General features: G+C 34.8%; 1 protein-coding gene across 1 annotated transcript; it reads left to right on the top strand.

Moving 5' to 3' along the window:
- The first annotated feature begins 12,873 nt into the window (after positions 1-12,873).
- Positions 12,874-17,142, top strand: LOC142354689 (growth factor receptor-bound protein 2-like). Its single transcript, XM_075407050.1, has 3 exons — positions 12,874-13,167; positions 15,128-15,591; positions 16,730-17,142. Exons 2-3 carry the CDS (start codon positions 15,141-15,143, stop codon positions 16,915-16,917), a joined length of 639 nt encoding a protein of 212 aa, XP_075263165.1. The 5' UTR covers positions 12,874-13,167; positions 15,128-15,140; the 3' UTR covers positions 16,918-17,142.
- Positions 17,143-72,089: the final 54,947 nt, after the last annotated feature.

Raw genomic sequence — 72,089 nt, forward strand, 5'->3', positions numbered from 1 at the left:
GTGCTGATTTTTGAAAAAACATCTTGATGTCCAATAGTCTTGATCAAAAGTCAAAAAGTTGCACGCTTCCATGTCAAGGCGTGAAGTTGAATTGCATGCTATACATGAAGATATCCTTCATTGTATAAATAGTCAAAGTAGGCGAGTAAAAGTTGAACGCCTAGTAACAAAGCGCAAGGAAGCCTTTAGGAGTGTTGCAGACTAAAATGAGAACCTGATTGCGTTTGCTGGAAAAACGTATGATCCAAGTGCACTTGTTCCTTCATTAGAATCTTATTTGGAGTCATTGACAACTAAGAACAACAAGATCCTCACTTCAGCACGAAACTACATCAACACTGCTGACGATAAAGTGAGTTAGTTTCACGAACCGAGGGCCTCCATTCGTTTTAGAGTTTCCTCACTGATGGCCTTGTCGAAAACGTCTAGTCAACGTAAACATGATTACGTTATTGCAAAAATGAAGCCCGAGGAAATTAAAAAACAGAATGAAGCAGCGATTCGCCTCGCAAAACGGAAAAAGCAAATGGAATTAGATAAACTGGAGGAAAAGAACCGGAAACGGTTAGCGGAGGCAACTCTGCAAGTGTTTGAACTGCAGGACGCTGTTTCCAAAGGTAGCCACTCTGAATCAACTGCAAGCTCTAGGAGCTCTATGAGAAGTGAAAAGGCTGTCCAGGACTGCTTCAACACCTCACTTGCTTTAAGTTATAACGATGAGGATAAAACTGGTGAACCAGAGGTTATGAAAAACCCTCCAGAATGCCCTAGCCACAACAATGGCGAAGCAGTGGAAGATAACAACACTGATTTTCAAGGCATTCTATTCCAAAAAAACTGTCAAGGCAATTGCATTTAGAGCAATGAGATCTTGCAGCAACTCGATCCTTATTATAACCCCCTGAGAATTTTTTGGCTGCAGGTATGAACAAGGAACCGCAGATACTCAACCGCTTTCTGTACACGCCCCAGAGGCTTCTTCACCACCCATTCAACAGCCCGTTTTACCGCAGCCGTTCGCACCCCCAGTGAATCAAAAAATGCGTCAAGCTTTTTTACACACGCACATCTTCAAATTTCACAATCCAGGGGATCTGAAACATCAAGTCCGCCTGAAAACAATTCGTTTTCCCCTGGCCCCAAAATTAGTTTTGTTCCCTTGGCCCCAAGCACCCAATTAAGTCCAAACACCCAACACGACAATGTGGAGCCCGCTACTCCTAATGCTCTTCCCCTCTTGAAACCAGTATTTCTACCGGATCTCACTTCTTCCATTCCACACGCCCTTTTGATCAGTCAGCCTCCCGTCCACAACACTTTTCATTAAAATACCAGCACAAAATTGTACCTTCTGCTGATCCTGCCCTAAATTTGCCCAGTATCTTTCTTGGCCAACCGTTTGTGCCAAAAATGAGTCATTGGCGTTTTCCACAGCACAGACCGTCAAAAGTCAACCCAGACATTAATACCGTGAATAGTGTATCTCCAATTGTACAAGCTCAAATTTTTCCCTAAAACAATAATGTCCCAAAACGAATATATCAAAATCAACCCTTCTGATTGATATGCAATCACCATCCGGCACACAACAGGAAAACCTGATTGCAACTATTAGCAATGTTGTACCTGGTCTAGACACTCCGTTTTTTCAACCAACAAATCTTTTTGTTGGGCCACCACCGTTTAGTTGGAGTGGTCCGCAGCTGTCTGCACCTTCCCTTCAATTGCAGCCAATGCGTCATTGATTAGGGAATTGGCTGATATCAAAACAAGTAAAAAAACGACCCTTTGCACAAGTGCAAAGTTGCACAGTTTAATGGGAACCCATTACAATGGCATGATTGGTTTAGTCAATTCAACGGCACGATTGACTCGCAGTTGCTCAGATGACTTTACAAATGACCTATTTACAATTGACCTACCTTAAAACAGTCGTCACCAGTAAAGCTAAGGTTGCAATTGCCGAGTTTGCTTACTGTGGTGTAATGTACAAGGATGCAGTAAGGACTATAGAACGTAAATTTGGCCAGCTACAAGCAGTCCTAAGTGCACATTTGGATAAAATAAGCAATTTTCCGCCTCTTAGAATGCACAATACTTATAACATCATTACCTATTCTGCAGCAGTATCTAGCCTCGTTGGGGTCTTCAAGTCACTTTTATATAACGCTGACTTGAAGAGAGCTTCCATACATAACCAAACAGTATAGAATCTACCATCAAACATGACAAACCGTCGCTCTTTACGGTTTAAAAGCACTGGGTTAAACCCACTCTCCTTGACTTTAAGGACTGGCTTAAAGAAAAAAACTGAAGCCCACAATCTTATGAATTAGAGCGCAACCATGGCAAAAGCTGAACATAACAACACTTCAATAACCAAGGCAAGAAAAGCCTCAAAATTTTTTGTATCAAATTCAAAACAAAGCGAGACAAAGAAGCAAATTCCATCTTCTTCCACAAACACTTACTCTCGCTGCGTTGTATGCAAAGCTAACCACCGGTTTTGGGAGTGTCGACTTTCCAAGCAAAAGACTCCAACACAGAGAGCTAGGTTCGTGGCGGATAAAAAAACTTTGCTTTTCTTGCTTAGGGGACAATCACACGTTCCTCTAATGCCTTCAACCAAGAAAATGCCGGGCAGAAGGGAGCATTAGTTCGCATGACACACTATTGCATGGAGCAGATAAAGTTTTCCCAAAAAAACAGTCAAATAATCCCGATAGTATTCAGCCTTTTGGCAACAGAGGTCAAAGTAGAGCAACTAATAGTCAACAGCAGCCTAATAAGGCCACAGCGATGTCATCTGTTACTGACGTTAAGGGGCTTCTTCAGTTGACTGAATTGCAATTGGTCAATTCCTCCGGTCTAGATACTACGGCTTTAGTTTTGTGTGATACTGCCTGCAGTAACTCTTGGGTGGCCGGTAGTCTCGCTTATTGACTCGGGTTGCACGGTAAAGCTATCTAACAAGTGTATTAATACCGAAGAAGTAGTTGATACTAGTGTTGTTGAAGTTACTGTGAAACCAAAAGAATATCAGGATTTCGAAACATTTACCATCAACCTTTTCGTTAAAGAGAGTCTGAATGTCGGCTCAGATATAATTAATGTGCGGGCCCTGCAGGAGACTTACAGAAACTTAGCCGTCCTTGATCCCGTAACATATTCCTATAAACACATTGAGATGATACTCGGACAAGATATCTATCAAGCCATCCGCCCGTTAGAATACTTCTCTGCTGATGAAAAGCGTTCTCCCATTGCCGTACGCTTACACTTAGGTTGGGTTTTAAGCGGTCTCTTACCATCGAGTTCGTGTTTAACCTCAACCTGCTTTAAAGTGAATATCGAACATGACAATGAGTTAGCAAGTCAAGTAAAGTAATGGTATGACATTGAATAATTCGGGGGCGAACAAGCAGTTCGACTCAAGATCTGCAGCAGACGCAAGGGCTCACGAAATCCTTGAGAGTAGCACCGTACACAATGACCTGAGATACGATGTCGGAATGCTGTGGGAAGCAGACAACACCAAGCTACCAAATATTTACCTCTCCTCCCTTGTCCAGCTGAAATCTCTCGAAAAACGATTGGCTAACGTGTATCAATATACGCTCTATATTTTCGGGGCAAAAGACTCGCCCACCTGCGCCAACTATGCTTTACAAAGCACTGCGAGAGACCATGCCAAGTTTTACCCCGAAGCTGCCAAAGCCGTCCTTGAAAACTTCTACATGGACGATTACCTTGACTCAGTGGAGTCTCCTGAGAAAGCCATCAATAGATTGAAGGAGTTGGTACATCTTCTCCATCTCGATGGGTTCAAGCTTACAAAGTTTGTAAGAAATGTGCCAAGTCTGGCTGACCGAATTGATGGTTCTCCTCTTTCTACTGAGCCCAAGGTTATCGTTTCACGTCAGGAGGATTCATCGCATGTGCTAGGGTTAAAGTGGGATCACACTTATCACTTATGACACTTTAGCTGTGAGTAGGGATACAAGCTGAGCTATCACAAAGTCACTCACGCAGCGCTTGGTCCTAAGTCTTGTCTCGAAAGTATCTGACCCTATTGGTCTTGTCGCATCGTTTACTCTGGGGTCTCGACTGCTCTTAAAAGACAACTGGCGTGTCACAGGACAACATTGGGATGATGTGCTCGCGCAAGACAAAGTGCAAATATTTTTGGTTTGGAGTGCAGACTTACCAAAGCCTGAAAACATCAAATTTCTCGTTATTTCAAGTTATTTTACTGGAACCTTTGATAATGTGGAATTGCACATATTCCATGACAGTTCACAGGATATTTTTAGTGCCGTCGCATTTCTCCGAGCCCGAGTAACAACTCCTACGGGCAAGGTAAAAACAGAGCTTGCAATTGTTTTGGGGAAAGCGCGCGTAGCGCCAATGAAAGTAATGACTGTCCCAAAACTGGAATTGCAAGCAGCTCTACTTGCCTCTCGACTGAAGAACGAAATAGTTCGGGCACTTACTGTAACTGTTAACCAAGTATTCATGTGGGCAGACAGCACGGCCGATCTCCAATGGATTAACTCTAATCAAAAGCAACCAATCTTTGTTGCAAACCGTGTTTGCCGAATTCTGGAGTTTACCAGCGTTGACCAATGGAACCACGTCACATCTAAGTATAATCCAGCTGACACTGGTAAGCGTGGAATGTCCGCTAAAATTTTGCAACTAAGCAGCTGGGTCAAAATTTCACATTGCTTATCTAATTCAAGTTTCCGTTTCGTTCCGAACAAATACGTCATTAATAACATTGAGCATGGCGTCAACCAAGCAGTCACTATAGAAGACACTGTATCTCTCGCTACATCTTTTAAAAAACAGACAACTCCCGTTCCGTCGTTATTTGATAGGTTTGGTTCTTATCAAAAGTTCTTGCGCATTGCCGCATAGGTGCTCCAACTTTTGCCGAACCATGCCGGCTACCGTAAAGTCGATGGTAGCATTACTGACCCTACTGAGCTTGACGAAGTTGAGCGTCATCTCCAGTACTTGGAGCAAGGAGAGTCTTTTGAAACCAAAAGGAAAGATCTTCTTGACAAAAAATCTGTTAAACGGAGTAGCCGAATCGCTCAACATTCCCCGTTCCTCAGTCCAAATTGGCTAATCCATTCCTCGGGCCGCATCAAGCGGTTAATGGAAGTTTTGTTTAACGTAAAGTACCCAATCATTTTAGATGCAAGTCATCTGTTTAAAAAACTGTTTCCTGAACACACCCACGTAATCAATATCATCAGGGCGTTGAGTACCTAAGATCAATTGTGCAGGAAGACTATAAAGCACTGAAACTAAGATCATCTTTGCGTTCCTTAAAATCGCACTGCCTGAGATGCGGAGAATTCCAAGCTGTAACTATGCAACCAATCATGTCTGACTTACCTAAGGAGAGTCGTGCATACCAGTCTCCTCGCTTCACCAACACCGGCGTTGACTACTTTGGGCCGCTCTATGTACTGTCCACTGTACTACTGACAAAAAGTGGGGATTCCTCTTCAACTGTCTTACTACTCGCGCTGTCCATGTTGAGATAGTTACATCCATGGACACCAGTTCTTGGGTTATGGGTGTTGAGCAGTATCTGGGAGAGGTTGGTACTCAGCTTCAAGCGCGTCTTGTAAACTATTCTTGACACGCGTCGCCTCACGGATGAGGTGCTGCATACTACTTTTGTCTCGTGGAGCATGCTCACAATTCGCGTCCCTTAGCGCCCGTAAGCGTTGATCCGTGCGATTTGAACGCTATAACGCCTAACCACTTTCTTTTGGGAGAATTTTCTTCCGGAATTCCGATTGCTGTCGGCAATAATGAATTTGACCATCGTAAACGTTACGCGTGTGCAGTCGTATGCTAATGCAATTTGGTCCCGTTGGATTAGAGAGTACGCACCGACGCTGATCAGACGCTCTAAGTGGCAGACGCCTATGGAGCGACACATGAAGAGAGGTGACTTATTTTGGATAGTTGAGGAAACCAACGCTAGGGGTTACTACCCCACCGCTCGGATTGTGGAACTCCGTTACGGCTCCGATAGCGTCGCGCGCTCCGCCGTTTTACGTGCGTTGACCGGTTCATTCGTCCGCCCGCCTGTAAAACTTGTACCAGTTTTCCAAACATTTTCTTCCAGGCCCGAGGATGTTACGTAGTAAATAAACGAATTATTAGACAATCAGAATCGAAATTTCACATGTGCATATAAATCGTTCCAAATAAAAGTAAAATACCATCTAATATACAAAGAAAGATCCGAAAAAGTTCGTTTAACCTAATTTCAAGTAAATATATCCACGATATGTATCGATTAAGCTGGTTTTCGGCTTTATAATTTTAGGTTTTCTAGACAATTGTTGACTGATTATGAAACGATTTTGTCGTCGATGACATCAGACAGAAGACCAGTAAAAGAGCATAAAAAATGTTGCAGTCTAAAGTCCCGCTCGTAACTCACAGTTTATAATGCTTGTAGGTGTTGCTTTATATATTGAATGAATTGAATCGTCCGAAAAGCTGATTGCTTTATCAGAGTTAACAAGGTTGGCTTTAAACTCACAAAATGAATAGGTCAAGAAAGAGCTTACACTGAAGATAATGTTCGGAATAGTATTCAACTAAATAAAGATAGGTTGTCGGTTTTTGTGTGAAAGGAAGTTTTTCGGTTTTTGTGTGAAAGGAAACAAGAGAAAGCAATAACCGCGAGGGAAATGTTAACATAAAAGAACGTGTTGATTAATAATTTGCAACAAGCAACTGGAAAGAGCTTTTACAATAAAGAATAAATGTAGGTAGAAGTTCATCTATATTAATTTATGTTTTAACTTTTCTGAATGGCTATAATGTTTTAGATCCGAAATTATATTTGTTTTTTTTTACAATTCAAAGAATTTGAATTCTATTGGGGCGCTGTCTTTTTTTTGAGATCTGTTCACACATTTTCATAATTTTTGAAGTCAAATTGGAGTAGTGATTTCGGTCACGCCAAAACAGGAAGTGGAGCGAAAAAGCGAGTGGGTTTGCGGCGTGAAATTTTTTCGCTCTAATTTTTAAGTAGAGTGAGAAAAAGGTGTTTGAACAAAATTTCGCTTTCTCGCTAGTGGTTTTTTGTTGACATGCAGCAATTTCACTTTGATTTTTACAGTTTTTTTCGATTTTTTGGATCGGATTTTTTTCTAATTGCATTTCCCAATCCATTCATATTTCGTTCTTGGTCTAGTTTTCTGTTTGTCAATGAAAATTCTTTGAATTGTACGTCAGGACTTGTCCTGATATGTTTTTGTTTTAGCCCAATATCAATTTAGATCGTGACTATCAATTTATGCCTCAAAAACGTTCGAACATAAAATTATAATGGTCAATACTAATCTAAATTAGAGTCAGTTTAACTTACAGTTAAAGCTAAAATTTTTTAAAACAGAAAGTAATCTGAAGGTAAATGTGAAGGAAATTTTGTTCTAAAAATAAATTGTTCTATTAGCCTCCTGGATGGAGTTAATTTTAATCGTATCACTGATTGCTTTGCAGAATTAACAATCTCGTGATCAACCATTTTGCCGTTTTTAAAGTCTTCTCCCACTGGGTTAGTTGAAGGTTACAGCTCACTTCTTCTACAGTCAGAAATATCAAGAATCATATTCTTGTACCACAAACGAAGTTTTTTTGTTCGACAAAAATTCATAATTTGACTCTGATTGAACGGGTAAACCCAAGTCAATTAATCAAACAGTACCTTCTCGTTGGGCAAAAAATGACCATGTGACAATCAATGCAGAACAAGTGTGCCTAAGACTGGCATTCTGGCTCATATTGCAGTTGTCCGGACATCAATTTCTTCCGCGATTAGTCACCTGGAGCAAATAGCGCCATCTTCCGATAGAAAAGACTTTATCTTGCAAATGGTGTTTCTTATGTTGAAGAAAACATTTATAGTGAATATTGGAAGAATGTGACAAGACAAAATTTGGCTCTGTTTCGACACATCAATGCTGTTCAAAAAAATTATCCCATTCTGGGAAGCTGATCAGCTATTCTCTTCAAAATTTCTTGCCTAACTCCTGTCCACCCTGCCATTTTTGCATGCTCATTTAAGTATTAAAAAGACCATTTGCCAACTAGTAATTTGGAACCTCTTAGGTATAGAATCCCTTTAATATTCCAGTGTTTCACTTGGATTAAAAACTATAACCTGAAAATGTTTGTGCTCTTTTACTGAATGTAAAATCTATAATTCATAATGCCCACTCTGAAAGCTACCATCAAAATGTGTGAATCGACTATACATAATTATACTACAACTTTGAGATCTAGTCAGCAGGAAACATTGTTTTTTTAAGTATCTATATCAGTACCTGAGATCCCAATACTGCATCATACTACTGGATACATCCGCGTAGGCTCGTTATTTTAACTAAACTATTTTGAATTTAAACTACACTAATTTAAACCTATTATGCTGCTAAGATGGCTCTTGAGTAATGAAAAAAATGTGATATCTATTTTGTTTCGTGAGCAGATAATTATTAAAGAAATTAAAGAAAGGAAGATTTAGGCTAATTGATGCTTTTTTAACCTCTGGTCTACAAAAGCCTCAAAGTGTGCGTTTTGCAGAAAATTAATTTTTGCAAAGTGAAAAAATTTTGCTAATGAAAATCAATATCTATTGGAACTTTTCTTGGTTCATTTCTCGAGCAAAACTAAACCGAAGAGTTACTTAAGGGTGAAAAAACATCAGCTGAGAAAAAAGATATGACCTCAAGAAATACATGTATATTTATGAAATACGAAATTTTAGAGTTGAAGAGTTTAATCTGATTGTTTGATTCTGTCGTCATAATTGATTTTGCATTGGCCACAGTAACTTGAGTGGAAAATCGGTGTGAATCAATCTGTCGATATTAAACGTAAGGAAATCGCTAATACGATGGGCTTTAGTTAGACGAACAAACCAAATCTCACAAAACCGAAATCTCGCCAGCTTTCTTACATCCCAGAATAAACATGTAAAATGTTCCTACATTTAGAATCGAACATACAAACAAAGCGAACAAAGCTACAGTTTCTTATGTTAAAATCGAACATGACGAATTTTTCGTATGTCATTTTCGTTCGGTCTGGAGGGAGGCTATCAATTCCTATAAAATCGTTAATTTTCTTTGTACGCTCATTCACACTAGAAACAGTGTAAGTATTCATCACATGAGGTGAATGAAATCACAAGAGACGCATAATCACATAAATAATTGTGTGATTTTTTATTACACGAGAAAAAATTTTGCAATTTTACACGAGATAGTTTTAGATTGAAATTGTCTATAGAAAGACATTAACATAGTATGAAATAGTAGAAACATAGCAGAACAAACCTTGAAACAATTAGAAGAATTTCCATGGACTAAACAAAACTCTAAACCTAGAATGAACTTGAATTCATTGGAAAAACCATTTAGAAAAACATACGATCAAAAAATAAAAAAACAGTAAAAATTAAGTCTAATCGCCGCATGTGAACAAAAAAACTACAAGCAAGAAAGCCAATTTTTGTTCAAACACCGTTTTCTCACTCTGCTTAAAATTAGAGTGGAAAACATTTAACACCGCAAAAGCAGTCGCTTTATCGCTCCACTTCCTATTTCGGCGTGACCAAAATCATCACTTCAATTTAAATTCAAAAATCTTGGAAATGTGTGATAGGAAAAGGTGGCCGCCCTAACTGGCATAATGATCACCCAACTAAATAAAAACCAATTTACTGTGAAACAATAACATGAAAATGAACAATGAAAAAGTTTCTGACCAGAAAAGCTGATAAAGCATCCGATAGAAATTTTTTTATAATATAGGACTCAAAACAAAAAATGACAGAAGACCAAAAGATACGTTTGATTTTCATTTATTAAACAACTGCGATCGACACTAAATGGAACAAAAGTATTTCAAGTATGGAAAACGGAGGTAAGGGAAAAAACGAAGGACAAGATAAAAAATTTCAATGCAAAATTTTGAAACAATTCAGCTACAAATTATTCATATTGCCAACATGCTACTTCCCAATCACTAAATTAAAAACAAGTTGTCACTGCCTCTGGTCAGGCGTTCATCCACCCAACACATCGCAGATTTATACATTTAAACAGAGAAAAAAAACAAAAAAATCAGAAAAAAATTGACAGAAAAAGTGGCCTGTTTAACTCCTAATAGCTTCATTCCAGAATACCTCTAATTTGCCCTAAAATAGCTCTGAAAAAAGATTGAGCAGGAAAACTTAGCAAATTTTAGAAACAAATAGCATTAAGCAAAAGTATAACAAAAATTAGTCAAAGTTTGGTCAAAATTACTCATTTTTATTTACTAAAAACAACTTTACAGAGCAAAATGAAGAATGTTTTGAACAGAAAAACGCTATTACTAATGCCGCTTAGTCATTTGCCCGTCCAAAACATGGTAAGAACATATTGAACAGACAAAATGCAAAAACAAGAAAACCGAAAAAAATTAAAAAATTTGCAATGTTTATTTTGGTGAAAAGTTCCATGTGTAGCCACCGATAGCGTCGTTCAGTAGCAAACCGTTTAAAAATTTTCTCAAACAATGTTGGGCAAAAAAAATTACAGCGAGAAGCTAAGAAATCAGATTTATGCAACTTAAAAAATAGTCGAAAAAAGTGAATTGATTTCCGCTTTGAGTTAAATTACCTTTTATCTTTTTTACAAATTTAACACAAAACGGAACTTAAGTCAATCAAATATCAAATGGCAGCCCAAACAACTATGACAATTTTCTATAACCATGGACAACCCCAAAACCCTAAAAAATTAAAAAATACAAAATGCATTTCAAAACAATATGTACTAAAAAGTATCTGGAAAACATTAACGATTTTGTTTTAATTTTAAGAGCGCACTTAGCACCTAGACCCAAAAAATTATTTCAAACAAATAGAACATTGAAATGCTTTCAAACTATGAAACAGGTTATTTTGAGCTCAAAATTTTGTCTAAGATTAAAAAAATAAAAATAAATCTGCAAAAAATATGAGAAAAATAAAATAAATTTCTCTAACTGTTCTCATTTTAACAAAAAAGCTTTATATCAACAAAATTCTAATCAATTAGTATCTAAACACTCCCTATATAATAGGTTTCTTATCAAATCCTATTTTAAGCAGTAAAACAAAAATATAGGCAAAAAATCGCTGCAAAATAGCATGAACACATAAAAAGTGCAAAAAAAAACTTCAGACCATAACCAAAGCAAACAACAAAATGATAAAGTATCTTAATCGAAACTGTTAAACAAAAATTTTGGAAAAAAATTGTTTTAAAAAACTGAATGTGAACAAAAAAATCACTTGCTTGAAATTTTTTTCATGCCTCAATTTCTCGCTCTCCCCAAAACAGTAGGATGAAGAAAAAATCACTCTATTTTCGCCTGGTTCTTCAAAGTTGTTCAACAATCAAACCACCCCATTTTTTTCACGCGTGTCATTTCCTGCTTCAAAATTCACTCCACTACTCCTTTTCGAGTTGTAAAAAAGACAGCGCTCCAATGCAGTTCAAATTTTTACGACTCGAAGAGGAGTATTGGAGAAGTTTTTTTAAATCAATTTTTTGGAGTGATTTTTGAAGCGGGAAATGAAACGCGTGAAAAAATTTAGAGTGATTTTGATGCTGAAGAAAAGTGAAGAGCGGAGCAAAAAGAGAGTGGTTTTTGTTTATAACGCTGTTTTTGAGAGAGCGAGAAATTGATGTGTGAAATAATTTTCTCAAAGCGAGCAAAATTTTTTTGTTCACGTGAGGCTTTTTACTGCAGTTTTTTGCAACTTTTGATGATTATGAGGTTTGATAATGATATTGTATTAGTTTTAGGCTTGTTTTGATAGGAATTGAAGGTTTCAAGTAGTTATTTGAATTAAATGCTAATTTGGAGGTTTTTGATCAGTTTTGCTGATTTTCAGACGAAACTTAATGATTTTTTGATGTTTTTTTTTGTTTTAATGCTATAAATGGGATTTGAATAGATGCTTGTTACTTAAGAAATATTCAGATACCAATTGACTAAAGTTTTGTTGGTGTAAATCATTTTGTTTCTTAGGAAAATTGACAGAAAAATTGAGAAATTTTAAACCATTTTTCTTTTCTTTGCAGTATTTCTTTTTAAAAAAATCTTAGACAAATTTCTCTTTTATTTTGACTTGCCCATTGTTTTACGAGCTTTTCATTGCTTTAATTGCAAAGGAACTTTACTCGGCTTTATGTTTCCTTGTACTACTAAAAAAAAACTTTTTAAGTTTTTCCCTTTTTTGTTCAATTTTCTTTTTGAATGCCGTTTCTATTCTTCCTTAAATTTTTTATGTCATTTGTGGAGTTTCAGGGTTCACAATAGTTTTTCTAGTTGTTTAGTCATAAGTATTGGCAATTTTCTCCTTCGAGTCGTTTCCGGAATTCTTCCGGCTATGTTTTGAATTGTAAAAAAATGTCTACAAGCAGTCTGAGAGTTCAGTGGGTGGTCACTCTGAGTGGGTGCGCTCTCGGTCACAGATTTCTGGACCACTGCCAAAAATGAAGTGAATGACCGACACGAATGAAGTTACCACATTTGTTGCCAAACTAATATACCATAAAGAATTTAATTGCACTTTAAGAGGTTGACGCGCATGTGTGCAAGAATTTATCTCGCACAATAAAGTCAATAGAGGGCACTATTGTAATTAGCACATGTTAGCAAATAACATCAAAAGATAAAATTTCATTAAAGGTATATTAAAATTCAATGTATTATGGATCGCGCACGTTCAAAAAATCTTAACAAACTGGTAGATTTTAGTGGACTTCGTTAACTCAAACTTGGCAAAACAAGCAGCATAAAAGGATTTGTTTTACTTGACAAGATTAGGACTAATGTTCACAAACATTTTTATCTGGATCGCATGAGAAACTGAAAAGAAACATCAAAGAAAATAAAACATGTAATATTTACATAATAAGTGTAATAAAAAAGAGTTGTGTTGTACTCGAAGAGATCAACACGCGTGCGTTCACAAACACAGCATTTGTGGCTTGTAGTTTTGAACATTTTGAATCACTACAACTTAACAGAACAGTTGACCTAAACACAAATTCTGCTTGCATCTTGATTTGTGGCTGGAATTGGGTAAGTACCATTTAGTTTGTTTTTCCATTGACTGGATAATGGTGGCAAAGTTGTTTGAAAGATTACCGTCATAGCCCTATTATTCACTCCTACTTTCCCCCTGCACCAATTTGAATTCTGTCTTCCATCTTGTTCTCTTCATTTTCGAGAATGTAAGAATGTTTTTATGTGATAAATCTATTCCAAATTGCATAGTAGCAAATTCTCTTTTCAGAGAAAAGGGATTAAAGGTTTTTCGGACTTACACGCTACTTGTGAGTGATTTTTGACACTATTCGATATTTAAAAAAATAGTAACTTTAGTTGTTCTTGTTGTCTGTCATTTAATCTCATTAGTGAACTGATTCATTCGTCCTCTAATTACTCATACTTTCATTTAATTGATAGCTTCATTTCATATCTAACTCCGTTGTCGGCTTTGAAAAGTTGGGCTAATTTTAAGGAATTCGCCCGTTTTCAAAGTTTGTCTGCCCGTTTTCAAAGTTTATTATGTTTGTCAATTATTCTCATTCTCTCACTGATGACAGTCTTGGACAATGGTTTAATGGTGATGATTGAAGTTAACTCAATAGTTTAAACTCATATATAGATTTTAACCACTTTCACAACCTTTCTTTTCGAACATGAAAAGTAAAATTTCGAATTTTACCGTTTTTATACTTGTTCTTGTTAGTCTGTCGCAGTTTGCTTAAAAAGTCACTAATTTTAGAGATTACGTTGTGATATAAAACGAAATCTAACACATTCAATTTCTTTGTAACTTTTGCTTTCCAAAAAAAACTTTGCTGAAATTCGGATTGTGCTCGTTTTTGTATATATCTATTTGTTGTTCTGGCACAGTCTCCTAAATGAAAAGCCTTAGGCCTTCTATGCAATGCAGTTTACTTAATAAATCAAGTTCAAATCTAACAGTTTTGATATTTGTGACACCATTTGTTTTCAACAAAATATATGAAATTATTTGAGATTTTCGCCGTTTTTCCTTTTTTTTTATTATTAGTTCACCCGGAGTTTGGTGGCAATGTAAATCAGCTCTGAATCAGTATAGAGAAATTCTGTTTTTTTAGGGTGGCCAGTATTCTGATCATGTCCCAATATACACCGGCCAGTCTTTGTTTTTGAGTAAAATTTACTGCATGAAAAATAATATGTTCAGTTTAACTCCCACCAACAAGTTATGATTTATTTCCGCGTGGGTACTTGTACCATTTAATTTGAGTAGAAAGTAGTGACCACTAACCTAAATGGCCTGGTGGCAATTGCCTGCAAACTAGCCTATATATAAATAGTGTGTATACACTACTATAGTAATTACCATTCATAAGCTACAAAAGCATGACTTTATACCGCTCAGACTTAATTTTGTGGTATGAATAGTTTTCAGACTGTACAGGATAATTTTAGCTTGGGCTAACTCCATGACCTCAATATAATCATAATGAAAAAGAACTGCACATAAAGAAACTTAAAATATTGTCGAGATGCAATGTTTCAGAGTTGAATTAGGTTTTCACACTTGAAATGTGCTGGTTCGCCGCTGAGATGCTCTGAGACTCAAGGGCGGGCATTCACGTTTTCTCAATAGTTAGGTGTCTCAGTAGTTCTCTGATAAACAAATTAATTTTTTTCTTTTTTGTCTATCTAACTGCTTTGACAACTTCGACAATATTTTTTTTGACAATTTTGACGCTTCGCCTTATTATTGACAGGTATTTTTGGATGTCTTTTGAGGAATATATGAGTTTAATTAAACGCTTAAGTGCAAATCTACCTTTTTAACAAATTTTTGTTGTTGTATTACATAATATCACAAATGGTAGCTCTATTTGGCTGTATAATGAAGCTTAATTGAATTTACCTAATAATTTCGAAAAAATTGTTGATTTAATCTACGTAAGACTTAAGCCATTGAAATTTAGGGTAGTGTTTGAATAACGGGATTTTGCCTCGTATTTTCTAGCAAAAGGAACGTAATGGAATCAACGGCATTATACGACTTCTCGCCAGAAAATGACAGTCAGCTGGCTTTTAAAAAGGACGAGACTGTACTTATCGTGACCCCTGACCGACAAGATGGATGGCTCTTGTGCGAGATTCGTGGTCGACAGGGTCTTGCTCCCAAAAATTACCTGTCTGTGTTACCAAACACTTGGTACAAAGGAAAAGTACCCTTGGCTAAAATTCACAGCCATCTACTTTCTCAGCCTAATGATGGAGCCTTTATTATTCATGACTCGGAGTCCACCCCGGGTGATTTCGAAATCTCCGTGAAAAAGAACCAGAATGAGGTTGTTTCACATAAAATACTGCGCGATGGTTCTTGGAGATTCTTTCTGTGGGTGGTAAAGTTCAATACGATCAACAAACTCGTTGATTACCATCGAGCAGCAACTATAGACAGAGATGGTGAATTGTACCTCAAAGGTAAGCCATCATTTATCAACTTATCAGCCCCAGATTCCGTTTCGGCTAAATTTTATTATCCCAGAACGCTCTTCTTTTGGGTCATTAATAGACGCCATAATAGGAAGTTGTATTTTTATAACTGTTTTGAGGTCAACCCGGGTAAACCTTCCTAGAACCATATATAATGATACCATAGTCTTGCACGATCACTTAAGATAACTATACTTGTTAGAGAACAACCTGATGTAAATTGTGCATAAGATTAGCTTTTATTTACTCAGTTTTGGAGGTCTTTGGTTTTTTGCAAGGCTCTTTCAAGATAACCGTTCATCTTGCAAGATCTTGCAAGACGATGACTATCTTGCAAGATCTTGCAAAATAACCCTTTTTAGCAAGATTCTTGGAAGAACTTGCAAGATAACCATCCGCCTCGACTGGGGTTGTCATAGCTTGACAAGAAGCTCTACTTGTTCAGCGTATACTTGGCTAGATAAAATGAAGCCTTCAGGAACAGAAAAGAACGAGATAACGGGTCTGCCTTATTATAGTTGCGACCCCGTACCTAACTCTCAGCCAAATTCAGTACTGAGTCAGAGTCTAATTCAGGTCACATTTTGCACTGAAATTGTCTGATTCACAGCTAATTCAGTGACTCATTCTGAACTATCGTCTGATTCAGAAGAATACAGAATATTTTCTCTGAATTTTGCTCTGATTCAGAGAAATTCAGCAATCAATTCTCAGTTGGTTCTGAAATCCTTCTGAATCAGTACTAAAACTTAAATTTTCTCTGAAAATGTTCTGATTCAGTACAGATTGTCAATGAACTGTAGGTACGGGACTGCTTCCCGGGTCGAGGTTTTGTCGAAAAAATAATGTAAGAATTGCGGTGAATAGCGCGCAAAGCGCCCGCATCTTTCAGCGATGAATGCGGTGAAAGCGGTGAATTGTTGTAAGATTTGCTATTTTAGCGGTGAATTTTTTCATCGCATTCAACGCTATAAATCGCAACTCTTATATCTTTTCACCGTATTCACCGCAATTCGTACATTTTTAAGCAATTTTTAGCGCTCACACCTCCTCGACCCGGGGTTGACCCCCCCCCCCCCCCCAACAATACTCGACATTGGATAGTGGTTGAGGCTGTTCTTTTCAGACTGCGTGGAGACGCATGTGAAAGCGGAGTGGGATTTCACATCCGACAAAGAGGGGGAGTTGTCCTTCAAGAAGGGGGACCCAATTGAGGTCCTTGGGTCGAATGAGAGTGAAGGCTGGTGGTTTGGTCGGCTCAAATGGAGCCAAAATGGACTCTTCCCTTCCAACTATACAGTTCCATGGAACTAAAAATATCCATACAAATAAACAAATAAACAAATGAAATTTTGCTCAGGATTTCAGTTCTAAAAACTGATTCACCAATTTAAACTTGTACCCTTCGACTTAAATTTTAGCTACCTCAGAACTTAATCTTGTGTTAAGCAGAAAACTTGATTTAAAATATTGTACTGAAAATTTGAATTTACATATTATTTTCAACTTGTAAACTTCAAACAACAGATTATAAAAGTACTTTATTTGTTTGAAACCTAGAAGCGCTATATCAGTGTTGGAAATTGAATGAAGAACAAATTGAGAGAAAATTGCAAAAGATTCTAAGTCGAGGTCCGCGTAGAGTTTCTGTATTTCAAGAAGAACATCAAGAAGACACAAGGGGGAGATAGTTTGATTAGAGACTATTAGATACAAATATACACATAGCAGAACAAGCTCTGAGAGCGATGTAAACTCTAGAATACGTTTTTGAATTTTCATTTTCATTGCAGTTTTAATAAAGTTTGTTTCTGAAAATTCTAGTATTTTCTTTGCCGTATTGGGTCATACTTCTCCAAACTATTAGCATTATTCAAATCAGTGAATTTAATAAAACATGATAATTAATGATTAAACGGAGATAAGCAAAAAAAATGCGTACATTAATTCAATTAAATAATTCACTCTTTATAATTTGATGGCCAGTTTGTGTTTTTCAAGTGGTTTCCAAATTTGGAAAGCAATCAAATTTTTATTTAGCAACTTAAACCCAACATATAAGCAATAAATTGTATCGTTATTGCAAAAGAAGTAACTTTAGCTATAACGAGCTGTAGCCGGAAAATGAAATAATTATTTTTCTTATATTCAGGGTCTTAAAAGTAGAAGTATAGTCAAATGATTTTAAAAAGTTCTAAAAATGTGTTTTTAACAGTACCAGAAATTTAGCAAAACCTTAACTAAGTATTTTCCGGCAATTTTTATTGGAGGGGCATTTTGCTAATAATTTCCCTAAAACACTTTCAAACGAAACCGCCGTGGTTCAGAAATTGAGCAAGTCTGGTCATTGTCAGAATTGGCGCCAATCCGGCAAGAAGAAAATATGAATTGGCTTAAGTCTGAGAATTGTAAAATCAGTATGAACGCACGTGTGTCAAGTAAAAAAAATTTACATGAGTCAGTGCTTGAATCATTACGGAGCAAAAATTTTATGACATTTTTGTTCAAGACCTGATCGCACTTCATTAACTAAGCAGGTGCTTAGGTCAACAAAGTTTTTATTTCGGAACTTCATTTAAATGTTGCATCGATTTCATAATTAAAAATAATAAAATGGTTAAAAAACTATTTTTCCATAAAAAGAACTTCTATTACTACAAAATCCGCATCAAGGCAAGTTTTAGAATACACGATTGTCCACAACAAACCACTGAAATTTTTTGTACCGTGTCCTCTTTTATTGACATGACTTCTTGGGTCTCTTAAACTTAAAGGAAAACAGTTGGCCAGTTTTCAACCAGTTTTCTTTACAGTTAGGCGCGTAAAGGAATGGATTCTACATTTTCCAGAAACAAAAACCTTCATAAAGTCTCAGATGCACCACATTTGAAACAATTAAAAAATAAAAAAAACAAACGGAAACCCAATCATGCAGAAAGAGAGAGGGTTTTTTGGAAGGGCACATGAAAACGGAGAAATAAAAAAATCATTTTGTTGTTTTTAAAAAACAAACAATTTTTACTATTAGACATAAATTGAAGTTTCTTGCTGTGTGGGACAACTTATCGCTGGATAACACAAGAAAAATTGCATTGAAATCGTTGACGACCCGGATGACCAGAATTTTTTTTGAAGGGATCATTCTCCATTGGAGCCAAAGTATGGCGGGAACAATATTTCTTTTGCCTTCTTTGTTTTTTATCCACAGCTAATTCAATTTTTCAATGTTTCAACAGCATATTGACAATATTGAAAATGTTTTTTGCAGAAAAGAAACAAGAGTAGAAGATTGACCTGAACCCATAGTGGCAGAAAAATGTCATCAGGCATTTTTCTGCCATCATAGTACAATTGAGATAAGTCAGTCATTTAACAACACTGTGGCCACACGGTTGCTTAATATTTCATGTCTGGCAATGCCATCTCTCCATCTGCGGCATAATGTCATTATGAGACCACCGATAATATCCAGAAGGCCAGAAAAACAAAAAGAGCAGTTTTTCTACGAGCCTGAATTGGAGGTGCTCCTGAATGCGTGCTTGTTTTTTTTTAAAAAAAACAGCAATGCTAATGGGGCCTTTTCCCTTGTCGGATATCCAGTCTTCTTTCAATTTGAAAAAAAAATTAACTGTCTACTCAATGAATGCTGACGAACTAGAGTTTGGGCCTATCGTAGACAATTGTCAAAAATTTTCAAACATTTTTCGTGTGACAGTTTTAGTGCACCTCAAAATCTTCACAAACACTCCAGACACATTGAAGGTAATAGAAATTAATCAAATCTAGCAGGTAGTGTTTAGTTTAATTTCTGTTTTTTTGAATAATCTCATTTTTCAAACGCGATGCAACGCATGTTTTGGTTCCTATTGAATCTCTATTGAGTTTGAAATTGTCGTCTAAATTGGTTTTCAGCTCTCTATCAAAAGGCTGAATTTCTGCTGTGGACCCAAAATCATATTTGTCTTCCCGTCAAAAGACCAACCTTTCTTATCATTTTCGAGTAGGGTCTATAATGTTTCCTCAATCTGTACTTCTGACCTTATGCAACCATTCATCATTCAAATACCAAATGCGTTTTGCCAGGTCGGGCTTTAGTTCCATGTTTTCAAGATCCTTTGCCATAAACTCATAAAAAATGCAACAGTTTCAATCCACTGCCTTGATGCGCTTATGGTTTACTCTACACAACAAAGGTAAAAAAAAACAAATTTTGCACTGGTAAACAAAAATTATCAAAGGCTGCTTTGCCTGGATTGTTTTTTTTGTCAGACATCAAAATGAGTAATCGATTTATGGAAATAGAAGCGTCATCCAAATCGATCTGAAGAACGAACTCTTAGAGGATAGTCTGCACAAATTGTTTGTCGTACCCAAGTCGAGACCTGGAATTATTAAAAGACCGTCCTCGACAGATATTGGGTATGAAAAGACTGTCCTCGACAGATATTGGGTATGAAAAGAATTTGTCTGGACCCAATGTGATGTTCTGGAATTTGGCTGGAACTAAAGCAACCGTCCTAGAATTTGGCTGGAACTAAAACACACGTCCTGGAATTTGGCTGGAACTAAACATACGTCCTGGAATTTGGCTGGAACTAAAAATACGTGCTGGAATTTGGCTGGATCAATATCAGTTGTTTTGGAATTTGCCAGCTCTTTTTTTTGGGAAACATAGAGAAATTAAATTGTCGATGAAAAACATAATTGTTGATGGAGTATTAAACTAAAAAAGCAAGGACATGCTACAACAAATGTCATTTGTTCAATCTAAAAAATTGGTCCACTCGGGTCAAGGTTTCACCGCTAAAAATCGCAAAAAGACGTGAGATTAGCGGTGAATTTGAACAAAAAGTGTAAGATTCGCGGTATATGTGATGAATGAGGCGAGAAAAAATTTTTATGCGGTGAAATTATTTTCAACCCTTATACCGTAAAGAAGTTGTTTCCAGCGCTAAAAATTGCAGTTCTTACAAAAATTCACCGCTAAATTTACCGCTATTCTAAAAAAATTAGAATTTACCAATTGTGCTCATTTTTGGTGGGTATGCTCCATTTTAGCCATAATTGGGGACGAAATAAAAAAAAAATGGACTGAGCGAACCATTTCGGACCATAAAAATAATAACAATAATAATATTAATAACAATAATAATAATAATAATAATAATAATAATAATAATAATAATAATAATAATAATAATAATAATAATAATAATAATAATAATAATAATAATAATACTAATAATAATAATAATAATAATAATAATAATAATAATAATAATAATAATAATAATAATAATAATAATAATAGTAATAACAATAATAATAATGATGCAAGATTTGATGTCAAAGCCAACGGACTTTGGGAATCGAGGTTCAAGAAAACCTATTTCGATGTGAAAATTTTTAACCCGCTGGCAAAGTTGCACTGAAAGCAGTAGCGAAGCCTACAAATACCATGAATCTATTAAGAAGAACAAAATATAACTGAGGTTGAGAAAGCAACATTTTGTCCGCTTGTCTTCTCATGCACTGGTGGAGCTGGCCCATCAGCTTCAAAAGCGCTGAAACAACTGGCATCGAAGCTCTCTGCACGAAAAGAGGATAGCTACGCTGATATCATATCTTATCTAAGGACAAAAATCAGCTTTGCTCATAAAGAGGCATCAAAATCGTCAATTTTAGTCCAATTGTAATCGTTTTTGGTGTGCAGGCTCCATTTTAGCCATAATTGGGGATGAAATAAAAAAAATGGACTGAGCAAACCATTTTGGGCAAGTTTTCAATTACTTCCAAAAAAGTATCCGCGCTCGATGAGGCATAACTTTTTCGATCACCGAACCTTGTTTTGGACACGAAGTCGTCAATTTTAGTCCAATTGTTCTCATTTTTGGTGGATATGCTCCAATTTAGCCACAATTGGTGATAAAATTAAAAAATCGGACTGACCGAACTAATTTGGACAAGTTTTTACCTAGTTCCAAAAAAGTATCTTAACTTTTTCTATCACCGAACATTGTTTTGGTGACCAAATCCTCAATTTTAGTCCAATTGTGCTCATTTTTGGTATGCAGGCTTCAATTTAGCCATAATTGTGATGAAATAAAAAACTTGGACTGAGCAAACCATTTTGGGCAACTTTTCAACTGCTTCCAGAAAAGTATCCGCGCTCGATGAGGCTTAACTTTTTTAATCACCGAACATTGTTTTGGACACGAAATCGTCAATTTTAGTCCAATTGTGCTCATTTTAGGTGGGTATGCTCCACTTTAGCCACAATTTGTGATAAATTTAAAAATACGGACTGACCGAACTAATTTGGACAAGTTTTTACCTAGTTCCAAAAAAGTATCTGAACTTTTTCTATCACCGAACATTGTTTTGATGACCAAATCGTCAATTTTAGTCCAATTGTGCTCATTTTTGGTGTGCAGGCTCCAAGTTAGCCATAAATGGGGACGAAATAAACAAATGGACTGAGCGAACCATTTTGGACAAATTTTCAATTACTTCCAAAAAAGTATCCGCGCTCGATGAGGCTTAACTTTTTCGATCACCGAACATTGTTTTGGACACGAAATCGTCAATTTTAGTCCAGTTTTGCTCATTTTTGGTAGGTATGCTCCACTTTAGCCACAATTGGTGATGAAATTAAAAATTTGGACTGACCGAACTAATTTGGACAAGTTTTTACCTAGTTCCAAAAAAGTGTCTGAACTTTTTCTATCACCGAACATTGTTTTGGTGACCAAATCGTCAATTTTAGTCCAATTATGCTCATTTTTTGTGGGTATGCTCCATTTTAGCCACAATTGGTGATGAAACTAAAAATTTGGACTGACCGAACTAATTTGGACAAGTTTTTACCTAGTTCCAAAAAAGTATCTGAACTTTTTCTATCACCGAACATTGTTTTGATGACCAAATCGTCAATTTTAGTCCAATTGTGCTCATTTCTGGTGTGCAGGCTCCAAGTTAGCCATAAATGGGGACGAAATAAACAAATGGACTGAGCGAACCGTTTTGGACAAGTTTTCAGTTACTTCCAAAAAAGTATCCGCGCTCGATGAGGCTTAACTTTTTCGATCACCGAACATTGTTTTGGACACGAAATTGTCAATTTTAGTCCAGTTTTGCTCATTTTTGGTAGGTATGCTCCACTTTAGCCTCAATTGGTGATGAAATTAAAAATTTGGACTGACCGAACTAATTTGGACAAGTTTTTACCTAGTTCCAAAAAAGTGTCTGAACTTTTTCTATCACCGAACATTGTTTTGGTGACCAAATCGTCAATTTTAGTCCAATTGTGCTCATTATTGGTGGGTATGCTCCATTTTAGCCACAATTGGTGATGAAACTAAAAATTTGGACTGACCGGACTAATTTGGACAAGTTTTTACCTAGTTCCAAAAAAGTGTCTGAACTTTTTCTATCACCGAACATTGTTTTGGTGACCAAATCGTCAATTTTAGTCCAATTGTGCTCATTTTTGGTGGGTATGCTCCATTTTAGCCACAATTGGTGATGAAACTAAAAATTTGGACTGACCGGACTAATTTGGACAAGTTTTTGCCTAGTTCAAAAAAAGTGTCTGAACTTTTTCTATCACCGAACGTTGTTTTGGTGACCAAATCGTCAATTTCAGTCCAATTGTGCTCATTTTTGGTGGGTATGCTCCATTTTAGCCACAAGTGGTGATGAAACTAAAAATTTGGACTGACCGAACTAATTTGGACAAGTTTTTACCTGGTTCCAAAAAAGTGTCTGAACTTTTTCTATCACCGAACATTGTTTTGGTGACCAAATCGTCAATTTTAGTCCAGTTTTGCTCATTTTTGGTAGGTATGCTCCATTTGAGCCACAATTGGTGATGAAACTAAAAATTTGGACTGACCGGACTAATTTGGACAAGTTTTTACCTAGTTCCAAAAAAGTATCTGAACTTTTTCTATCACCGAACATTGTTTTGATGACCAAATCGTCAATTTTAGTCCAATTGTGCTCATTTCTGGTGTGCAGGCTCCAAGTTAGCCATAAATGGGGACTAAATAAACAAATGGACTGAGCGAACCGTTTTGGAGAAGTTTTCAGTTACTTCCAAAAAAGTATCCGCGCTCGATGAGGCTTAACTTTTTCGATCACCGAACATTGTTTTGGACACGAAATTGTCAATTTTAGTCCAGTTTTGCTCATTTTTGGTAGGTATGCTCCACTTTAGCCTCAATTGGTGATGAAATTAAAAATTTGGACTGACCGAACTATTTTGGACAAGTTTTTACCTAGTTCCAAAAAAGTGTCTGAACTTTTTCGATCACCGAACATTGTTTTGGACACGAAATCGTCAATTTTAGTCCAGTTTTGCTCATTTTTGGTAGGTATGCTCCACTTTAGCCACAATTGGTGATGGAATTAAAAATTTGGACTGATCGAACTAATTTGGACAAGTTTTTACCTAGTTCAAAAAAAGTGTCTGAACTTTTTCTATCACCGAACATTGTTTTGGTGACCAAATCGTCAATTTTAGTCCAATTGTGCTCATTATTGGTGGGTATGCTCCATTTTAGCCACAATTGGTGATGAAACTAAAAATTTGGACTGACCGGACTAATTTGGACAAGTTTTTACCTAGTTCCCAAAAAGTGTCGGAACTTTTTCTATCACCGAACATTATTTTGGTGACCAAATCGTCAATTTTAGTCCAATTGTGCTCATTTTTGGTGGGTATGCTCCATTTTAGCTACAATTGGTGATGAAACTAAAAATTCGGACTGACCGGACTAATTCGGACAAGTTTTTGCCTAGTTCCAAAAAAGTGTCTGAACTTTTTCTATCACCGAACGTTGTTTTGGTGACCAAATCGTCAATTTTAGTCCAATTGTGCTCATTTTTGGTGGGTATGCTCCATTTTAGCCACAATTGGTGATGAAACTAAAAATTTGGACTGACCGAACTAATTTGGACAAGTTTTTACCTAGTTCCTAAAAAGTGTCTGAACTTTTTCTATCACCGAACATTGTTTTGGTGACCAAATCGTCAATTTCAGTCCAATTGTGCTCATTTTTGGAGGGTATGCTCCATTTTAGCCACAATTGGTGATGAAACTAAAAATTTGGACTGACCGAACTAATTTGGACAAGTTTTTACCTAGTTCCAAAAAAGTGTCTGAACTTTTTCTATCACCGAACATTGTTTTGGTGACCAAATCGTCAATTTTAGTCCAATTGTGCTCATTTTTGGTGGGTATGCTCCATTTTAGCCACAATTGGTGATGAAACTAAAAATTTGGACTGACCGGACTAATTTGGACAAGTTTTTACCTAGTTCCTAAAAAGTGTCTGAACTTTTTCTATCACCGAACATTGTTTTGGTGACCAAATCGTCAATTTTAGTCCAATTGTGCTCATTTTTGGTGGGTATGCTCCATTTTAGCCACAATTGGTGATGAAACTAAAAATTTGGACTGACCGAACTAATTTGGACAAGTTTTTACATAGTTCCTAAAAAGTGTCTGAACTTTTTCTATCACCGAACATTGTTTTGGTGACCAAATCGTCAATTTCAGTCCAATTGTGCTCATTTTTGGAGGGTATGCTCCATATTAGCCACAATTGGTGATGAAACTAAAAATTTGGACTGACCGGACTAATTTGGACAAGTTTTTACCTAGTTCCGAAAAAGTGTCTGAACTTTTTCTATCACCGAACATTGTTTTGGTGACCAAATCGTCAATTTTAGTCCAATTGTGCTCATTTTTGGTGGGTATGCTCCATTTTAGCCACAATTGGCGATGAAACTAAAAATTTGGACTGACCGAACTAATTTGGACAAGTTTTTACCTAGTTCCTAAAAAGTGTCTGAACTTTTTCTATCACCGAACATTGTTTTGGTGACCAAATCGTCAATTTCAGTCCAATTGTGCTCATTTTTGGAGGGTATGCTCCATTTTAGCCACAATTGGTGATGAAACTAAAAATTTGGACTGACCGAACTAATTTGGACAAGTTTTTACCTAGTTCCAAAAAAGTGTCTGAACTTTTTCTATCACCGAACATTGTTTTGGTGACCAAATCGTCAATTTTAGTCCAATTGTGCTCATTTTTGGTGGGTATGCTCCATTTTAGCCACAATTGGTGATGAAACTAAAAATTTGGACTGACCGAACTAATTTGGACAAGTTTTTACCTAGTTCCAAAAAAGTGTCTGAACTTTTTTCTGTCACTGAACATTGTTTTGATGACCAAATCGTCAATTTTAGTCCAATTGTGCTCATTTTTGATGGGTATGCTCCATTTTAGCCACAATTGGTGATGAAACTAAAAGTTTGGACTGACCGAACTAATTTGGACAAGTTTTTACCTAGTTCCTAAAAAGTGTCTGAACTTTTTCTATCACCGAACATTGTTTTGGTGACCAAATCGTCAATTTCAGTCCAATTGTGCTCATTTTTGGTGGGTATGCTCCATTTTAGCCACAATTGGTGATGAAACTAAAAACTTGGACTGACCGAACTAATTTGGACAAGTTTTTACCTAGTTCCAAAAAAGTGTCTGAACTTTTTCTATCACCGAACATTGTTTTGGTGACCAAATCGTCAATTTTAGTCCAATTGTGCTCATTTTTGGTGGGTATGCTCCACTTTAGCCACAATTGGTGATGAAACTAGAAATTCGGACTGACCGGACTAATTTGGACAAGTTTTTGCCTAGTTCCAAAAAAGTGTCTGAACTTTTTCTATCACCGAACGTTGTTTTGGTGACCAAATCGTCAATTTTAGTCCAATTGTGCTCATTTTTGGTGCTTATGCTCCATTTTAGCCACAATTGGTGATGAAACTAAAAATTTGGACTGACCGAACTAATTTGGACAAGTTTTTACCTAGTTCCTAAAAAGTGTCTGAACTTTTTCTATCACCGAACATTGTTTTGGTGACCAAATCGTCAATTTCAGTCCAATTGTGCTCATTTTTGGTGGGTATGCTCCATTTTAGCCACAATTGGTGGTGAAACTAAAAATTTGGACTGACCGAATAATTTGGACAAGTTTTTACCTAGTTCCAAAAAAGTGTCTGAACTTTTTCTATCACCGAACATTGTTTTGGTGACCAAATCGTCAATTTTAGTCCAATTGTGCTCATTTTTGGTGGGTATGCTCCACTTTAGCCACAATTGGTGATGAAACTAAAAATTTGGACTGACCAGACTAATTTGGACAAGTTTTGCCTAGTTCCAAAAAAGTGTCTGAACTTTTTCTATCACCGAACATTGTTTTGGTGACCAAATCGTCAATTTTAGTCCAATTGTGCTCATTTTTGGTGGGTATGCTCCATTTTAGCCACAATTGGTGATGAAACTAAAATTTTGGACTGACCGGACTAATTTGGACAAGTTTTTGCCCAGTTCCAAAAAAGTGTCTGAACTTTTTCTATCACCGAACATTGTTTTGGCGACCAAATCGTCAATTTTAGTCCAATTGTGCTCAATTTTGGTGGGTATGCTCCATTTTAGCCACAATTGGTGATGAAACTAAAAATTTGGACTGACCGGACTAATTTGGACAAGTTTTTACCTAGTTCCTAAAAAGTGTCTGAACTTTTTTCTATCACCGAACATTGTTTTGGTGACCAAATCGTCAATTTTAGTCCAATTGTGCTCATTTTTGGTGGGTATGCTCCATTTTAGCCTTAATTGGTGATGAAACTAAAAATTTGGACTGACCGAACTAATTTGGACAAGTTTTTACCTAGTTCCTAAAAAGTGTCTGAACTTTTTCTATCACCGAACATTGTTTTGGTGACCAAATCGTCAATTTCAGTCCAATTGTGCTCATTTTTGGAGGGTATGCTCCATTTTAGCCACAATTGGTGATGAAACTAAAAATTTGGACTGACCGGACTAATTTGGACAAGTTTTTACCTAGTTCCTAAAAAGTGTCGGAACTTTTTCTATCACCGAACATTGTTTTGGTGACCAAATCGTCAATTTTAGTCCAATTGTGCTCATTTTTGGTGGGTATGCTCCATTTTAGCCACAATTGGCGATGAAACTAAAAATTTGGACTGACCGAACTAATTTGGACAAGTTTTTACCTAGTTCCTAAAAAGTGTCTGAACTTTTTCTATCACCGAACATTGTTTTGGTGACCAAATCGTCAATTTCAGTCCAATTGTGCTCATTTTTGGAGGGTATGCTCCATTTTGGCCACAATTGGTGATGAAACTAAAAATTTGGACTGACCGAACTAATTTGGACAAGTTTTTACCTAGTTCCAAAAAAGTGTCTGAACTTTTTCTATCACCGAACATTGTTTTGGTGACCAAATCGTCAATTTTAGTCCAATTGTGCTCATTTTTGGTGGGTATGCTCCATTTTAGCCACAATTGGTGATGAAACTAAAAATTTGGACTGACCGGACTAATTTGGACAAGTTTTTACATAGTTCCAAAAAGTGTCTGAACTTTTTCTATCACTGAACATTGTTTTGGTGACCAAATCGTCAATTTTAGTCCAATTGTGCTCATTTTTGATGGGTATGCTCCATTTTAGCCACAATTGGTGATGAAACTAAAAGGTCGGACTGACCGAACTAATTTGGACAAGTTTTTACCTAGTTCCTAAAAAGTGTCTGAACTTTTTCTATCACCGAACATTGTTTTGGTGACCAAATCGTCAATTTCAGTCCAATTGTGCTCATTTTTGGTGGGTATGCTCCATTTTAGCCACAATTGGTGATGAAACTAAAAATTTGGACTGACCGAACTAATTTGGACAAGTTTTTTACCTAGTTCCAAAAAAGTGTCTGAACTTTTTCTATCACCGAACATTGTTTTGGTGACCAAATCGTCAATTTTAGTCCAATTGTGCTCATTATTGGTGGGTATGCTCCATTTTAGCCTCAATTGGTGATGAAACTAAAAATTTGGACTGACCGGACTAATTTGGACAAGTTTTTACCTAGTTCCAAAAAAAGTGTCTGAACTTTTTCTATCACCGAACATTGTTTTGGTGACCAAATCGTCAATTTTAGTCCAATTGTGCTCATTTTTGGTGGGTATGCTCCATTTTAGCCACAATTGGTGATGAAACTAGAAATTCGGACTGACCGGACTAATTTGGACAAGTTTTGCCTAGTTCCAAAAAAGTGTCTGAACTTTTTCTATCACCGAACGTTGTTTTGGTGACCAAATCGTCAATTTTAGTCCAATTGTGCTCATTTTTTGGTGCTTATGCTCCATTTTAGCCACAATTGGTGATGAAACTAAAAATTTGGACTGACCGAACTAATTTAGTCAAGTTTTTACCTAGTTCCTAAAAAGTGTCTGAACTTTTTCTATCACCGAACATTGTTTTGGTGACCAAATCGTCAATTTTAGTCCAATTGTGCTCATTATTGGTGGGTATGCTCCATTTTAGCCACAATTGGTGATGAAACTAAAAATTTGGACTGACCGGACTAATTTGGACAAGTTTTTACCTAGTTCCAAAAAAGTGTCTGAACTTTTTCTATCACCGAACATTGTTTTGGTGACCAAATCGTCAATTTTAGTCCAATTGTGCTCATTTTTGGTGGGTATGCTCCACTTTAGCCACAATTGGTGATGAAACTAAAAATTTGGACTGACCAGACTAATTTGGACAAGTTTTGCCTAGTTCCAAAAAAGTGTCTGAACTTTTTCTATCACCGAACATTGTTTTGGTGACCAAATCGTCAATTTTAGTCCAATTGTGCTCATTTTTGGTGGGTATGCTCCATTTTAGCCACAATTGGTGACGAAACTAAAATTTTGGACTGACCGGACTAATTTGGACAAGTTTTTGCCTAGTTCGAAAAAAGTGTCTGAACTTTTTCTATCACCGAACATTGTTTTGGTAACCAATTCCTCAATTTTAGTCCAATTGTGCTCATTTCTGGTATGCAGGCTTCAATTTAGCCATAATTGGTGATGAAATAAAAAACTTGGACTAAGCAAACCTTTTTGGGCAAGTTTTCAACTACTTCCAAAAAAGTATCCGCGCTCGATGAGGCTTAACTTTTTCGATCACCGAACATTGTTTTGGACACGAAATCGTCAATTTTAGTCCAATTGTGCTCATTTTTGGTGGGTATGCTCCATTTTAGCCACAATTGGTGATGAAACTAAAAATTTGGACTAACCGAACTAATTTAGTCAAGTTTTTACCTAGTTCCTAAAAAGTGTCTGAACTTTTTCTATCACCGAACATTGTTTTGGTGACCAAATCGTCAATTTCAGTCCAATTGTGCTCATTTTTGGTGGGTATGCTCCATTTTAGCCACAATTGGTGGTGAAATTAAAAATTTGGACTGACCGAACTAATTTGGACAAGTTTTTACCTAGTTCCAAAAAAGTGTCTGAACTTTTTCTATCACCGAACATTGTTTTGGTGACCAAATCGTCAATTTTAGTCCAATTGTGCTCATTTTTGGTGGGTATGCTCCACTTTAGCCACAATTGGTGATGAAACTAAAAATTTGGACTGACCAGACTAATTTGGACAAGTTTTGCCTAGTTCCAAAAAAGTGTCTGAACTTTTTCTATCACCGAACATTGTTTTGGTGACCAAATCGTCAATTTTAGTCCAATTGTGCTCATTTTTGGTGGGTATGCTCCATTTTAGCCACAATTGGTGACGAAACTAAAATTTTGGACTGACCGGACTAATTTGGACAAGTTTTTGCCTAGTTCGAAAAAAGTGTCTGAACTTTTTCTATCACCGAACATTGTTTTGGTAACCAATTCCTCAATTTTAGTCCAATTGTGCTCATTTCTGGTATGCAGGCTTCAATTTAGCCATAATTGGTGATGAAATAAAAAACTTGGACTAAGCAAACCTTTTTGGGCAAGTTTTCAACTACTTCCAAAAAAGTATCCGCGCTCGATGAGGCTTAACTTTTTCGATCACCGAACATTGTTTTGGACACGAAATCGTCAATTTTAGTCCAATTGTGCTCATTTTTGGTGGGTATGCTCCATTTTAGCCACAATTGGTGATGAAACTAAAAATTTGGACTGACCGAACTAATTTGGACAAGTTTTTACCTAGTTCCAAAAAAGTGTCTGAACTTTTTCTATCACCGAACATTGTTTTGGTGACCAAATCGTCAATTTTAGTCCAATTGTGCTCATTTTTGGTGGGTATGCTCCATTTTAGCCGTAATTGGTGATGAAATAAAAAAATGGACTAAGCGAACCATTTTGGACAAGTTTTCAAGTACTTCCTAAAAAGTATCCGCGCTCGATGAGGCTTAACTCTTTCGATCACCGAATATTGTTTTGGACACGAAATCGTCAATTTTAGTCCAATTGTGCTCATTTTTGGTGGATATGCTCCACTTTGGCCACAACTGGTGACAAATTTAAAAACTCGGACTGACCGAACTAAATTGGACAAGTTTTAACCTAGTTCCAAAAAAACAATCTGAATTTTTTGTATCACCGAACATTGTTTTAGTGACCAAATCGTCAATTTTAGTCCAATTGTGCTGATTTTTGGTGTGCCGGCTTCAATTTAGCCAGAATTGGGGATGAAATAAAAAAAAGGACTGAGCAAACCATTTTGGTCAAGTTTTCAATTACTTCCAAAAAAGTATCCGCTCTCGATGAGGCTTAAGGTGAAAAACGTTTGTTAATAACTTTTTGAAGAAGCCGTGTTAAAAACTCTACAATGGTCCATTTTATTGCCGTGTTATTGCAGTTTTTGAATATCTATAGTAGTAGTTAGTTATATTTTGATTTTTATACAAAACTTCAAAAATGTCTCGAGGTAAATTAAGAAAATGTCGACCTTCTTGAAAAACGTTTGTTAATAACTTTTTGAAGAGGCCAAGTTGAAAACTCTACATTCGCCTATTTTATTGCCGTGCTAGAGTAGCTTCTGACTTTGTGTAGTAGTAGTTAGCAATCTTTCGTTTTTTATACAAAATTTTAAAGATATCTCTGAGTAAATGAAGAAAATGTCAAATTTCTATAAAAACATTTCTTAATAATTTCTTGACAAAGAGGAGTTAGAAAATCTATAATAGCTCATTTTGTTGCTGTGATATTGTACTTTTTGAAAATATACAGACGTTTGTCCGATTTGTTTTATTTCTAACCGAAAAATCCAAAAAAACTGTTGATTTAGGGGCAAAAATTAGCTGTTTTTGTCGAACTTCGACTAAATTTTCCCAATTAAAAGCAAAAAACATACAACTTTTTGGTATCATAATAAATTAGAGTTTACGGTTCCAATGACCATATAATTTGTTTTTTAAAGTAATGCCAAACAAGAGAATGCGAGAGCAATATAGAGGCCGAAATGAGGGTCGACTTTTGCGAAATTTTCAAATTTTCAAAGTTGTTTAGTTTAATAACTCTTTTGTCTCAAATCGATTTTACAAGTATGTTATATCATTTTCTTGCTCATTTAATACTCTTTACGAATATATAAGGGTCAAAAAATTTCGGTTTAGTTTCAAGGCCTAATTTTTTAGATTTTCCAAATGTTAGTGAAAATTAGCCAATTTCAACCAGATTGGCAAAAATCGAGTTTTGATTAATTCACTTTCCGAACAATTTTTTACACTAGGTTGCTGCCCCAATTCATGCTGATTCCAAAACATATTCATTTTTTAATTTTGGATCAGTAGTTTTCGAGATATAAGCCTTTTCTGACACATACCATAGGCCCCCCAGTCCCAACGCGATCACCTCCCCCGCCCTCCCCCCCCACCACCACCACCACCAAACTTTTTTTATATATCTCTATTATATGTCCAGTTGTAGAGCTTCTCGAATATATTACTTTTACCACTTTTTAATTTACATCATCTTTATAGGGGCTAACTGACATGAGGTAGTGAAATTTTCGTTCACGACGTCCTTCCGGTCACGTGACATGCTTATGCGTGCGCTGTCAGGTCAAGTGACAGCAAGGACGCTGTGACGCTTACCTCGTCGAGGTAAGCATGTATAAAGATGAAAGTGTAATGAAATAGAAAGTTTCAAAAGGAAACAGACAGAGAGCGGCAAATATAGAATGCGTTGTAGTTGTACGGAACACATCACATTTCAAGCACGTCGCGATAGATTAGTCAATCTTTGACCACACCAGAGGACGGAACCAGAGGAACACGAGCACGTCCGGAGTGCGACCACGGCCAGAGCAGCACGTCGCGACGCATATTTATAACCCATACAAAAGTTATATCGTTGGAAAGCTGTCGTCAAGGCGGACTTGATAGGCTATATGACAGAACCCAATAAGGGCGTACTATAATATCTATACTATTTAATATCTATACCTGGTTCAGAGAGTAAATGTAGAGGGGTTCAGAGAGTAAATGTAGAGGGTAAATTATATATGAAGCAGTGATGTCTATGTTCACTTTTTAATGCTTATTCAAGATTGCTAATGGATTTGCGCATCGGAGCGACTTATGTAAATAACTCTGCAGCACCAGATAGGAGACCGCTAAAGCCTAGGTTTTCACCGGTGCAACAACAAAGTAGAATAAAGCGTGAAACTGATCGGAGAACAATTGAAATCTTGCACAGTAATTTTGCGAACGAGCTTGAGATCAACACGGCGGTAGTCGGCGACTCTATTCTCAATGGCATATGTATAAATAACTGTGTCGTCTATTCGTTGCCAGGCGGCGTAATTACTGATTTCTATGAACTACTGCCAACGTTGCAGTCGTACAGGAACATAATTTTCTGTGCAGGAGGCAATAACTTGTCACACTTTGGAAATCCTGGTGAAACCCCACGTGCTGTTCTGGCGCAACTGACCAACTTTGTTACTGCCTTACGAGCACTGCCGAGAAACCCGAATGTAATAGTGTGCACAGTTTTGAAAAGGCTATACGTTACACATGACAGAATCCAAAGCTACAATTCACTAATCGCAGGCCAAAGAGACATTCGGTTTTTCAAATTGCACCAAGAGGTATGCAGGCCCAAGTGCTTCAATGATGATGGAATACATCTAAGCCACAAAGGCAAAACAACTATGGCTACAGCGCTAAAGAAGCTTATTCGAGAGAACAATCTCATATAATGTATACTGTTTGTTTTTTGTTATTTGCAAAGTAGATTTGTGATTTGTACTCTTGCAATTTGCTAACTTTGAAATTCAATGCTTCTAAGTGAATAATTTTTGCTGGTACTTTGCCGGCATCCTAATTTGATTTTGAGCTCGTTTGCTCTTCTCCAAAAGTTCTGTCATTTCTGCCTGTACTTTGCAGGCTTTCATTTTAAATGCTTTTACATAGCGAGCAACCATTAAAAATTTTGATTACCGATAACTTTGCGTTGCCTTTGATTTATACTTAGTACTTTTTGTTGTATGAACAACCATTGTTTTATCTCCGTTTGCTGAATTCGTCTTATAGCTGCGAAGCTGTAAGCTGTGCGGAGCTATATTGCGGTGCTCTTGGTTTTTTTCGTCGTCTGACGCTTTTTTCATTTTACATTTGTTCACACAGCAAAGCTGTAAGTCAAATTCTCTGAATGATTTCCACTCAATAAAAGTACTTGCGCGCGTGACGTCATTTTTCATTCTCTCTAGCAAATGTTATAAGTTCATTTGCGTGATAAGATTTTGATCATTAATGACTTACCTCATTCAATAAAATGACTGCTGCACTTTAAAAATTAAGTTTAATTTGAATTAGTTAAAGGTCAAAGCAACTCATGTGTACTATTGGTCCTTAATAAAAAGTTTCTGTGGAAGGAATTTTAACATGCTTCTTAAATTTATCGCTGAATGTTTTTTAGCTTAACTTTTGGAGCTGCGTCATTTTTTCAATCTAGATCTGTATCTGTTTCTATCTCTATTATACTGCATGTAAGTCTATTCTTTCGCAGCTATTCCGGCAGTCTGCCGGCTATGTTTCTTTGAAGTGTAATTGTACAAGGTCCAGAATTAACTCCTACTGCCTCACCTTTTTTGCAATAGTTAGCATAATGAATAAGTAATTTGATGAGTGAGCTCTCAGGTTCCCCAGTTGTTAAAATTTTTGCTATACTTAGCTGTACTCATTTTATGTTGTAATTGCCTTCCTAATCCTGAGTAAGCATGAATTTGATGAATTGAAAATTGATGCTCAGTAAATCGCCGAAAACTGATAACCGTTTTAGATTTTTGGATCTGAAAGAAGCTTGTTCTAAATAACCTCTCAGGACAAAATTATGAGACAGTCTACCATCGCTTTTCGAAACAATAGCTTAGAATACAGTCTCCCTGAAAATGAAACACCTCTTCCTCAAACTCAAACTGCGTCGACAGAGACTTCTCGACTGAGAGTTAGAGTTTTCCAACTTGAGAGTGAAGTAGCAGCACTGAAAGTTAGAGTTAGAGAGCTTGAGAGGAAACTAACGGAAACAGTAGACTTGACACAGGACACCAGTTTTTCAACTACACTATTGTTCACTCTTCGGATCAATCAACAGACTTATATTTGCCAAATGGGGTTTGAGGTCGTTGTTGCTGAAGATGTAGCTTTTCGCCCTTAAACTGATTATAACCAATTAGAGTTTGTCAATAAGAACGTGTAAATTTAATTTGCGATTGTTGATCTTCAATGCTTCTAGGTTAGTTTTTGCCGGTACTTTGTCGGCATCTTAATTTGATTATCAGCTTGTTTGCTTTTCTCCAGCAGTTCTCTAATTTTTGCCTGTACTTTGCAGGCTTTCGTTTTAAATGATCTTATGTAGCAAGCAAACAACAAAAAATTTTATTAGAAATAGTTATTTGTTGTCTATGATTTATTCTTAGTACTTATTGATGTATGAGCAAGCAGTTTTACTGTATTTATTTGTATTAATTTTGGTGTCTTTAAAGTTATGAAAACTTTGCCTGAGACTTCTTAATCTGTGTTACAAATTTATGTACTTGAAATGTTTTGAACAGTTTCTCAATTTTGGAATTACTGAATCTCCAATTGTTTTTCCTTCCAAGCATTTAAACGGCACCACTTCTTGCAGACGTTGTAGCTAAAAAGCGTTTTCTTCTCCTGCGCGCAGACCGCTCACAAAAGTATGGTTCTAGGAATATTCGATATAGTTATTGCCTTTGACTGAAATGAATTTAGCTGGTACTTTGTCGGCTTCCTAATTAGTTCTTTTATCTCTTTTATCGGTTACTTTTCTCTTATGTAAATGAAAAATCGGAAATGCTCTGCGCTACGTTTTTTAGACTCAACAAAATTTTTCCGAAGTAAACTTCAGATTTGTTAACTGAAAATGCCGCGAATTCAGCGAACCATTAAGGCGCCTCAGTTTTCCTCTGGGTCCGATGATGATGCCCGAAGGCAGTTAAGAAAACATAACATGGACACTTCGCTCTTGTTTTCTTACGACGGCGATAAACCTTTTGTTTGTAAAGCCGAATCCAAGTCTTGGCCGATGGGTCTTCACCTGAATGATAAATTGAGCCTGAGGGAGAAGGAACCAATCCGAATTTTTGTAGGTTCTGTACTCACTGATGCGATCTTCATTCGAAAAGGGCCTTCAAAGCTAATTGCCAAGCTGAAAAAGGAAATGCAAGATCTGAATAATAAACGACATGGGCTGCCAACACAGACAATTTACGAGGAGCTTGATGAAGACGTTGAAAGCCCAATTGAAGACGACGGCTCACAAATTCCACAATCAAACGTCGGTTTGGCGGAAATTGATCCGCAACAATCGCAAATTTCAAATGTTGGTGGGGAAAACGAGCTCAGCCCTAGCACGCCTGTTTTGTTAAAAGAACCAGTTTTTATGCCTGAGCAGATAAATTGTATGTCTGGGAACTGTGACGGAGTAGAGTTTGCCAGATTTCTTGAAGGCCATGAAAAGCGCATAAGCAAGGCAAAGGGTGCTTTTGTGTTGCCAATGAAGAAAGGCGATAAGAAGAGAAGGAAAATCTGTCAGGAATACGATGAGCATGTAAGTGTAAGTCATAGATGGAGACATAAGTAAAATTAAAAAAAGTCGTTTGCATTTAAAGTACAATTTTTCACAAGTTTCCCGAAACCGCGTTGTTTTTGTGTTCTCTGAATTATATTTTTTGCAAAAATTGTTGAATATTAATTAGGCTGAGGAGCTGGAGGAAATACTTGAGCTCCATGCTCGCGGCTTTCAAAGTGTGGACATGCACGCAAACTTACTGGAGCAGCATTCAGTGAAAAGCGTCATGCATTTGGGGGAGGATCTTATGAGCAAACTAAAGGCAAATCCATACCCTTCTCAACTTGGCAGGGAGTTGCGTCGTCAACTGTTTGGGGAAGATGCCTTAGTGAATGACATGATCGATGCTGAGCACTCGACAAGAAAAGTTGACGCTGATCCAATGCTTGTCCGAAAATTTTTTGATTTTTTTCATATGTAGCATCCACGCCTTATTCTCAACTTGTTCAGTTGTAAATTGATGGAGTAACATTTGAAGTAGCCTAAATTTTGTTTGTAGTTATCTAAACGCACAATTACTGTATACGAAATGCTCTCGAACAACTTCTGAAACAATTCTCGTTGTCGTGCGTGTTTTGGATGAAATATTTTGACATCTTTTTTGTATTATTGCTACTATATGCTTTAAAACAGGCGTCCACCTTTTTCCGGCAGTCGATAAAAGTTGTGCAGTTGTCTATCAGCCCTCTTTTCTTGAAGCATTTGAACATTAAACCTTTAGGACTCTACCTCTAAGTTCGATAGCGCATCGCCCCAGTCTTTTGTTTTAGATGTCGTCCATCAGAAGTACCCGATAACCCCCCGGTTGGCTTATCGCAAAGCGCGAGACAGTGCTAATCAAGCTGGACGGGAGAGGAAGGCCTATTTGAGGAGAGTAGTTACAACAGCGGGGAGATTTGAGATATCGATTAAAAACCTGAACACTATTTTTCATTCTCTAGTCTTTCTGCTGGTACTTTGCCGGCATGTTTGACAGAACTCGGACGATCTGAACCGCAATTTTTTTCTGAGATAGTTGTTATTTTAGCTTTGGTTGCTTAATTTTGTTTGCCTTCCCAGATTTAAGTCCCCCGACTCATTAAACATAGTTTTCAAGCTCCAGCCTTTCTGCTGGTACTTTGCTGGCATGTTTGACATAACTCGGACAATCCGAACCGCAATTGTTACCCTCTGAGATAATTGTTAATTTAGTTTTGGTTACTTAAATTTAATTGTCTTCCCAGATTTAAGTCCTCGACGCATCTAAACATAGTTTTCAAGCGGTAATCTTTCTGATGTTGTCGGCAGTTGTGACATACTCAGATCCAAATTGCGATAGCTGATGTTGGAGATAGGTGCTAATTTGATTTTGTTAATGCAATTTTACGCTTTCCCTGATTTAGGTCTCCCGATACATCTGATAAGTTTTATTTATTTAGTTTTTTAAATTGGGAATTAATTGCAAAAATAGAAAACCCGTCTCGTTAACGACCATTAAAGCTTCCTGCTCGTTTTCATTTTACAAGCGGTTTCTTAAGTTAAAGCGAGGTTTTTAGATTTTGCTGTTTATTAAGCTGTGCACAAGAAATGGACCAAAGTAATAGTTGGTTGGTACTATCACTTGCGAAAGACGATTTAAGAGTTATAAAAGTTGATGACAGTATCTGGGGCAATGTCTCTATCATTGATCGCTTGTGTACGGCTGAAAATGATGTCATTGAATTGATCCCTGAGGGCCTACCAAAAAGTTATGGTGTCATAAAACAAGGTTTTGGTTCTCTTGAAAAGGAATACGAGGAGACAAGAAAAAGGGTTTTCGGAACAAGTGTCCAATCAACTTCAAAAACTGCACAAAGTAAAATCAGTGAAGCAGGACAACTAGATAATTGTGAAGCAGGACCATCGGATAATTGTGAAGCAGGACCATCCTATAGCAACGAACACTGTGAAGAGTCAATTGCCATTGACGACAATGTCAACGTTGAGGTAATACTTTGAACAATTCGTAGCATTTTTTAGCTGCTTTTTCGAGTGTTTCTTTGTTCCAAATGTTAGATTGTTTTCTTTCCGAGTAGTTTGCTCGGATCTGTTGACTACATTTCGGTAAAAGATTAAAGAAAATTTCCTTGTAATACCGAAGCTCGTTACGTTTGTTGGTGATAGTGATTTTAGCAAAGCTTTTACGTAACTTAGACTATCTTTCAATAGTTGAGTGTAATAAATCATTTCAATACTTCGGAGACTGTTCAAGATGTTTTTTGCAACTTCATCACTCTCTGATTGTGTTAATGGTTAAGACCGCGTTTCAAACGTCGAGTTTGCTTGGCTTTTTTTGCTAGCATGTTTTTTTTCTGTAGTGTTGCCAGATGCATAAAGACATCGCCAAGAGATGCCTCAACATTGAAAATCAAGTTCACGAAATGAGCGAAGTTCTGGAAGCTTCTTTGTCAGAGAGTAACAACAAAATGATGAAAATGAAACTTCAATTAAGTGGTGTTGTGAGTACTTTTGAAACCAAATTAATCTGGCCCGTAAGTTTCTTAAGCAAGACTCATTTTGCATATATTTTTCAAATGGCAGAGGTTGTAAGATCTTTTCGAATGATAGATTTGAAAAAAGTGAAGCCCATTTCAACCGGGAAAACAAAAAACTTCTTACGTAAGAGTAGAGGTAGGAACGTGCGAAAGCTCAGCGAAATTCAATCGTTCATGTATGTTTTTAGTACTTCTCTAATAATGTAGAGCATTTACTACAGGTCTCAAGAGCCATGAAGTTGTTTGATCCAATGGAAGAGCAAGTTGAGGAAAAGGAAGAGTTGGATGATGAAATGGAATTTGAAGATGCTGAGCTTCTCTGTGATTTTGAGACGGAACCACCAATTCAGTATGGAGAAGGAGGACGAAACCTAGATACAATTTACATTGGTCATCAACCCCTCAAGTTTGGTCTTGCACTGAGAACGTGGGTTTTTGGCAGGGATGGCCTATCAAGAGAAATGATAATGCCGCAGCGACAAAGCACTAGAGTCAGGGCTCCAAGAGAAAAAGTTCTAACATTTTTAAGTAATTACTATTTTAGAAATCACTTTTTTATGTTTTTAGCTTCCTCTTTGTTTTTCAGTTATTCTTATCCGAAGCACTTGTTATTAGTCTTTACGAGTAATTTGCTCGTATCTCAAGTTTAAAATTGGAGAAATCTAACCTTGTTATAAGAACAAATGCCAATTCATTTCGTTAAGTTCACAGGGGCTGTAAAGAGAAAATTTCCTCGGGCCCGTTACCCAAATGCCAGAAAGGAAGCTGTCAACGCAGCTAATAAAGCAGGGTTGAACGCAAAAGCGAGAGTTGGTCAACGTGGTCAAAACAGCCAACAAGGTAAAGACCAGAAAAAGGCTTTGAGAAAAAATAAGAAACAAGGAAGTCAATAAAGAGCGTCCTCGGACAGTTTTGAGCGAAATGCTCTCAAATGTTATTCTATGATTTAACTGAAAATTGCTTTTACGTATAGTCGAGTTGTTAAATTGGTTTATCCGTGGCTATCTTTCAGAACTGTGGTAGTATTTTGCTGGCACGTAAATTAATTTCTTGGGCTTGAAGAACTAAGTTCTATCATTGTGAGGACAAAGATGTTTTGTGCGTTTGCTAGGAGGTTGGACCCGTATAACTTTATAATTAATGAGCTAATGTGAAGTCAGATAAAGGCGTGTTTAATACCCTGCTCCATTCTACGAGTTCATGACTAAATGATTTTTATATTGTTCAATGTTTAATTTCTGGTGTTATGAAGAGGAATGGCTCGGGAATTTAACCCATCTACAAGTATGTTTTGCCCAAAGGTGCTCCAATTTTATTATAGCTTCTATGTGTTGATTAGTCATTAGTTGAAGTGCTGTGATATTGAATCCCGAGAAATTTCAAATTTACAATTCCAGAGTTTATCTGAAAAAAATTTGTAATTTCTAATTTAATCCATTCTACAAATTGATGTCTTCGATTGTTTTGAGCGTCTAGGTTTTGAGTTTTCACAAATGATCGGTTTCACCGAAAGTAAGCTGATAGTTTTTCTGGAAGTTAAAGCTCTGAAAATTCGATTGATTGTGCGTCATTTCGTATAAAAGTTTCAAATTTTCTTATGTTTGACAGCGGAGATTTTATGGTAGAATTTGAACTTAGTTCTGACTTTTTCATGCTCAACTTGAGTTGCTAGTGCCTTTTTGATGCTAGTACGTTTTAGTTGCTAGGGGCTTTTAGATAATCGATTTTCAACTCTAATGTCGGCTTGACCGTTCGAGCGTTCGTTTGTCAGTTGAGAACATTCTGTCGGCCCTTAATCACTTTTAATGTTTTCAGTTTCGATATCTTTGATTGTCAATGAGTTTGTTTGAGTTCCTTGCTCAAGCTGAAGGGTATTTGTTGCTCAAGTTTCTCTCAGAATTCAGCAATCAGCCTAAAATATTGACAGACTTGTGGCCTAAAGATAGGTTTGATAAGGAATTGAAAGAAAATCGAGTTTTCAAACAAATATATAAAGACCTTGAAGATGCCTACGTTGCCGCTAAAGACTTTGGATTAAATATAGAGCCCGACAGTTTCGGAGGTTTTTGCTTGCGTAATAAAACAGGGCACACTATTAAAACCGGAGAAATCATGAGTGCTGTCGGTTTGATAGCAAAACTACCAGCTGGATGGGATCTAAACAATTGGTCTGTAATGCAAGGTGAAAAACTTCTCGTTGGTGTAGCACGCTGGGCAAATCACTCGTGTCGGGAATTTTAGGGAATTTTAGTGGAGAAACATCACAACAGGCAGTAACAACTCTGCAACAGCATAAAGAAAAAATCTCTGAAATGATACCTTTTTGATCCGGCAACTTAGCTGCTTCACTTCTTTCGATTGTGGCACAATATAATGGACCGGATCTACTTTTGATTGATCTTCTGAAAATAGATCAGGCCTTATTTTGTTCGAACTGTGTTGCACCCAGAACGCTTCTCAAACAATTGAAACAAGAATCTGAAACGCTTAAGCATTCAAAAAAGATCATTGACGAGGGAGAAATTGTTTTTTTGAACTTTCGAGTCACCTTATGTGAAATTGTTGATCAGAATTTTTCAAAAATAGTGAGTTACGCTGAAAACAAAATTTCAGGTACAGATATTAGACTACCACAGCTGAAGATAGACAACGATTTTGTTGAGATAAGACTTGTTATAAAGTATGATGGCGCATCCGTTTCCAAGTCTCCAGCCACATCAGCGTGGCCTCTGTTTACTGCTATAGCAGACCTACCGCCGATTTTACGTCAACCTTTTAAAAACATCGCTTTGGCTGCACTCTTTGTGGGAGTTGGTCATCCCAACTTTAATAATATTTTTGATTATCTGAAGACAGAACTAGCTGTGGTAGAAAAAGTAAGATTTCAAAACAGAAGCATCGAAGTAACGTTTTGTCCCCTCTTCTTCTTATCAGACCTAATCGGAAAATCCAAAGTTTTGAACATGAAGCAATGCAATGGATACTATGGCTGTACCATATGTAAGCAACGAGGGTATCATAAGAATGGAGCGCATTTTTACCCGCATGATGAAAAAATTGAATTGAGATCTCTCGATTCATAATTAGATAATCTTCGTGCTTTAGAAGATGGCAGTCAGGAACGCCTAAAAGCAAAACATAGTCGCTACTCTGATTTCGAAATTTTGACACAAGGGGTGAAAGGTCGGAGTTCAATTTTCTCGGTCATTCCTAATCAGCCTCTCACTTCGCCGATTGATGTCATGCATCAGCTGATGTTAGGTGTTTCAAAAGACCTTCCATCTTTTTATTACGTTAGACTACGAACAGACAGAAAGACGGAACCTAATGATATCTTACTGAAAGTTGAAGCTCCCAAGCAGTCTACGAGAAAAATTCGACCGTATAGTGAGTTGTCCAATTTCAAAGCCAAGGAGTTCAAAATTCATCTACTCTACTTGGCACCGGTTCTTTTCCCAATTTTTTTTTGGGGGAGGATCGATTGAGCGATGCTGATGACTTGAATAAGCTTGTCTTTGCTGTTCGAGTTTTATATGATAGGGCAGAAGACTTCAAATTATGCGACGAGCTGTTGAACGAATTTTGCTGAAGTATGAGCGAAAAAACAGGCAAATTTGAATCTATAAACTTTCATTTGCTCCGACACCTTGCGTGGCAAGCTAAAAGTTATGGCCCCCTCTTCACAACATCCGCATCGATGTTTGAAAGCGCAAATCACTGGCTGATTGCTCCCCTGACGGGTACTGTAAATCCTTGCGAACTGATGACTTCCAGGTTCTTGAGACGAAGAGTTTTGTCTAGATTAAACCTAATAGACGAAAATTTGGGCCAATTTTTCCCTGATGGCCAGAAAAGAGCTTTCAACGATAGCTTTGGTTTCGTAGAATCAAAAGTTTCCGAGGAATTTAGAAACAAATCTAGTTCGCGTTTGTTCTGCCGAATGAAAATTCTGACATTTTATTTATCATCAACTGCTTATTGTAGAGGAAGAGCTGCTGATAGATTCGTGTCTGTCGAAATGAATGAAACTTTTGTTGGCGAGGTTCAGTTTTTCTTCGAAGAAGATGGCATTCGAGGATTATTTCTGAGAATTTTTGATATTAAAAAGCGTCTCAGATTGCTGAAAAATCGTCAGCCAGTACCGTGTCCAATTTTTGGATACGTTGTGAAAGAAAGCGATAAGATTATTCGATTTCCTACTAAAGCAATTTCGAACAAACTTTTTCCAATCTATTTAGAAGACGAGTTAACTCTTGTAACAATGTTGAGGCACTTGGAGCACGATTAGCGATACTTAAACTAAAGTTGTTGCAAAACTTTGGTTTCTTTGATTGTTAACAGATCAGATTTTTCCATATGTTTGGTACTTTGCCAACTTTAACTGTTCTTCTTTAGTATAATTAATTCAATTTGCTCTCAATATTTTTGTTTTTCTAAAATTAATCAACGTACAAGTCTCACTTTTGTGTACATTCTAGTGCAAAAAAAATTGGTGTAGTAATTCATGAAAAGTTTCTCAATTGAGGTTTATCGGTCATTTTAAAATTTTATTTTAAGACGTCTTTTTAATAGCCGCGAAGCGATAGCGGCTATTATTGGGGACATCGTGGTTTTTTTTAATTCGTAGGAGTCCGAAGTTTTGTTTGGGTCCTCGTGCAAAATTAATTTTTGGTTTAGCTTGTATAGAAAAAAAGTTAGTCTCTTAGTTGAGTTTTTCGCTTATTTTAAAACGTTTTTTTTTTTCAATTGGATCTTAGAGTTGTCGAAAGCTAACGAAAAGCAACGTAGGAGTCCCACTTTTTGTGTGGGTCCTAGTGCAAAAACAATTTTTGGTTTAGCTTGTATAGAAAAAAAGTTAGTCTCTTAGTTGAGTTTTTCGCTTATTTGAAAATATATTTTTTAAAAACGTCTTTTTTTTCAATCGGATCTTAGAGTTGTCGAAAGCTAACGAAAAGCAACGTAGGAGTCCCATTTTTTGTGTGGGTCGTAGTGCAAAAACAATTTTTGGTTTAGCTTGTATAGAAAAAAAGTTGGTCTCTTAGTTGGATTTTTCGCTTATTTGAAAATTTTATTTTAAAACCGCTTTTTCTTCAATCGGATCTTAGAGTTTTCGAAAGCTAACGAAAACCAACGTAGGAGTCCCATTTTTTGTGTGGGTCGTAGTGCAAAAACAATTTTTGGTTTAGCTTGTATAGAAAAAAAGTTGGTCTCTTAGTTGGATTTTTCGCTTATTTGAAAATTTTATTTTAAAACCGCTTTTTCTTCAATCGGATCTTAGAGTTGTCGAAAGCTAACGAAAACCAACGTAGGAGTTCCATTTTTTGTGTGGGTCGTAGTGCAAAAACAATTTTTGGTTTAGCTTGTATAGAAAAAAAGTTGGTCTCTTAGTTGGATTTTTCGCTTATTTGAAAATTTTATTTTAAAACCGCTTTTTCTTCAATCGGATCTTAGAGTTGTCGAAAGCTAACGAAAACCAACGTAGGAGTCCCATTTTTTGTGTGGGTTGTAGTGCAAAAACAATTTTTGGTTTAGCTTGTACAGAAAAAAAGTTGGTCTCTTAGTTGGATTTTTCGCTTAATTGAAAATTTTATTTTAAAACCGCTTTCTCTTCAATCGGATCTTAGAGTTGTCGAAAGCTAACGAAAACCAACGTAGGAGTCTCACTTTTTGTGTGGATCGTAGTGCAAAAACAATTTTTGGTTTAGCTTGTATAGAAAAAAGTTAGTCTCTTAGTTGGATTTTTCGCTTATTTGAAAATTTTATTCTAAAACCGCTTTTTCTTCAATCGGATCTTAGAGCTGTCGAAAGCTATCGCAAACCAACGTAGGAGTCCCAATTTTTGTGTGGATCGTAGTGCAAAAACAATTTTTGGTTTAGCTTGTATAGAAAAAAGTTAGTCTCTTAATTGAGTTTTTCGCTTATTTGAAAATATTTTTTTTAAAACCGCTTTTTCTTCAATCGGATCTTAGAGTTGTCGAAAGCTAACGAAAACCAACGTAGGAGTCCCACTTTTTGTGTGGGTCGTACTGCAAAAACAATTTTTGGTTTAGCTTGTATAGAAAAAAAGTTAGTCTCTTAGTTGAGTTTTTCGCTTATTTGAAAATATATTTTTTAAAAACGTCTTTTTTTCAATCGGATCTTAGAAAACCAGTTTTTGTCGCCAAAAACGTTCCCGATGCCTTATGGGCTTTCCCCGATTTTTTCACTTCACTGTGTTTGTTTGTGTGTGCGTGTTTGTATGTGTGTGTGTGTGTTGTTGTTAGATGTTGTTTTATATGTCTTTTTTGATGTTGGGCTTTGTATTATAATTTTCAGCAGCTTCTTCACAGGTAATTTTTTCATTTGTTTCTTTAAAGGACACACTAGGGTCATGAGTTGGTCTGTATGACCTAATCTGATCCACGAAACCTATTGTCCTGATTTTTCATACTATTTAGACTTGTTTCTGGTGCATTTGGTGCTATATTTATACATACAGGGTACTCAAAACTCAGGTTAAAAGTGCCCATGAACCGCGAGAAAGCACCATTTAATGGTTTATGAAAAGAATTTGGATGGACACAGGTTTGTATATGAAAAGAATTTGGATGGACACAGGTTTGTATATGAAAAGAATTTGGATGGACACAGGTTTGTATATGAAAAGAATTTGGATGGACACAGGTTTGTATATGAAAAGAATTTGGCTGGATGAAGGTTTATGAAAAGAATTTGGATGGAACTATGAAAAGAATTAATCTAGACTTTAACTAGGGTCCTTGACCATGTAATTTAATTCAATATTCCCCCCCCCCCCCCCCCCACCTGGAATTAATAGGTCTTTTATAATTCCAGGTCTCGACTAGGGTAGGTAATGTCAGCTGAATGAGCTGTTGCATCTTCTACCCTGTTCTAGCTCTTAATTGCAGTGTTCCAAACATTTCAGTGGTCTAAAATTTGGATTCTCTTACGAAATATCAGCCATGAGCTGCCTCAGTACTTTGATAACTGGATGCGACATACGCCGCACTTATTTTTCTGGATTGCTGTTAGTGATCACTAGAGACACAAAAGTCGGAAACTTTCCCTACAGGCTGTACATACAAACTGCAGTAGATTTCAGTGCAACTTACGGTTGATCTGAGGTTGTTCATTGCATTGAGTAGCATGAAACTGTAACTGTGTGTATACTTCTCGATCATTTAACTTGAGTTTGTCGGCGTATTAACAACGTTATAATTACCATTCATTTTCTCTGTGCAGTGGCCATTGTAGTTTATTGATAATGTTGGTCTTGTTTTTGTCTGAATATTAAACTCGTAGCAGGTGCTGATTATTCAAACAGCAAAGCCATAACAATAACAGCGATGGCGAATATCGTTCAATTACCGATACATATATGGCAATCTATCTGCCAATATTTAATATATTCATATCCAAAGCCGAAAGACTTCACGACTTCTCTCGCCCAGTTCCGAGACATTATGCGTTTGCGGGCCACCTGTTTTCGTGTCCGAGATTTAATTGACGACTGTTATCTGTTGTTCGCTCTATCAAATTCGTGCAATTACAGAGATTCTGTTAAGTTTGGTAAAGCGTTGAGATTTATGAACAATTCCAAATGGAAGTTTTACTGGCTTCATTTTGTTGCAGAACGTCAACCACGAAAAGAGATAACACCTTTAATTGGTTACGAAAAACTGTTCGCCGGTTCGTTACAAGTTTTGAAAATTGATCCATGGTTCGTTTTTAAAACCGATGACTTCAAATTTCTGGATTTGGTAACGTCACACTGCTGCAATTATCAAACACGAATTGAAATAAAATTGAATAAAATTGGCGACGGTTATAATGTCCCATTTTTGCGTAGCGGCGAGATGGTTACCTCTTTGAATATTTTGTCTGTTATTTCGGCGTCAGATTTATTACCGCTCGCTTTCACTTTCAGGAAAACCTTGTTAACAGTCGAAAGTCAGAGGAAATTCCCCGAAAGTGATGAAGACCTCTAGAACAAAAATCAAACCAAAAGTATTGCTGTATATCAATCTCGTTTTGATTCAGAGAATACGCGGGCCTTCCAGGGTTGAAAAAACCTGCGTACCATAAAAACCATATATGGTATCTTACACATGTGGTCCATCAAAACCATTAAAACTGTTTAGGTTCTTGTTATGGTTAGTAAGGTAACATATATGATACCTTTTGGCGTATTTTTATTGGTAATTTTCTTTTATGGTGGTCAACCCGGCTTGGGTGGGTACTGCTTTTTGGTAACATTGGCTCGTTTTAATCTTAACTTTTGCGTATCAGCAAGCCTTGCGTCACGTCGTAACAGGAAATATGACAACACATTAGCATAGATTTTAGTTCTTCTTTAACTTCCGAGGCCCCTCGGCAATTTTCTTTATTTTTGCAAATGGAAAAAAGAATCAGCGATAGCTTTTGATACACCATTTGCTGTGTCACTCAATTAAGTGCTAACCAAAACAATTTCAATTGAATGAAATTAAAGGAAATGCTACGGCTCAATATTGCAAATGAAGGACTGCTTTTCAAATATTTTAGACACAGTTTGAAATGCAAGAATTGTGAATATTTATGCAAAGCTCAATCTGTGTGAACAATTATGCCTATTTCAGATTTTAGCCAAAGCTTGCCATGTCTTGATCACTGAAAAAAGCAGAGTGTATCAGAAATACAAGCCTTTCTATCTGCAGTATGGATTTCTTCAGCCATCGAAGATGGATATCAACAATTAGTTGCATGGGGTCACGAAACAAAGCTGTTGCATAGGACGCACAACTATCTCTTGGTGAAACATCACTTCCATCGCACGAAGCCCCTAATTCAAGATAGTTTACTTCTAGAGTTCGTGAACACAAAAATCACGTCACCACATTACCTGAACTACTCATCCATCATAGAGCCGCAATACTGCACAGGCACACTGAGAAAATTCGATCCGATCTGAAGTTACAATCTCCTTGTTCCCCTGTATGCGGCTACCCACTGCTAATCTTGGTGCCAATCGAGTACCTTAGATGTAGAAAGGGAGGCGCTACAAAATGTATGTGCGTCCTTACATTCAAAGCAGATAGGCTTTCAGATCGAGGACCACCACAAGAGGAGAACAACAGCCTCAGTCAACCTCTTGCAAAGCAACCGCACTGCAACACCAATGGTACCTTAGAGCCATGGCTGCATGTCTTGCTCGCGACCAGGAAGTTTTCAATTTTTTCCGGGACACTCAAAACCAGGCTCCGAGTTTTGAATTTGAGCATCGTTAGAGGGCAACAGTCCCACTTCCCAGAGACCCACTGGTCTCTCCTTAAAAACAAGTGAACGAGGCTTTTCTTGCAAAACTTAAATCCTATTTTGCTTCGTTCCACTTTCAATATGTTTTTTGTTTACTCCTTAATCTCCGCTTGTCTTTATCTTCAACTGTTCCTGAATTGAAGAATTAAGGTATGGAACAATTATTTTTTTCCTTTTCACTGGTCAGGACTTACCCAGAAAGAATTAAACTCACGCTTAGGTTTAACGAGTTAAATAGCTCCTAGTAGCTAAAATTGGATACTAGCCAGAAATTAGGCTGGTAAATCTGGTCGGAACAAACAAGTACTGAAAAGGAGATGAATTGAAGTCTCTTTATACCAACAACAGGAAATACCGACTACAAACCTCCACCCAGCTTAGAAAAAATCCCCACTACAATCATAGTAAGAGACAGCTGAAAACTACAAAAAGCAATAACTTCACTGGTCAGAATACCATGTCTTCGGTACCCTTTCTGGCTCCGCAACCGACCGTATCTGAACCACTTAGTGACGACTCTTGTCAACCACTTCACTTGACAGGGCTCCTTTTTGACAACTCGGTCCTCTGGTTCACAACCTGATAAAGATTAACGCATTCAACATATTTTCAGCTGCATTTTACACATCGGGCAAAAAATCTCACCCCGGATGGATGCAGCAGACAAAAATACAGACTATGTGTATTCTCCACCAGACTGAAGAGGCTCTCAGTAGTGGATAAATTGGGGCTTCCGGCCACCAGCCCAATTTGTCTCATCCCCTGCATGCTAGCCACTTTCGGGGAAATGAGCCAAATTGTACTGGTAACTGGAACCCCCGCTTTATCCACTACTATATCCACCACTATATACACAATACGGGCTCACTTTGCACAGTCTATAAACAGTTCAATAAATAATGAAAACGAAAAGTGCATGTCATGCTAAAATGGCCACCTCCATTAACTTGTCATGCTAAAATGGCCACCTCCATTAACTTGCACAGTCTATAAACAGTTCAATAAATGATGAAAAGGAAAAGTGCATGTCAAGCTAAAATGGCCAACACCATTAACAGAAATGGCCATCACCATTAACAGAATGATATCGAACGAGTGAAAATTTCGAATATACGACATCTTTAAATATTAGCTTGCAAGTTAAGTATTTAAATTTTTTATTTAATTTTAAATAAGATATACAGAGTTTTCAATTTATTAGAAGAATTTATTTATCATTTTACTCTAAAACAGGTAATTACTTGGGAAAAGAAAACTAATTTTAAGTTATCAAACATGTCTAGAAGAAAGAATGTTCTAGAATAATTCTCCATGGGTGGGCCTTTATTCTCAACGGCACTTTTGGGCCTTTATTCTCAACGATGGCTATCCATTATGATTTTCACTTCACTGCAAAAACAAGCAAAAATTTCTAAACAGTTCTCATCATTTGATGAACAAAGTAATTCCTGACGAAACAAACAAACAAAAAAAACAAACAAAGGCAGAACTCTACTAGCTAGCAATAATATTTCTAACAATGTTCATAGCAGAGCTGGAGAAGGATAGTCAGCTACAAACTAGGTGCATGACACAACTACAGTTTTTGCAAATGATAAAAAAAAGATTTTTATTGCGAAATGTTTTTAACATTAATATTGCTATCTTTACTACTGATACATTAAATATTGATATCCTTACTACTGATACATTGATTTTGATATCCTTACTACTGATACATTATTATTGATATACCCTAATATTAATATCCCTCTACTGAATAAAGTTTTTTGCTCGAATTTTTTTAGTATTTCGTTTTGTAAACCAAAATGGGAAATTCTAATTCCAACAAACTGTATCACTATAACATGGCTATGCTGCTGTAAAGTTTCAATCTGCTACGGTTAGCAGTAGTTAAACGGATGGTTTTGCAAGATTGAAAAAATAAAAGTAATAAAATTTTTTTCAACTTTAACCTTAGCAGAACTCTCTATTGGATTCAATAACTCCAATATCGAGCTAGGCTAAAGCCAGTAAGAGCAACTGAATAATTCCACGCAGAAATTTTGTTGAAAAATTGGAGCCAGCAACAGATCGAATCACAACCAATTCTAAAGAATCTGATGCAATTTAGTAATGAATTTCGTCTTTTCTTCCGAATAAGACTTCAAATAGAAATTCTATGACTTCAGTGCAATAGTCACAGCTGTTGATGATAGTATGGTGAACTCGGAAATTTCCCATTAAATATTTGCCAGATTCTGAGAGAAAAAAGATATTTTAAGCATTCCACGCAAATTTATGTCTATTAATTTTTTGTGCATAATTGGCAAACTGCTTCGCGGATCAGTGAAACTGCTTCGCAGATAGTGGTGATAATTCACATTGAGTTATAGTCTGTCTTCCTGTACTATTAGTGGTTGCTAATTATGAGAGAAAGCTAATATTAGATATTTTTTTTCTTTTTAAAAAATTAATTTTTTCCCAAAAAATCACATTTAAAGCCTTATAGCCCGCATGATCCGCACACCCGCACACCCGCATGGCCACACAATTCAGCATGAATCCCTACCTAAATTTAAGCGCATTGTGCGGATTATGCGCATTAGTTTGATTTTTTTTAAAAAAATTGTTATATCTATACTTTTGGCTAATAACATTGATAATACCTTTGGCTAATAATATGGAAGTAAATTTGGCTAATACCTTTGGCTAACAATTTGGAAATAAAATTGGCTAATACCTCTGGCTAATAATATGGAAATAAATTTGGCTAATACCTTTGGCTGATAAAATGGAAATAAATTTGGCTAACACCTTTGGCTAATAATTTGGAAAAAAAGGCTAATAATTCAGCCAATAGACCTACTCATCTATTCTTCTAATAAATTGACTATATCTATAACTTTGGCTATTAATTTGGAAACTAAAAGATAATGTTTGTAATACTTGGGTTCAGCGGGATTATCTTTGAAAAAGTTACACTTATCTTCTAAGAAGTTAGACTTATCTTCGAAGAAATTACACTTATCCATTGAATTAGATTTATCTTCGAATAAGTTACACTTATCTATTGAAGCTAAAGTAGAATTAGATTCAAAAGCAGAATTAGACTCATCTTCTAAGAATTTACACTTAATAAATTCATCATCAGGCTTGATTCCATTAACAGAATAAGCACCCCTAAGTAAAACTATATCTTCAAGACATCTTTTTATATGACCCTTTAACCAACTAAAGCTAATAATAAAAGAACAATATTCACACTTAACTTTAATTGAGTTACATTTTTTTTCATATTGATTTATTTTAATCAAAACATTTTATTTGTTTTGTAACCTTACATTTATTACAATATTTATTTGTTAAATCAAGTTTGATTTTGGTATTAGTAAAAATATATGTTGGGCTAGGCTTAGAGCTAGAACTAGAGATAGAACTAGAGTTAGAACTAGAACTAGAATTAGAACTAGAATTAGAAATACAGCTAGAAATAGGGCTAGAATTAGAATTGGAATTACAATTATAGCTGGAACTAGAATTAGAACTAGAACTAGGGCTAGAGCTAGAACTAGAATTGGTTATAGAACTAGAATTAGAGCTAGAGCTAGAACTGGAAATAGAATTAGACTTAAAGCTAGAACTAGAACAGTTTGAAGTAGTTCCGCTAATCTGCAAACGGACTCCGTCTGTGGCATGCCAAGCAGCTCCGCCGATACAAACTTCACTCAAAGATTCATCCTCACATGCAAACTCAATAGTTTTATCCTTATGATCATTTTTATAATGAAAAGCTAAATTAATCGGAGTTCCACATTTATAATTATACTCTAAACATTCTATAACCATTATTCATAACTGGCCAAATTTTCCATTAAAAATCTAGACCAGATAAACCTACTTAAATATTCATTTCCTAACATGTTAAGAGTAATATTTTTATATCTTTTATCTATAATCTGATCATTACTCAATCCAGCTTTATCTCCAACGAAATCTATATTTTTATATCTAAATTTTTGAGTATTTTTATATAGATTATTTGAATCATCTCTACTCCTTTTGTTTAAAGTGCCAGTCTTTTTATTCATTTGTTCATCCGTGCGTGGAGTCCATCCTTGGCTAGTTTTATCTTTTCTATTAGGCTTATACTTATCTGTATAACTAGGAGTCTGCTGATCTGTGTAGCTAGGACTCCCACTTCTTCATCCTTATCCATATCATTATCATCATCACCATAACCGTGACTGAATAATGTACTTGTTCTATTTAATTTAATACTTGCACCTGCTGCTACAAGACAAGCAGTTTTTACTGTTTCAGGATTCATATAATTATATATCATGAAAAATGTACTCATATTTACACTCACAGTTGAAACTAGCCTTAAACCATTAGCTCTAACTGTTTCTTTATTTAGAACATCAATCTGAATCTTAATATATTTTGAAGAAAGAAGTTTTTTAAAGTAGAACTGATAGTTATCTGTATTAATAGTATTTCTATCTGTAGAATCATTCATTAGTGTTTCATATAAGCTATAAGTTTATATATCTCATGACTCTCTAGTTCATCTTTCATAATAAGAGCTTGGAAATCTAGGACACCAAATCTCGAGTCATATATCAGAGTTCTACTTCTATCAATTATAATGAAAATTTTCTCTTTCTTATTATATTTAATTATACCATAACGGAGTTCATTAGCTGTTCCAGCTGTTTAATTTTAGTAGCAACCATATAGGTCATTAATTATTTCATAGAACTTATGTTCACTTTTATATATTTCAATGAAAGTTTTAAATAGATCAGCTCCATTATAAGTCGTTATATAAATAGTATCACAACTCATTCTAGCCGTATCAATTATCTGGGCTGATTTATGACACATTACAATGATTTGAATATTATGGTGTCTTCCTTCTGTAAAATAATAAGCTATATCCTTATTTAACTTATCAATCATATCATCAAGAACAATTACACTGTCTTTGAAATTAGGCATATTTTTTGTGATCATATTTATATCACATATATTAAATTTGGTAAAGAGTTTGCCAGTTTCCGGATTAATCCAATCTTTACATACAAAGATTATGGACCTCCAATCTTGGTCTTGGTCTTTATCTTGATCTAGATCTTGATCTAAGCTTTGCAAGATTGAAAAAATAAAAGTAATAAAAATTTTTTCAACTTTAACCTTAGCAGAACTCTCTATTGGATTCAATAACTCCAATATCGAGCTAGGCTAAAGCCAGTAAGAGCAACTGAATAATTCCACGCAGAAATTTTGTTGAAAAATTGGAGCCAGCAACAGATCGAATCACAACCAATTGTAAAGAATCTGATGCAATTTAGTAATGAATTTCGTCTTTTCTTCCGAATAAGACTTCAAATAGAAATTCTATGACTTCAGTACAATAGTCACAGCTGTTGATGATAGTATGGTGAACTCGGAAATTTCCCATTAAATATTTGCCAGATTCTGAGAGAAAAAAAACTAAAGATATTTTAAGCATTCCACGCAAATTTTTGTCTATTAATTTTTTGTGCATAATTGGCAAACTGCTTCGCGGATCACTGAAACTGCTTCGCAGATAGTGGTGATAAATCACATTGAGTTATAGTCTGTCTTCTTGTACTATTAGTGGTTGCTAATTATGAGAAAAAGCTAATATTACATATTTTTTTTCTTTTTAAAAAATTAATTTTTTCCCAAAAAATCACATTTAAAGCCCTATAGCCCGCATGATCCGCACACCCGCACACCCGCATGGCAGCACAAATCAGCATGAATCCCTACCTAAATTTATGCGCATTGTGCGGATTATGCGCATTAGTTTGATTTTTCAAAAAAAAAATTGTTACATCTATACTTTTGGCTAATAACATTGATAATACCTTTGGCTAATAATATGGAAGTAAATTTGGCTAATACCTTTGGCTAACAATTTGGAAATAAAATTGGCTAATACCTCTGGCTAATAATATGGAAATAAATTTGGCTAATACCTTTGGCTGATAAAATGGAAATAAATTTGGCTAACACCTTTGGCTAATAATTTGGAAAAAAAAGGCTAATAATTCAGCCAATAGACCTACTCATGTATTCTTCTAATAAATTGACTATATCTATAACTTTGGCTATTTATTTGGAAACTAAAAGATAATGTTTGTAATACTTGGGTTCAGCGGGGTTATCTTTGAAAAAGTTACACTTATCTTCTAAGAAGTTAGACTTATCTTCGAAGAAATTACACTTATCCATTGAATTAGATTTATCTTCGAAGAAGATACACTTATCTATTGAAGATAAAGTAGAATTAGATTCAAAAGCAGAATTAGACTTATCTTCGAAGAGTTTAGACTTAATAAATTCATCAACAGGCTTGATTCCATTAACAGAATAAGCACCCCTAATTAAAACTATATCTTCAAGACATCTTTTTATATGACCCTTTAACCAACTAAAGCTAATAATAAAAGAACAATATTCACACTTAAGTTTAATTGAGTTACATTTTTTTTCATATTGATTTATTTTTATCAAAAGATTTTATTTGTTTTGTAACCTTACATTTATTACAATATTTATTTGTTAAATCAAGTTTGATTTTGGTATTAGTAAAAATATATGTTGGGCTAGGCTTAGAGCTAGAACTAGAGATAGAACTAGAGTTAGAACTAGAACTAGAATTAGAACTAGAATTAGAAATACAGCTAGAACTAGGGCTAGATTTAGAATTGGAATTACAATTATAGCTAGAACTAGAATTAGAACTAGAACTAGGGCTAGAGCTAGAACTAGAATTGGTTATAGAACTAGAATTAGAGCTAGAGCTAGAACTGGAAATAGAATTAGACTTAAAGCTAGAACTAGAAGAGTTCGAAGTAGTTCCGCTAATCTGCAAACGGACTCCGTCTGTGGCATGCCAAGCAGCTCCGCCGATACAAACTCCACTCAAAGATTCATCCTCACATGCCAACTCAATAGTTTTATCCTTATGATCATTTTTATAATGAAAAGCTAAAGTAATCGGAGTTCCACATTTATAATTATACTCTAAACATTCTATAACCATTATTCATAATTGCCCAAATTTTCCATTAAAAATCTAGACCAGATAAACCTACTTAAATATTCATTTCCTAACATATTAAGAGTAATATTTTTATATCTTTTATCTATAATCTGATCATTACTCAATCCAGCTTTATCTCCAACGAAATCTATATTTTTATATCTAAATTTTTGAGTATTTTTATATAGATTATTTGAATCATCTCTACTCCTTTTGTTTAAAGTGCCAGTCTTTTTATTCATTTGTTCATCCGTGCGTGGAGTCCATCCTTGGCTAGTTTTATCTTTTCTATTAGGCTTATACTTATCTGTATAACTAGGAGTCTGCTGATCGGTGTAGCTAGGACTCCCACTTCTTCATCCTTATCCATATCATTATCATCATCACCATAACCGTGACTGAATAATGTACTTGTTCTATTTAATTTAATACTTGCACCTGCTGCAACAAGACAAGCAGTTTTTACTGCTGTTTCAGGATTCATGTAATTATATATCATGAAAAATGTACTCATAATTACACTCACAGTTGAAACTAGCCTTAAACCATTAGCTCTAACTGTTTCTTTATTTAGAATATCAATCTGAATCTTAATATATTTTGAAGAAAGAAGTTTTTTAAAATAGAACTGATAGTTATCTGTATTAATAGTATTTCTATCTGTAGAATTATTCATTAGTGTTTCTTATAAGCTATAAGTTTATATATCTCATGACTCTCTAGTTCATCTTTCATAATAAGGGCTTGGAAATCTAGGACACCAAATCTCGAGTCATATATCAGAGTTCTACTTCTATCAATTATAATGAAAATTTTCTCTTTCTTATTATATTTAATTATACCATAACGGAGTTCATTAGCTGTTCCAGCTGTTTAATTTTAGTAGCAACCATATAAGTCATTAATTATTTCGTAGAACTTATGTTCACTTTTATATATTTCAATGAAAGTTTTAAATAGATCAGCTCCATTATAAGTCGTTATATAAATAGTATCACAACTCATTCTAGCCGTATCAATTATCTGGGCTGATTTATGACACATTACAATGATTTGAATATTATGGTGTCTTCCTTCTGTAAAATAATAAGCTATATCCTTATTTAACTTATCAATCATATCATCAAGAACAATTACACTGTCTTTGAAATTAGGCATATTTTTTGTGATCATATTTATATCACATATATTAAATTTGGTAAAGAGTTTGCCAGTTTCCGGATTGATCCAATTTTTACATACAAAGATTATGGACCTCCAATCTTGGTCTTGGTCTTTATCTTGATCTAGATCTTGATCTAAGCTTAACTTCAAGTTTTGTCTAACAAAAAATGTTTTACCTGTTCCAGTTACACCATAAACAAAAGTATGTCATGGCGACTTTTCATATTCAAATCTCACTAGATTTCTACCTATAAACTCACCAAAGTTTTTTTCTAGTTTTGTATATTTACTTGGTATTGAATGATATACTATAAAACAGAACAAAATTACGAAATTAAAAATTTTAATTGCACTACCGGTCTCCATTTTTTATCATATAAAAATGCTTATCCTAACTTTTGGGGAATTCAATAATAAATTTGGTATTGATAATAAAGCTATGAGTAATATCAGAATAGAAGATATAGGTAAACATATAAGTCTAACTTCAATTGAGATTTTAATGAGAAATCAGAAATCAGACAACACAAGTGAACATAACTTCAACTTTATTGTAAATCTACATCCAACTGATGGTACACATTGGGTTTTAGTTATATGAAGAGAAGGCGGTCCCGTGTATTACTTTGATTGTTTTGGTGTTGAGACTCCTCCCTTATTCATGGACGAATGTGTTGATCCAGGCTCTAATGAGAGAATACCACATTATGATGAATCTTTTGTGGTGCTTATTGTTTATATATGATCTATCTTATTGATAGAGGATTTAGAATAAAGAGGTCTTTTAATATTCTAGTTAATCAATGTAAATGTCCAGGAATGTATAATGAGTGTTTGTGTTCGGGTTGTAAAGGTAAAGTTGAAGATGAAGTTAAAGATAATCATAAAGATGAAGTTAAAGTTGAAGTTGAAGGTAATGATAATGCTAATGATAATGTTATTGTTAAGGATAATGTTGTTTTTAAAGATAAAGATAATGATAATGATAATGTTATTGTTAATGATATTGTCAATAAGGGAGCCTGCTTCGCAGATGATAAAATCAATAATAATCAGAGAACCTGCTTCGCGGATGATAATGTTATTGCTAACGATAATGCCGATATTAGAGATAATGTCAATGACAAAGTTAATGCTAATGTCATTGTCAATAATAACGACAATGTCAATGATAATGACAATAATTATGATAATCAGGTAACCTGTTTCGCAGATGATAATAATCATGACAGTAACAATCAGGGAAGGGATGAAGTCCTTTGTTCGCAAAACCACGAAGTGGCTGGACGAAGTCCCTCCCGCTTCTCAGTTAATAATGATAGTGATGATGACGTTGATAAATTTATACATCTACTTGATGAAAAACATAAAAGGGGTAAACCTATAGCCTTTAGTAGTTATACTCGCCCCAACAACGATATTTCTATTAATGTTAGTGGGATTCTACAATCGTAACTAGATAATGATAATATAATTGTCAATGCTATTTTCCTAGAAAACTTCAGATGTATAATATCTGGTCCTGGTGAATGTGGAAAGACATTCTTATTAAAAAAATCTAGTTATGACTAGTATTCACTTTGAAAAGTTATAGACGTAGACAAAATTGTCTTAGATAATGTCTAAGTATACACTTAGACAATATTTATTTATTTTATTTGAACAAAGAGGTAAAGTCCTCACATCTATATATCAAGATTTCATTAATAATGTTGAAACTAGTTATATTGATTTTACTAGTATATATAAAAAGGCATGGAAAGAGCCTTATAATTACATTGTCATTGATGTATCTAAAAATAAAAATATGAGTGGTAAACTAAAAATTAATTGGAATTGGAGAGTTTTGTAGCTTAATTATATATATATATATATATATATATATATATATATATATATATATATATGATTAAGTCTATGACTAAGTCTAAGTTTATGTCTATGACCAAGTCTAAGTCTGTGTTCATGACTAAGTCTAAGTCTAAGTCTAAGTCTATGGTTATGACAAAGTCTAAGCCTTTGACTAAATCTAAATCTAAATCAAATGTAAAGTAAAAGTCAACACATCACCACTGAAATCAAATGGTCTTCCATGCTCTGCTCAGTTTGAATACGAATTTCAAAATATTCTGTTCTATCCTTTTTGACATTTTGATATAAGATATCAGTTGATATAATATTTATCAAGTAACCTGAGGGTTCTGTTAGAGTAAGAGTATATAGTATGTCTGTATCTTTACAATTATCTCTAACACCGGATATAAGATTACAGTGAATGTTAATAGTACTAAAACCCATAATATCAATAATCTTTTGAGATGTATATTTAAATTGTTCATATACTTTTTTTCTAAATACTAGTAATGGGGCTATTGAGTTTTCTATATCAAAGTTAAGTGCACCTTTTTTTTATTTCCAATAAACATTTCATTGTATTCTTATCAGGTTCAATAATAACATTGCCATTAGTTTCTTCTTCTCTTAATTCTGCTATTTCAGTTAATTCATATGAACCTGGTATAACAGCAAAAATACGGGTCTCTGACCATGCTTCACCTTGGGTATCATATAAAGTTTGATTATTCATTCTATTCACATTAAACATCGAGTTATAAACGGATAATCTATTTAAACCTAAATTTGTTGTATTAAGTATAGGTTCACTAAAGATAGTTTTGCTGTTGATTTTGTCGTTCTAAAGTTAAGTGTATGCTCTTGTTTAGTTTTAGTTAGAGCTTCATGTATCTTTTGTAGTTCATATGAGAGTAAGTTGTCTGTCTTTTTTCAACTCAAAAAAGGGAATTTATTTTGAATACAACTTATGCTTATAATAATGATATATACAAAAGTAAGATTATAAAATATAAACCAAATAATCTAGCAACAATGAATACGGTTAATACTAATATTAATATCATGATCAATAGAGAAGAAAGTCATTTAAAAATACTTGATTCATATCTAGAGATGGAGTTTGTTGTATCGGATAATGCTGGTGGTGTATTTGGTATTAATGCTAATATCAGATCAGTTAATTCTGGCATGACTGCTCATATTTTGTTCAGTTAAGCCTGAAACTACTGGTGGTAGGAATATGGAATATATAGATCATTGTCAACCTAATCTATTGATGTATAAGGTATTAACTAGTACTGATGATGAATATGAGAGTGGTTTTATCAGAAATCAAGGTAGTAGAGATATTCAACTTAAAAGTGATCACCCTGCTGCAGAACGAGGTCATATGTATATGATAGTTAAAATAAGTGATCTATTTGGTTTTGTGAATGGCTTAGGAAAGATTATATATGGGTTAGGATTTAAACTCATTTCAAAAAATAATAATGATAGAGCTCTATTTAGAGTTAATGCTGGTGCTGATGCAGTAGCTAATGATGGTAATATAGATATTAGAGATATATCATAGTGTGTACCTAGTATTGATCCTAGTAGTGATAATAGAATTATTGTGCAGAAAAGATTAAATAAAAAGAATAATACTAATTTTACTATATGAAAGAAAGACATTCTATATGAATGTAACCAATGCTACTAGTTTCGTCTTTGATCTTGGTATGGATAGTGGTATGAAAAAACCACAAAATAAAATAATTGGTTTTGAAAATAATAATGTTATTGAACAAACTCAAGATGCAAGTGCATTTGGTATAATGAATATTACTGAATGGGATTGTACGATTGGTAGTGAATTTAATTTTGAAGATAGAATGAATATTAATTATGGTACTGAAAATTATAATGAGGCTTTTATAGAAATTGATATTTTAAATACAGATTAAGCTGGATTACCTCTTAACATTAAACCATATATAAATCATAGAACATTCAAAACTAGTTATAGAAAATATTTGATACTGGATACCAAAAAGATCATATAGGCCCACAACCAATACAACTTAATCTTAAATTTTTTGCTGCAGTTGCAGATGTTATATGCCATGCATTAGTATTAACTAGAAAGGTTATTAGTGTTAATAAATATGGTAATAAGATGGTTGATATTATTTCTTAGTTATATAATCAATGTTATAGTTACTGTTACAGTCATTGTTATATTCAATGTCTTAGTCATGATAATAGTTAAACTATTTCCTACTAATCTTAACAAAACCTTTAGCATGAATAAAATCTAATTTCTTTTTAATCTCTAGATGAAAGCCTCTGGCTTCAAGCTTAGTCTTAGACTTGAGTTTAGTCTTACTCTTAGGTGGTAGCTTAACAACAAAGGGATTATACTTTTTAACTTCCATTTTTTATATACAAATATGAGCAACTTTAATAAGTTTGAAACTATTTCATATTGTCATGGTGGTAGACATTATAGTGGTACTAATAACATAAGAGGTTTTATTACTTCAAAAAGTACTACGATGTTAAAGTGTAAATGTGTTAAGTGTAAGAGAAATAAGTCAATGGCCGTTAGTGATGCAACAATAGAAGCTGAGGGGTTGAAAATTTTCTTTAAGAGTGTTGGTAAAACAACAGTTAACTTTGTAAAGAAAGTTGCTAACAATTCAGTAAGAGCATTAGAAAGAGCAAGTAAAATACGAAATGTGGCTGTAGGTAGAAACCCAGGAGCTGCTTTATCAGCCACATCTGATTATATAAGTTTGCAACTACTGGTGAAGATGTAGGAGTAGTACAGAAAAGAAGGGGGTTATAATAGGGTAAAAATAAAAGATAAATAATTATAGATATAGATGTAGATGTACATCTAATAGTAGATTTAGATCTACCTCTTATAGGAGCTATAGATCTAGCTCTAATCTCATATATATATATATATATACTAATACTAATATTATTATTAATAAATATAATATTTTAACTAAACACTAATAAATTTAGTTTTAAAAAAAATTTCAGCTTGTTTTTCTTATTGTTCTTATGTTCTTCACACACCTTAACTAATTCTTTTTATTCAATATTATCTATTGTACTGTATTATCATTCAATGATTTAGCATATAGTTTTTTAAATTTGTCACTAAGCTGTTTACTTAGAATATACATTAGTGAATACTCTATAATGTTATTTCTTATTTTAGTATTAATTGTATTTGATAAAGAACAAACAGTTGCTGTAGCAAAAGCTGTTGTTATAGTTTAAGCTAATCCTGTACCTGCTAATGCAACTGATGTTGATGTTGCAGTTGCTGCTATTGATGATAAAAGTATTTCTGTTATCTCAGCTATGTTAATATAATTTTTATATCTACTCAACTTACTATTATAAGTATTAGTTTCAGTTTCATAATAATTTCTAATATCTTTTATAATGTTTATATTGTTATTAAAGCTATTATTAGCTAAGATTGTATCATTGATGTGTTGTTCTGAGAAGGAGGTGAGGTAAGAGAGCACTGGGTTTAGTTTCTTCCGCTTCATTTAACTCAAATTTTCTGCTTTAGTCATTGTAATTGTCATTGTCATAGTCATTGCCATAACTATATGGTAAAATAACTCTCAATCTCTTTCATTATATCTTCATGATTAAAATCAGAATGCATCTCAAGTCTTGCTGGTTCTTTGTTGTCTACTAGCTTTCTTTCTAGTAATTTAGCTATTATATATTGTACTATTGTCTTTTTATTCTTTATAAGGGCTTCATCAACAGCAGAGTTAGTCTTTTTATTATCTTCTTTAAATTCCTTTAGACCAGTAGTGAACGTATCATCCAGGTGATTGTTAGTAATATCCTGATTAAACTCATTATTATCAAATTTCTGGTTTTAATTGATTATACTTAGAGATGGTATCACTTGCAACTTTATTACAAAAGTTAACAGTATTCTTAACTTCATTTGTTGATTTCAAACTCATTAATTAGTTCTTCATTAATTTTTATTTAGTTTAATTGTAAGCTTTTAGTTGTAACTTTATCAATGTCACTCGTTCGTAGTACAGATATATTTTTACTTAAAATGTCTATTTTATTATTGGATGATAAGAAATTATTGTCACAATACTCTTTATTAACAAAATTTTTTTCATCTAGGGGAGGGTGTACATTTGTAATTTTTTATGTATCTCTAAAGTCAATATTATCATTATCTTCTGGAAAAGACCCGCAAGCCTTACTTAGTGTTAAGTTGTTTGTTGATGTTGATCCGAGAAGCGGGTTCCCCGATTGATGTTTCGCCTGGTTAAATCTATTTCATGTCATCTTTGCATTTGTTTGCAGAAATAAACTATCTACTTGTAGCTGACCGTAGGTCTATATTTAATGACTCAAAAACCTTATTGTTCAATTCAAAATCAAACTCAGACTTTATTAATTCCTGTTCATATTATTCACCTTCTCTTAACTCTGTATTCATATCTTCTATCTTATATGTTGTTGGTTGGGTTTTTAGAATTTCATTAACTTTAAATCGTTCTCTATTCCATATTGAAGTATATCCTTTAGAGAAAATGTTACGTTTGTCAGCATTCCTAACATAATCATCAACTTTAAGTTTTGGTTTAATTTTAGTAGAAGTAGATATAATATATCTAACTTTATCAGGATTGTTAGAAGCATCAACGGGTGTCATATTAACTGTTCACTGAATGTTATTATTATAGGTTAAAACTGCATCATTTAAAATATATACCCAATTACCATCACCATTGATGAACATTGCTATATTAATTATGTGAAATAATGTTCTATTAAATCTCTCTATAAACACAGCCTTTAAATCACTCTGTGTCGAATATAATTTGATTTCATTTTTTTAAGTAAAGATTTAAATGTTTTTCTGTAAAACACACTACCTCTATCTACCCAAAACTTTTCTGGTTTCCGTCCTTCTGATAGGATTGTTTTAAAACCATTAGTTATAGATAAACCAGATTTATTCTTCAATGGAATAGCCCATGCATATTTTTTTGATTACATCTATAACAGTTAACATAAATTTATATATATTATTGTATTTAGTTAGAGATGGCTTATCATTCAAATCAGCTGACCATGTTTCAACTTTATATAATGGTATTATTCTTTCTCTTCTAAACTTTGTTATTTGAGGACTGAATACTTCTTTAGCTAGAAGTTGTTGTTTAGTTTTAATTGTGCTTCGTTGTTTTATCATGGACGTAATCATAGTTTTGCTCATTTACCACAATTTAAAATAAAATTGTCTAGTTGTTCTTGATAAATAAAATTCATAGATAATAGTTGTTTAGTTATATTTAAAATTTCATCGTATAATCTATCATGACCAACTTTTGATTCTACTATAAGTAATTCTAAACTTTCTATTAAGTTAATGGGTTCACTTAGGAGAACCAAGGCCGGAGGCCCTTGCTAAGACCGATAGCTTCTATTTGTTATCAGTCTCGTAATCAGTTTCTTCCTCTCCTTCTTCTTCTACTGCCCCTTGTTCGTAATCACTAGTATCACGTTGATATTTTTCATCTTCACTGGAGGTTGGTTTTGATATAACCTGGGAAGTGGATTCACCGATACTAGCCAACATTTTTCTCACAAGTTTTGAACTATTACTTATAGCATCTCCTCTTTGTTTATAACCAATATCCATTAGAAATTGTTTTATTTTGTTTTCATCATCTTTTATATCTTTTTCGGTTACATCTTTATTAGTAATAAACATGAGAGAGCCCTTAGAAAAATCAGACTTTACCTTTCATTTTTATACCATCAGTTACTAGAGATACATCTAATTCTTTTATTTTAATTTTGTCTGAATTTGGATCAACTGAATTTAATTCGAATTGCTTTTTTGTTTGTTTACCCATTAGTAACAAAATATCAATCATATCATTGTCTACAGCAAATGTTTTACCCCTATCACCTTTTAATGTTGAGAGCAGCTTGGAATCCAAGAAAATTTCTGTGTTGTTCATTATTAAGAGTTAGTGCGTCCAATGTTTTGTTTTGAAGAGCTTGCATTGTTTCATTATGAGCCTGCCATGCTTTGCTATTAGTATTTAAAGCTTTAGTTAAAAGATCAAGTAGCTCTTCTATGTCACCAAAATATTCTTGCTGTCTTGATTTAATTTCTAATAAACTTCTGTTAAGTTTTTCTAGAGTGTTTAATTCTATCTACCCTAGCCATTTTTTATATAATGAAAAATTGATAACGAATATTTCTTCAAAACAATATAGAAAATTTTTTTATATACATCGATCTTTTTATAGTTTAAGAGCAGCTTCAATTATTTTTCTATCATCATTAATGGTTAGTTCTAGAATATTGTTAGTAAGTTGGTTTTTGTCTAAATCTAATGATGTATGGCGAATCGTGGTCTCCCGTTTCTTAAAATTTTTTACTAGATCTCGTTTGAATGGATATAGATTCTCATCATGAGGATAGCTTTTAATATCATTTATATAAACTCTTTTAACATCAAATGTGTTTAGACTAATCTCACTTGTTTTTGTTGTTGTCATGTTATCACCAACTTTTTGTATTCTACATTCATCTACAGATCTCTCTGTGTTATACATTAATGCATTATAATATTGTTCTTGTTTAGCATTATTACAATTCTTCACTCCTTTCTCTTTATTTGGGTAACCTTTAAAGCTATATGTCTTTGGTGACAGGGCTATAAACTCTTCTATTATTCTACTTCCCAATCCCAACTCATGTTTGAATTTACCTGGAACTTTATTATTAATTTTGATTGGTGGTTCGAGATTACTTAAGTCCATATGTTCATCGTCGACATTACCTTCAGTAAAACTTAATACGAATTTACCAGTATCCATATAATGGAATTGTAGAACTTTGAGAGATGGTTGCAAAATATTAAAGAATTCATCAGATATGTGTAAGTTACTTAATTCTAATATAGTGACACCTACATATACTGGAAAATCATATTTTTTTTATATATTCAATTTGGCTATAATCTTTAAATCTAGTTATAGTCTTAAATGTTGATTTATTTATACTTTTCTTTGTTTTTTCTTCATCGTGTAAGAACTTACTTTGACAGAAGTGTAAAGGGTTCATGCACTTTCTTCCATATAGTGAGTTGTTCATTAATCTCTTTACATCCTTTTCCGCTTCAGTTTTGGCTGTTGCTCTTTTATTAGTATTGATTTGAATATAGTCACTACAAATGTAATCTTGTTTAAATTTAATTACACTATGAATTTTAGTTCCTTTTATGCCCATCTTAACAAAGAACTTTAACTACCTATAATGAACCATATGTTGTGTTTTGTTGTTTTGATTTAAGAATAATTTCTCTGTTCTCGCTCTGCCTTTCTCTTTTTCTCTATAGCCTAATTCAATATCATTTATCTTTCTTTTATTGGAAATTAATGCTAGTTGCTCTGTTCTATCCTTACAACTATTATTATATGTGATATCACGAAATATATAGTAACCATAATCACTCTCATTTGGAGTATTTAATAAAAGCTTAAGCGCGGTTTCCCATTCGTCTAAAGCTATAGTCATGTACTTGAAGTCCTTATAAGTCAACTTTTGCATCATTGCATAGCCGTATAGGTTGTTCGCGTCCATAAAACATAGAGTCTTGTTACTTTCACTATCCGCGAAGCGGCTTCGCCGATTGTTAACCAATATATCACCCATTATACAACATATACTACCTCTCTTTGCTTCAACGAAATCACCTAGCATTTGTTTATCTTGTAATGTATCTAATGTAACATCACTTGACATTAACCAACAAACAATAATATAACCTGGGGGACTTACTAGTGTAAAGGGTTGAGACAGAATTCTTTCAAACTTGATTTAACATATTCATGCATAGAGTAGTCTAATATTTCCACATCATTCTGTACATACTCTATAGTTAGATATTTACCAGTTTTATGACTGTTGTCTTTTTTAAAGTTATCGACTTCTTCCTGTGTTGGTAAATTATTAGATAGTGGGGATTTGAAGTCTTCTAAATTTAGATTACCTGTAAGATTGTCTTAGGAGGCTTTGCTACCTTTGGTAGCTCCACTATCATAGTAATCTAAACCAAAGTGTTCATTTGGATATAAGGTTTTAGTTTTACAATGATATATCTCTGCCATTTGATCTAGAGGCATAGCTAAGAAGTTATAACTATCTAAGAATTTAAGTCAACCAATACTAAACATCTTAGACTTACCGGCAGCTAGTGGTATGCTATCTACTTTTCTTTTATCAAAATTCTGTTTAAAGAGTTCACTATATAGTAAATTGAAATCATAACCTGAGCTATTGTGGAATATTACAAGAATGACATTTTGTTGTATGTATCTCAGATTACACATTTTACATGCTGGTCCTCTATTTTTTCCAGTTTCATGACAGTGATCTTTTACTTTATTAATACATGCCGCATATATGACAAGTGTTATTGATTTCATTATATAGTTTGTCTTTTTATTAAATATCATCTTTTCATTACGCTTGATATTATTCTCTGTTTGTATTTCTAATAGATCTCTAGCAAGTCTTTTGATACAGTCCAAACCAAAGCAATAATTGAGATTACCTTGCCAGATGTAAACCACACTTATTGGTATGTGTTCAGCTATTTCATATATACAATTGTTAGTTGTCACATCAATGACGCAATATTCTATATCGGCAGTTATAATATTTTTCATTTTCTGACGTTTATGTTCATTTAAAAAAGTAATAAGTTTTTTCTTAGGACAAACAATCTCTGTTTTGAAAGAGTGACTACATTCGTGTTTGTCGTATTTAATTGGAGAGTTAAACCAAAATGTCTTCTATTACAAAAATAGAATTTGTGTTGGCTCTTATTCGGTCTTTCTATCAAGGTTTCTATATTTTTAATTAGAGCACAATGTTCTACTCCAACATTTTCTCAAACTAATACTCTGACGTCTTTTCTATCTTCATCAAAATCATCCACCGGTTTAAACAATTCTACTTTGCCCTCACCACGGTATGTGTATACCCAAATTTTAATATTGTACAATTTCTGTATTCTTATTATATAAGCAGAACCATTTTCATGTTGTTGTCTTGGTTCAATTAGATTATTTACATATTTACTCTCGCGTGTTGCATGGTCCATACGAGGATGTAGCCAAGCAGTAATAGTTAGTTTTAGGCAGTTGTATTTGGAATTGCGTATATTTAATATTAATTTAGAGTTTTTGAGATCGGGAGGTAAAACTTTTTAACTGACAATAGATGCTTTGGTCGGTTCATTATTTATCTGAATACTTCTTTTTCCGAGAAACTCAAAGTTATAGCCATAACCCTCATATATTTCTTTTTCAAAACCTAATCCTTAATTGAAGTCACCATATTCATATATTGCATTATTAATAATACAGTCAGTGTTGAAGAATATTTTAGTAGTTTTAACTTCTTCTTTGGTTCTCTTCTTGTACTCACGCTCAGTTGTGATCCTATATTTAGAACTCTTAACTTTTCTAAAATGATAACAATTTTCGATTTCTTCTGAAGAGTTATTAATAGCTTCATCTCTATCTTCAATGTAAGTTCCAGCTTTATCAGTAATAAAATTCTTTCATGTTCTGGCTAGAGTTTTTATTAAAGTATTCTGTGTTTTCTAGATACTTACGATTAAGATTATTTGAGTGAGTAGTTAGAGCTATTTTATTTCTAAAGTCTTCATGACATTATTTTCATTCATACTTAATTCTGGTGTAGATACTCTCTTCGGTTTTAGTTTTAGGTTCAGTGCTGGGTTTAGTTTTAATAGTATCTTTAGTGTTATTTTTAGTTTTGGGATATATAAAGTCTTCATCCGAGTTATACATTCGCTCTTCAGTTTCAGCTCCGTCTTCTTCAGAACCAACCATTTTCTCTAACAATTCTTTATGTTTAAAATCATATGATTGATGCCAGTATAAATCCTTCTTCATTTCCAAGCATAAATCACAGACGTCCCAGAAGTTCACATTGCTGTTAGTTGAGTGCGACATGGTGTATTTTATTAGGTAAAATTTATAATTTTTCGAAAAAGAAAAAATGAAGTGTGATAAGTGTAAAAATAAGACTTTAAAAGAATGTTGTAATGATTGCAAAGCATTAGAACATTGTTGTTATATATGCAAGGATATAATTAAAGTAAAAAATTATATTAAACATTGTGATGATCATTTTGTTAATCCAGAACAATACCTAGCGTGTAATATGTGTAAAGCTTATAAGCATATTTCTTTCCTTAGGCTTAGAAATGGAAGTTGCAGATTGTGCATCTATCTTAATAGGTATAGATTCACCTATACTAGGAATCAGTTCGGAGAGCATGTTTATAAATATAATATCTGTGATGTTGGTTCTCCCTGATTAGATTTAAATTTTGGCTCTAAGCAAAAATGGAGTTTTTTAATATAATTATCAGCAAAAATATGGGTGCGTGGGTATGCGGGTTTAAAGCTTAATTTTAATTTCATCTTGTTAGTGTATATAGTAGTGGATAAAACGGGGGTTCCCGGTACCAGTACAATTTGGCTCATTTCCCCTAATGTGGCTAGCATGAGGGGGATTAGACAAATTGGGCTGGTTGCTGGAACCCCCATTTTATCCACTACTACTCTCTTCTCTTTTATAGAGCGCTAGCCCGACTGACTTTAGACAGTCTAAAAATAGTTACACTGTGTGTATACTTTTGACTCCGTTGCTGCATAATAATACAGTTGTTATAATTGAAGTCTACTACAGTGACTTAAAAATTCAGTTATTCAGAGGGAACTAGGTAAGACTACTTGGCGTGCAGAAATAAGTGGCCTTAACTCGATGTTCTCTAAGGCTGTAAAACGTGCCCAGATTTGGTCTGTCTTTATATATAAAGTTTGCAGTGAACTTACTCTAATTTTTTATTAGTCGTTGTGTCATCAAGCCTTACAGTATACCACACTCGCATAGAATTTCATAAGTGCATTTGTAAAAATCTTCCGCGATGGAGGAAATGTGGTACATGAGTAGACAAGACGGGACACTACAAGATTAGTGCTGTATGTTTGGATTAATATAAAAATGTTGATAAATTGCTTCGAATTTTGGTACTCTTATGTATTTATCTCCAGCAACCTCACCACTACCCGGGCCGTGAATCTTTTATAAAATTATGTCATTATGTTTTGTTTGTATTCAGTTTTTCTGCAAATAGCTCTTGCAAATGGTTTCGACTGTTAACAATGCTATATCTCAGGAATTTAAAACGGCTTGTGGTAGAAATAGAACTTGACTCTCTATCATTTTTGCAATTGTCCAGGACTCTTCTCAGTTTAGAACAACTAACAATTGATGCCGACTCTCTCCCATTTTACAATATTGCATCTCTCAAATCGGCAAAATTTCCGAACTTGAAATTTTTCGGATGTCTTTCGGATGGCCATCAGAGTTTACATATGGAGTCTTTCTCTCATATAATTGAGATGTGTTTCCCAAACTTACGCTGTCTAAAGCTGAGGGAAGAAGCTGGCAACATAATGGGAGAAGACATGATCGATTTTGACTATTTAGGGGGGCTTTCGATAAATTCCAGCTCCTTAATTGCCACGTTTAGGGGATTATATTTGCTATCTACCTGTTGCATTAAAAAAATACGAAATCTCTTTGTTCACGTTCATTACGAAGATATGGAACATTTTCTATCGGATGCCGGTTTCTTCAGTTATGGCTTTTCGCTAACAATTTTAAATATTGTTCTTGATGGATGGAAATATGAAGAGCAGCGAAAGTACATTTTGGCCACAAAGCTCAAAATAATCAGAAAAAATCCGAAACTGGAAATTTTGTCAGTTCGAACAAAAAGAAAACCAGAGGACAATTCGTGTAGTTATGCATCCGAGTGGATAATTGACAATGATAATGTGATCAAACGAAGTAGTTTAAAACTTTTTATCTTTGATGACTATTATCTTTTGCAACGATTCAGCTTAAGTGCTAATGATATACAAGTCATAGACGATTTAGATGACTATGGCTTCCTCATAAGAAAAGGAATCGTTGAGCTCAGTTAAATTTGACTCTTTTCCGGCGCCAAAACAACTTGATCGCATCTTATGAGTCTATAGTTTCGAGGAACTTCATCAATGATCTTTCACTATGATTTTTCAAAGTGATTAAAAAAATTTATCTTAATTCAACGTTTGCTACCCAGGTTGAGTTGTGCTGCCCAAGCCACCTGTGATCAGATCAACTTGGGTCCCACAATTGTGGTACGCATACTAAAAGTTTAATTATTGAAGCAGAAAAGATTTGTAATTCAAATGTTTTCCTTTCGAAAAAACAAAAGTATGCTCTTTTTATATGTTTCTTGAATTCCTCGTCCCAAAAAGTATTTTCTCATAAAAAACCCAATAATCACCTCAAAAATAAAAAAGTCCAAAGTATTTAGTGCAGTTTTTACTTATCATCAAATATAATTGAGCAATTCATTTCAAAAAGCAGTCTCAGGGTCTAAGTAGCGAAAAAATTAGTTAATAAAAATTGGTTAGTAAATTTATAGCTACTAGCCTTACTAACCTTACAAAGATCACATATGAATCATAGAAAACATTGCAAAATCATACCACAAAAATTTTATATCTTATATGGAACCATCTTTGTATGGCTACTAAAATGTTCATTCCCGGGCAAGTAACTGTTTGGCTCTCAAATATTAAATTCCGCTTTTCGGGATTTTTCCATTTGTGAGGGTGCGTATTCTGTGATGGTCTTAAAGAAACATCAAGAAACTTAGAAGTTTTTTATTAAAGTTGAAAAGAACGAAAGAAGAACTTACCTGACGAACTTTTTTGCTGTTTCGAGTAATGGCCACAAAACTAAACTCAATTCTAATTTTGTTTTGGCGCTATCATTATCTTATTGACCTATCAATCATATGTCAGAAGTAAATTCTCCCACCAACAGAGACCTGATTCTAACATCGACCGACCTCCAACTAATGAACTCGATTGTACCCAAGCCATATATGATTCTCATAAAATGTTGATGAAAATAGAAAATCACGTCCGAGATTCGGAGTTAAGATCTATTCGCATGCCAATCAAGTAAAATGTTTTTAGCTAATCTAAATGTTCTCTGAATATTTTTGCATGGATAACTACTATAAACACAAACTAAAATTTGTATATTTTCAGTTCAAAATTTAATTTAAATTTCAACTTATTGAATTCTTTGATCCGTGTTATCGACCATGACGATGGTGTCCAGACCAACTACAGACAGGCAAATTTTGGAACTACAGAATGCAGAATCAGCTACTGCGTGGTTTATGTCTTTTGTGGCGAAATGTCGCGCAGAGAAGAAAGAGGACAAGGTCAACACCGATAGTACTGTACAGGACCTACAGGTAACCAATCTCAATCTCTTCCTTAGTATGTGCTGGCAATATGCAATTATTAAACTTAGGAGCCTAATGAGTCCTAGGAATTTGATAGACACACCGTATAAACACATCAGACTGGCGATTAAAAATTATATTTCTCCTAAAGAGAGAGTAGTAACAGCAGAAAAGGCTAAGTTTCTGACCGTAATACAAGGTGTAGGGGTGTCAGACGACGA

The sequence above is a fragment of the Convolutriloba macropyga genome, chromosome 15, assembly GCF_964194025.1.
Source record: "Convolutriloba macropyga chromosome 15, txConMacr16.3, whole genome shotgun sequence".
In the NCBI taxonomy this organism is placed as follows: Eukaryota; Metazoa; Xenacoelomorpha; order Acoela; family Convolutidae; genus Convolutriloba; species Convolutriloba macropyga.

What these genes read in the sequence shown, in the direction of transcription:
- LOC142354689 (XM_075407050.1), top strand. Translation starts at nt 15,141, where the DNA reads ATGGAATCAACGGCATTATACGACTTCTCGCCAGAAAATGACAGTCAG. An exon ending in TGGTGAATTGTACCTCAAAG is followed by an intron (nt 15,592 to 16,729) that starts GTAAGCCATCAT and finishes TGTTCTTTTCAG; the next exon opens with ACTGCGTGGAGACGCATGTG.